The 71,775-nt window shown below is 44.9% G+C and overlaps 1 protein-coding gene and 1 long non-coding RNA gene across 2 annotated transcripts in view; one reads left to right on the top strand and one right to left on the bottom strand.

Annotated features, from left to right (window-relative positions):
• Positions 1-2,682, bottom strand: part of LOC118097019 (uncharacterized) — a 13,944-nt gene extending 11,262 nt beyond the window's left edge. The window contains exon 1 of the long non-coding RNA XR_009556813.2: positions 2,385-2,682. This is a non-coding gene — a long non-coding RNA (uncharacterized LOC118097019). The remainder of the gene's footprint in view (positions 1-2,384) is intronic.
• A 2,112-nt stretch (positions 2,683-4,794) lies between these two features.
• On the top strand, positions 4,795-39,868 carry TBX2 (T-box transcription factor 2). The gene is made up of 7 exons (XM_035139564.3): positions 4,795-6,363; positions 8,768-9,035; positions 18,577-18,723; positions 24,185-24,261; positions 25,829-25,998; positions 29,737-30,362; positions 37,973-39,868. The coding sequence occupies exons 1-7, from the start codon at positions 5,999-6,001 to the stop codon at positions 38,417-38,419; spliced, it is 2,100 nt and encodes a 699-aa protein (XP_034995455.1). The 5' UTR covers positions 4,795-5,998; the 3' UTR covers positions 38,420-39,868.
• Positions 39,869-71,775: the final 31,907 nt, after the last annotated feature.

The raw sequence follows: 71,775 nt of genomic DNA on the forward strand, positions 1-71,775 counted from the left end.
ACTAAGTCAAAGGCACTGTAAACGGAAATATTTACTGACTGGCTGGGGGGGGGAGGAAAGGGGAGCAAAGAGTTCGTCACAGAGCATAGCAATCCTATGCGTGTCTATTCCAGAGAAAACCCTGTTCAGTTCAATGAGGTTTACTCCCCAGTAAGTGTGGTTACGATTGTAGCCTCATCAGACTCAAACTGGATATTAGGCGCTCAAAAAAAAGGGGGGGGAGGTGGGGTTATCTGGCTGCTGCAAACAGCGCAAGCCCCCTCCCCAATCTCTATGCTGTGAATTAAGGGTTGTATCTGGTGGGTGGGTGGGGCCAATGCATTTTCACTTCCCCCCTTTCCGCTGTAGTTTTCATTTTTTTGGTTCATATTAATTTCCTCCCCGCCCCCGTTCATTCCCTCCAAAATGCTCAGCGTTAACTGTAAGCTTCTCGGGGCGAAGCTAAGGCCACGCCACACACGTGAGGCGCAATGCTTCCTCTGCCCCAAAATAACCTTGGGAGCTCTCGCTTGTTAAGAAGAGCTGGAAACTAGTTTGTTCAGTGTACTGAATACTGTAGCTCTGTGCTGGGTAAACCTACCGTCCTCGGGATTCTTTGAGAAAAGTCGCGTGCTTTGCATGAAAGATGGAGAGGCAACCTAAGGCGCCTGTTGGCGCTCCATAGATCTCGACCCGCCCTGTAGGGATGCTGCCCCAGTTGGGGACTGGGCTGGGGGACCTGTGCGTGTCTGTGCGGAGTCGCTCCCCTCCCCCCTTCCCTCCACGCAGCCGAGGAGCTGCGAAAGACTAGCTAGCCTTGCTGAGTCTCTCAGAAGCTGATTAGATGCGGCCATCTAGGGGTCAGGCGAGCACATGATTTCGCAGCCTGGGCAGACGCGGCTCCTGCTCCCATCGCGCGCTTATAGGTCCTCTCCCACTTGAAGGGAGAAAAGGAGGGGGGGAATAACTTCCCAGAATTTGGGGGACATAAATGCTTCTCTCTATTTATTTTTTTAAAACTCCTTTGTCTTGTCGCTTTTTAATTGTGGACACTTCAAACTGGTGGCGCCAAGAGGCTCTTGACCCAACTCTCTTCTCTCTCCCCCCCCCCCCCGGCTCAATCGGGGGGAATCTGAAAGTAGACACACACACAGACAGATAGCTCTTCTTGTCAACTATCTGTGGAGTGGGAAGATTTGGCTGGGACAGGGTGGTTGTGTAGCTGTATTCTTTATCTCGTGCTCCCCACAGGTTGGGTGGGGGATCTTGAGGAGGTGGTGAGAGAGAAAGAGGTGCGCCTCTTCCCCACTCCCCTCCAAAAAAATCCATTTTCAAACAAAGTAACCTTTGCAAGCGATCGCCCTCTTGGCTCTATTTTCTCCAACCCCCTAAGTAAATTCTCTCCCTCCAGAAAAAGACTAGGAAAGGCGGTGGGCAAATAACGCCGATCAATTGAAAATGGAACAAGGGGGCGAGAGATGAGAGAGCCAAAACTAATTTCATTGCTATCCATTTCTCATTTGGAACCAGTTTGGGGGGCGCAATAGAATAAAGGAAGTTCCCCAGCCAATTTACATGCAAGCGGGCGGGTGCCGGTGACAATTCGTTGGGTGCTGTTAAATGGGTGGGGGGACCATTTAACCCACCCCGCGCCTGTATTATGGGATATGCTGACGCGCTGATGTGGCTATCAAGAGGTCAGGGCTGCGATCCTTACGCACGCTCACTTGGGAGTAGTAAGCTCTATGCAAGCGAAGTGGGACTTTATTCCGAATAAAGATGAGGAGAACTGGACGGCAAAGTTGTGTTCCTAAGGACGGTGTGGGTAGCATTGGTGTTTAGGGGTAGACAAGTGGTTTGTGGATGTCAGCCCAGGGGGTTGCGGGGAGGGGAGGTGGGGAGAACCGCTACAGTATTTCCAGGGCTGCGATCCAGCAAAAAGTTAAGCGTGGGAGTCTGGGATGTACAAACCCATTTTTTAAAACAATAAAGTCCCCGAGTAAAACTGGGAGCTGTTCCTTCAGAGCGCAATCCTGTACATGTCTACTCAGAAGTAAGTCCCGCTGAGCTCAAGGAGGTTTGCTTTCAGGTGAGCTTAACATAGGATTGCAGTTGGGAGCAAGTTCCAGTGGGGTCCAATCGGAGTAGACATCGCACGAATGCGCTGTTGGAGACCATCAAGTTCAAAATCTTTAGGGTGGCAGTATTAATAGTATCGGAGTTGCAGAATAGTAAGAATGATTTAATAATGAATACATCATCCTGTGTTCCACACTTTAGGCACCCTCCTCGCCTCTGCGACCTTTCCCCAAAAGCTTTAAAAAATAATAATACTACGGATCGGCGCTCCCCCGAAACCTACCCCGAGGTATCTCTGAACGCGCGCCCCTCTGCTCGCTACTCACCCAAGGCTGCTTTGGCTGCGTTTTGCAGAGGGTCGGATTCGCTCCGCTATTACTTCCATTGCCCGGGCTGAATCTTTCCATCTCCGCACGGTCCCGGAGGCCGAGACTGGGCTAGGAAGCGAAGTCTTAAAGCGGCGATGCGCACCGGCTTGCCTCCATTTTTCTCAGACCCCCCCCCCAATGCCTCCCCCGCGTTATCTATGCGCCCCACCCCTACCCCAAAGTTTGGGAAGCCGCGAAATCTGCTCGTGGTCCAGGCAGCCCCTGCCCGGATCCGCTGGAGGGGGGAAGCGCATGGGCCTTTCTCCGTTCTCTGGGTGGGCCCTACCCGAATCTCTTCAAAGGGTTTCTCTCCCTCCCTCTCTCTGGCTCTCTCTTCCCTCCCTCCTTCCTTGCTGAAATTAAATCGCGCGGGGGGGGGGGGAGAGGAACATCGCGCTCGGGGTTTTGGAAAAAGAATGGATGTCATCATAAGAAACTATAATTTGGGGGGCAGGAAAGGAAAAAAAAGGAAAGGAGCAGCCCTTTGATGGATTAAATAGAATAATTATATTCACGATGTCCCTGTTTACTTCCCCTCAAAATATTCCTCTTTGTAGGGGGCGGGCGGGCAAGGGGAGCAGTTTTGGCCCTAGACCGCTTGAGGGGTGAACATCTGAAACCGGCTCGCACCTAGTTAGCTAACCGAATGTGTAAGCCTGCTGTCTTCAACGATATTTACTCAGAAGTAAGTCACCTTGCGGTCAGTGGGATTTATCCCAGGGTAAGCGTGATAAACTGGGTCTTCCCGAAGCCCAGGATTGTCCCCAGCAAGTGGCCTGATCCACAGAACGCGTTCATGCATGGCCTTCTCAGAAATAAATTCTATCGGGTTATATACTCAGTGTAGACCCGATAAAATTTATGCCTTATTTTTCAATTGGTCTACTCTGTGTAGGACTAACGCGTTGCACTCCAAGGGGATTTACACCCAAATCCAAGGGGATTTCAGCCTAAAGCGGAATTTCTTCGCCAGTTTCTTTCGCGACGAAGCTGTGACATTTACTAACACCTGAATTGCATTTTCTCGAAAGTAAACTGCTCCCAGAACAGTGCGATTCTAACTGAAGCTTTCCCCAAGAATGCCGCACTATAGATGCAGAATAGACGTGGAAAAGGTTAGCATATTTGAGCTCCTTAATATGTTTATTGTAAGTTCATCGGGGCAGTGACCTGTCGGTCGCTTGTGCTATGCAGAAAAGCCACACCATGCTGTACTGGTTTCAGCAAATAATAAATACAAATTCTAATGTGGTGTTGTGCTGGGAAGCACCCACTATGTACACCCTCAGAAAGAACAGGCAGGTAGGCCTCCGAACAAGATAACAGAGTTCTCACGTGCAGAGGACTCGCCAGTCTTTAGACACGTGACACCCACCGGCTTTTGCTCGAAGGCCTTTTGGGCACCAAGGCCCAATAAGCTTACAGCTCCAAAGTCCCGAGGCCTGTGTGAAGGGATGAAATTTCTATAAACTTTGCCTAAGAATAACGTGGGGGGGGAACAAGTGTGGAAAGAGACACCTGCACTAGCGTTCAAAATATAGCCTACACCGAGGGGGGGGGTTGCGTTCTGGGGAGAGGGACCCTTTTCAAGCACCTGTTCGAGGCCAAACACTCATCCCCACAACCTAAACAACCGAATCCGAGCAAAGATGGCTCGTTGCCGGCGTCTCCAGTCCTAGGAATGGTTCCTGCCGCTTCCTTTTCCACTAGGTGAGATAGATCCTCTCCGTGGGTGGATTCAAGGGCTTTCTGGAGAATCAGGGTAGTGCCCCCCCCATCCCGGTCCGCAGGCCTCCGCCCTCTCTCTGATCTCCATCCCTCGCCCGGCCTGCGCCCTGGTCGCTTGCGCGCTGGCGCATTCCGTGGGGCGCCTTCTCTCCTGGCTGCCTGGCCAGACTCACTCCGGGTGCCTCTGCCAACAGTTCCTGCGCTGGGGGAACGTCCCCCCTTCCTCTCCCCCTCCCTCCCCATCAGCTAGGAGCCGGGCCTGGAGAGGGGAGGGCTCCCGAGGCCTTGCCTCTGTCATTGGTTAATATTTTATTCTGTTGACATGTTTTCTTTCGGGTGATGCCTCCGACACCTTTCACCCCCCCCCCGTTCCTCTCTTCTTCTCTTTCTCCTCCCTCTTCTCTCTTTCTCTCCACCCGCCCATCACAAACCCCTTTCTATTCCCTCCTTCTCTCCACCCCCCACCCCTTCTCAGCTCCCTCTCTCACCCCAGATCTTGGCCGGACCTGTCAAAACCACGCCTATGGACATCCACAATTGGTCTGAACCGCGTAAAATCCACAATCAAGGGGGGCTCGGCTCATTAAGGGTTGGCCCGAGAGGTGGAAACGCGCGGAGCGGAGCGAGGGGGGTGGGGAGGAAGGAAGGAAGAAGAGGGAGGGAGGGAGAGAGAGAGGAGGAAAGAGAGAGAGAGAGGAGGAGGAGAGAGAAGAGGTGGAGGAATCCGAGCGAGGAAGGGCGCACGAGAGATTGTCCCAGCGCTTTCTGCTCCTTTATTTTTTAAGACAGAGGGATCCAGAAGAGACGCAAGCCAGTCTGCCCTGGGGCTCGTTCTCCTTCGGAGCTATGAAGCGCCTGGCTCCCGGCTCGGATTCCGGCGTCGATCCAACTCCGGAGCCTCGCGATCCTTGAGCGACCGGAGAAGAGGGGGCGGGGGTTGGTTTCGCTTTGGGTGGGAAAGGCGAAAGAAAAGGAAAGAAGGAAGCTCCCCCGGCTGCTGCCCGCTCGCAAACTGCGAGGGGGGAAAAGAGAGAGCGCGAGCGCCAGAGAAGAAAAGGGGGGCCGGCGGCAAGATCCCCCTCCCCTCCCCACGCCACGGCCGCCAGATCCAGCTTGGCTTTCTCTCCCTCTCTCGGGGAGGGGGGTCAGGAGTTCTTGTAGGACTGGGAGGGAGGGGGACGCGCTTCTCCGCCGACTCCCCCTCCCCAAACATTTCCGATTGCAAGATCATCTTGAGCTGTTCTTTAAAATTTTGTTTTAAGGACTTGATTGTTTTGAAGGCGTCAAGACTCTCCCTTGTCGGCTGCACTTTTTTGGGGGCGCCCCCTCCAAATTGATCGGGGAGAAGGGACTCTGTTTCGCCCTCCCTCCTGCCTGCAAGAGAAAAAACATATAAGGACTTACCGGCCCCTCGGAGACGTCCAGAAGAACTCAAATCACCGGGACTGTTTGGTAGTGTGGTGTTTGTATGTGAGTCTGTGTGCGTCTGTTTGTGTGTGGGGGTTTTCCGCTCTGCTCGGGCTTTCCTCCCTTCTCCCCAGTTTCTGGCCCCCTACACAGGAACCCGAAGGCAGTTTAGCCAGAGTTGAGGTGGGTTGAAATCCACCAGCCCGGGGGCGCTTCTGAGAACCGCGAACAGAAAACGGGTTGAAATTTACTTGCTCTCCTGCCTGAGCTCGCAGGGGGAGGTGTATTTGTGTGCTTGTGTGTGTGTGTGTGTACGGGGTGGGGGGGATTGAAATTGACAAGCAAAGCAGGCGCCTCTTCTTCTCCCCCCCCATCAACTCCCAACCCCTCCCTTGCCGGAGGGATCGGGCTTTCCTCCCGGATTTGTGGATATACTGATGAGAGATCCAGCCTTCCCAGGGACTGCGATGGCTTACCACCCTTTCCACGCGCCCAGGCCGTCCGACTTCCCTATGTCAGCCTTCCTAGCGGCCGCTCAACCCTCCTTCTTCCCGGCTTTGGCTCTGCCTCCGGCCGCCCTGACGAAACCTTTGCAGGATCCTAGCTTGGCTGGAGCCGCTGAGGCCAGTTTGCACGTCTCGGCGCTGGGACACCACCACCAAGCCGCCCATCTGAGGTCGCTCAAAAGCCTGGAGCCCGAGGAGGAGGTCGAGGACGACCCCAAAGTGACCCTGGAAGCCAAAGATCTCTGGGATCAGTTTCACAAACTAGGGACCGAGATGGTGATCACCAAATCTGGAAGGTGAGCAGTTGCGGGCACCAACCACGTTGCAATTAGGAATAGCAAAAGTAATAATTGATAATGATAATAATTCACATTTTTTGCATGATAGCGGAATAATAATTAATGTTTTGCGTGATAAGGGCATTTTTAAGCACATATTTTTCTGGGTGTGGGGAGGATTCAACCTTCGGTGTTGTTTCTCACGGTACGCTCCCCCACCTTTGACTTTAATTTAAATGTATCTGTCATCTCTCTTAAAACACCTTCCTACCCCCAAACCCCTTTCCAGCCAATGCCACATAAACTAGAAGTAAAGTTTTCCTGCAATCATGGGGTTTTATTCCCAAGCCAACGCGTTCAAGGTTTGGTTAGTGTGTTTAAATTCTAAGCAGATATATCTGATTTTTTAGTAAAGGGTTCTTGCGGTGTGTGCGCGCGCGTTTGTGTGGAAGTCGTCTTTTCCACGCTGAAACTAGGTCTCTTTCCCCCCACATCCCCAATTCATGGTTAATTATTTAAACCCTATCATTCTATATTATATTTGTTTACACGATAAAAAAACTTGTTTCCGGGTTAAATGTTTCTGGCTGATATCCTCGAAACACCCCAGAGTTGTGTGATTTTAGCTAATATTTCCATTTTATTTTTAAAGTTCATATGTATGTATGTATTTTTTAAAGCTGAATAGTTTCACTTTACATTAAAATATCCTACGGTAAAGGAGCCTAGGAGTGTAGATTGCAACCGTAGGGCACGCTTTACATAGGAGTAAGCCCCAGTGACCACGGTTGACTTGACTTTAAAGGGTAAAACAGACATTAGGATCAGGCCAAAGAGGCATAACTGATGCCAGAAAGCTCCCCCCCCCTCAAAACTGAGGGTCTTCCTTACGAGCAAAGCAGGCTGTTTAATGAAGGAGGAATGATTTTTTGGAGGTTTGGAAATGGATTTGAAACGCTCCTTTCCACCCAGATTCCTGAAAATTTCGGTATTGCGGTTTGGATCTGCTAAATTTCTTTTCATTTTCCATCTCATGTTGCCTGCAGGCAAGCCCTCCATACTCGCTGGGCCCCCTGCCCTCCCCACCCCAAATGTAATGAGCGGACAAATTTCTCGAACTTCCAGGGAGGGGTTTTTTTCCTGTTTTATCTATTCTCTCCCCCTCCCTTTGCCAGCAATGCCTTCGGTCTATTAAGAGAAGTTTGAGGTTTGCATTTTTGTCTCTTTTCAGGTTAGGCCAAGGGAAATTTGGAATGGTAAAACAAAGGGCGCCCGCTTGGGCTTCGACACGACCCCTCACCCCCATTCTACATGTAGAATTTGTAGCTCATTTTTTTTAAAAAAGAGAGAGATAAAAGATCTGCCGTGCAAGCGCACAACAAGGTCATTCGGCTTCCCTGCCCCTGACAATCCGGACTTCAACTTCCTTTTGAACCTGGGTTCTTAATCCGGAACAAGGAATCGTTTTCTTATTAATCTGCTCCTAAAATAAATAAATAAAAAGTCTGTCCTTTGCACTCTGTAAATCCCATTCACCCTTACCTTGAAGTAAATCCCAGCGAAATGAATGGGATTTAGAATTTCAGAGTAAACCTGTTTGCTAGAATTGGGCTTTCGAATGCAGGAGGAAAGAAGGGGTTTTTTTGGGGGGGGGGGGAAAGCTTCCTTTCTTTCAAACCCCTACCTCCTCGAAATGCACACCTTTTTATAAAAGCAGAATTTGGATTGGTTAATTATTTTCTGGGGGGGGGGTCTTTCTTTGTTTTCATAGAACCCCGGCCCTGAAAAGGTGGTCTAATTTCAAAGGATGTGCGCTGGGCCTGCATTTTAAACTGCAACCTCGTAAAGACTTTCCTTGCAAAAAACCGGCTTTACTCTGGAGTAAACGCGTTTAGGGCCCCCGCGTCTGAGAAACAGTTTCAGTCCAGTTGGACGTGCATGTTTACTCTGAGACCATTCCCATGGTGCGCAAGTGAACCCTTCCCCCTTGAACTGTGCTCTGGGATCGCAGGCGCCAAAGACCGCAGTCTCTGCACCTTCCTTGGGAAGAAGACTGCTGCACGGAACAGAGTGGCATTTACTTCTGAGTAAACATGCGTGGAAACCGCCCGCCAAGGAAGCCCTGTACCTTAAATCCCAGCTTGTCTTCAAAACAAAGCCTTAGATTGTCACGCTTCTTCTCTCTTTCGAAAAAGAAAGGGACGCAATTCAAAACAAAAACATAAGGCCATCTCTTGAAATAAAAACCAGTGTTTAAACCAGAGATCCATAATGTTTAATAACGGGCACGTGTGTTTTAAATAGCTTGCAATGTTTCCGAGCTGAATTCTTGTCTTTGCGAAGAGGTGGGTGGAAAGATCGTTTCCCTTAAAACCTTGTTTTTCCTTCTTTCTTTTTTTAAAATTTCCTGGTGTTTATTCAGGCGAATGTTCCCCCCTTTCAAAGTTCGCGTCAGCGGCTTGGACAAGAAAGCGAAGTACATTTTGTTAATGGATATCGTGGCAGCCGACGACTGTCGCTACAAGTTCCACAACTCGCGCTGGATGGTGGCCGGGAAAGCGGACCCGGAGATGCCCAAACGCATGTACATCCACCCGGACAGCCCCGCCACCGGCGAGCAGTGGATGGCCAAGCCCGTCGCCTTCCACAAACTCAAGCTCACCAACAACATCTCTGATAAGCACGGCTTCGTAAGTCCCCCCCCCCCTGCCCCCTTTCATTCTTTCTGTGGGGTAAAAAGCTGGGTGGGGGTGGGGTGAGGAGGTGCGCTATTTTTCTTTCATTTAATTTCCAAGGCTTTGAAAAATCCGCCCAGCCTCCCACCTCCTCTGTGCCTCGGGGATGCCCGGCTCCTGTCACATAATTGACGCGTGTCTCTATCTTCAGATAATCTCTCCGCTGGGAACTGGAGTTTTTTTTGGGGGGGGGAGAGGAGAGAGAAAGAGATATCAGGCAGGCGTACCGTACCCTTTTTTTAAATAAAGAAAAGCTGCGATCTGGAGCGCAGGATTCATTAAAGAGTTCAAGTCCTGGTTGAAACGGTGGAGTTGGGGGCTTTACTCCTGAGTAAACCACCGCAAGGACTGGCGCTATGGGGCTGCCGTTGATCAGCACAGTTTCTCCCCCGCCCCCAACAAGCAGATCTTTTCCTTACTCTTTGAGATTGGGATTTTCTGGGGCGCCAGGCGCTGCACATCTGTGGCTCTTTAGATCCGCATTAAAGTGAGTAGTCCTCAAGCTCCTGTTTACAACTCAGTTTTGCAAACCTCCTCGTTAAAGCTCTCCTTTTGGAGTCTGTATTTAGTAGACTCCTTATAAATATTCCGTATATAACACGTATAATAGTGTGTGTTCCATTTATAATTCGTACAATATCTCGTGTGTGTGAGAATGTGAATGCATGTGCACGCTCTTGGTTGGTTCCCATCTTAAGAACTTGCAACCTCTAACCTGAAAGACCGTACACTTTTAAATAAGTTTATTCGTTATAAATCTGTAGGGTGCTTCCCCCCCACACCTGATGCTAATGAAGGGGGCCTCTTTTACCCATAGCTAATAAATCATACCTCCTTATCAGGAGTTTAAAATTCGTAACAACCCACACCCCTGCCAGAGGTTCTCTCCTTCTGGGGTCAGGGGTGGGGTGGGATAATCCTCGCTGGAGAGCGTATCCTACACGCTTGAGCACGGTTGACTTGGAAGTAAATTCTCATCGATTGCAATGCGGATTTAAATGCGCATCATCATAGCCTTGCGGAATTACAGTCGCATCTTGTATGCTAAGAGAGATGTTAAATTGGGAAGGAAATCCCATTGATTTCCCCACTCGCCTTCCCATCGGGACCTCTCGTCAATTTTGCAATCCTATCCAGATTTGCCAGGGAAGTAAGCTTAACTGAGATCAACAGTGTGATTTAGAGTAAACACGAGTAACGTCGGGAGGGGAGATCGGCGTTTGCTTTCTAATAGTGCAGTGGAAGGTCGGTTTACTGGGAAGGAATTATGGTGTGTTGAGTGGAGCTTACTCCCAGGCAAGCCTGAAGAAAACAATGACCTGTCTAAGCAACATTTTTCCCAGGGTGAGAGGTAGTGCTTCAGTCCAGGGAAGGCTGAAGCAATAATTCATGGAGGTAAATCCCATTGAATTTAGCGGGGTTTACTTCTGAGTAGGCACGCATAGGATTATGCTGTGAGCTACTATTAACATTTCTGATCATTTTTTTCACTGCAGGGACTGGTTTGCTTGTTAATTTATTAAAACCTATAAAGTCTTGTTTTTGGCAAGACAGCTAAAGTGAATTAACAGGAAATATTTTTATCCTATAAAATAATCACCTTTATTTTTAAGGCAATTTAAACTCCGCTTGTTTTATTTTCCTTAAAATTGGCAGAAGGGGCTGAAGAAATGCCTTTTACTTAAAATGCTTTGGTGGGTGGGTGCGTGCGGATCTTTTCAAAACTGGAAAATAGGGTTTGATCCTGGATTACTCTAAAATGTACGCCAGTAATTACCCCCCCCCTGAGCAGAATATAGTATTTTTCATCACTTCTCCATAATTTTGCAAAAAGTGTAAAGGAGATAATTGTAATTTATATATATCTATATGCGCGTGTGTGTGTTTGAGTGTTATATAAAATTAAGATCCCTTAACTTTGGCGTGTGCGTTGAGGGAACAGAAAATAAGAAATGCAGGGATTATTTCAATAAATCTTGAGGTCATTTGCTAGGTGATGAAATGACCTTTCCTTAAAGTCAAATTAAGAGGTTACTTAGAAGGGTTTTTTTGTGGTGTGGGGGATGCATGTTTAGATTTTACAGGTGTGTTCTTAGATTAACAGACTAGTTCGTTCTCCTTCAGGATCCGGAAAATAGGGGATCAACAGGCTAGTTCGATTCCTTTCCCTATTGATTCGGAAGTAACTGCCCTGGTCTTCAATGGAGCCTTGGGGAAGCAATCGGGGTGTCCTTTGAGGTACACGGGGCTGCACTGCTCCCCCCCATCACCCCCCCCAGGAAAACAAACGCTATAATCAACAATGATTGTGCACGAAGCTGCGTATTCGTGCGGTGTGGGATCCAAAAACAATTCTGCTGCCTTAACAAGAGTTTCCTCCGCCGCCCCTCAGCCTTCAATGGGTCCTAGTCTCTCTCTGCGTTATACGCACGCACTTTCAATGCCTTTCTAGGTTTGGAGAACTCAGCGCCTTCTTAAATATCCCTTGCTAAACACCAGGATGTCTTAAAAAGGCGAGCTTAACTTGTACTGGTGTGGTTGTCGCCCCCCCCTAATATTGGCACAATTTTAGTACGCTGCCATAGTTCCTACAGGAACAATTCAAAGCGCACAGTCCAAATGAGCGTGTTGCTTTATATATTTAATAATAGTTGCCGATAGATTTTGTGCCTTCTGTTTATTTCGCAGTAGTCTTACCTGTAGGTCACCCCATTTCCGCAGCAGAATTTGCGGGTCTCTCTCTCTCTCTCTCTCTCTCTGTGTGTGTGTGTGTGTGTGTTTCTCAATGATTTGCTGGCACACGCCTGTTAAATATAAACGCAACCACCCCACCATCGCATATTGAAATAGCGCGCTGCAGTTTTGTGCAGCATTGCGGGATCCAAGAACTTGCGCTCTTTGCATTAAACAAAGGGAGGGGGGTGGTGGAGACAGGCGCGCTTAGCAGGCACGAAAGGGAAAGTTTCTGGTTTTTTAAAGTAACAAATATAATGATTTGCAGAGGGGGTCAATTTCAACTTTAAGTGTAGAAAAAAATACCTTGAGCCCAGCCCAGAGAGAGAGAGAGAAGGCCCTGATCTAACAGAAATGAAGCGTTTGTGTGTGTTAAAGCCCAGGGGTTAACTTCATCAGCGAGAAAGTTTTAAGGGTTTAAACCCAGGTTTAAGACCTCTCTTTTTCTGTGCCCCTCCCCGCGAAGTTAATGGGGTGTGCAGACCGAGCCTAGGTGGGCTTACTCGGAAGGAAAGGCCGCCCATTAAAATGGGCACGACTCCCAGGCAACTGCGCCTAGTAGGACTGCAGGTTTTAAGGTGCCTCTGTGGGGCTGAATTGTGCCCAAATAATATTGGTACTTTGTGGGGGGTGGGAGAAGGAAACGGAGGGGGTCTTTCTTAAAACACCTTAAGTAAAAAAAGGTCCATTGGTGGAAACAAAGAATGGGTAGAACTACCTTAAATGACTAAGCCCAGTCAAGTATCTTTGTTTTAATGTGGGGGCGGACACCCAGCTATTTTTTAATATTGAAACCTAAAGGCTCACGACGCCAGCTCTAAAATGTATAGGAAATAACACTTCCACTAGCATAAGAATTCCTCTCTTAATAATAATGATTATGACGATTGATGGATCTTGCATTCTATTTTTGTTCGGACGCTAATCCAGTTTCCTCTTGTTGAATTCGCTTTCAAGTTCGTAATGTCAAAGATCGCAACCCAGTCCTGTAGGTGTTTACTGGGGGGGCGGTTAATTAAACTGACTTAGATCCAAATAAGGGAACTGTGCACCCTCCAGGATAGTTAGCTTGGGAAGCAACGCAGTGCATTTTTACTCAGGAGTAAGACACAGTGAGACTTCCTAGGATTTTTTTTAAAGGGTTTACACTTGTATAGCCGTTCAACATCTTGCTTCCAACCGCTTTGATTCTGGAGTGAATCCGATCCCACCGGCTTCGGTTGTGGCGGGATTTACTTCCAAGTAAGGTTTGCAAGCCCATACTTAACATGGAAGGAGGTGGGACATAACCCCCCCCCCCACACACCCCAAATAACCACGGACATCAACTAGGATTTATGGCTAACGTGTTTAGGATGCTTAAAGGAGGGGGCAGATTTTCCCTTATTATAGCTTAGTACCATGTAAGCAGTTTATTTAGGGCGCAGTCCTATGCACGCTTACCTGGGAGTAAACGCACTGGCTTGCCTAGGAGTCTGTGCACTGCTAAGATATAGACCTCGAATTTAATGCAGCTACTCCTCCCCTCTATGTAACAACTCCATTTTAACAGTCCCCCCTAAAGCAGTGGGTTTTAGAGGTGCCTAACTCTGCTTAATGTATGGATTATTAGTGTCCCCAGAATGAGTGGGTTTAAGGGGTGCCTAACTACTCTGTAAAGTCCTATAAGCCTTATGGATATAGCTGCTTGGATTCCGCAGGAATCCCAACTCTCCCGGGTCAACGGCTTCCGGATCAGGCCATATGTTTGGCCCTCAGGTCATAGCTGCCAAGTTATCCCTTATTTTAAGGGATTTCCCCTTATGCTGAATAGGCTTCCTCGCGAGAAAAGGGAAAACTTGGCAGCTATGCCTCAGGTACCTCCAATTTGATCCCCGGATTTGTGCTGTTTGTAATTCAGACGCTCCAACAAACCCCCATCCCGTTTACTCAGAAATAAACAAAACGAAAACGAAACGAAACACCCCAATTCTCTCAGCAGGATTGACTCCCGAATTGGCTTGCGCTTGGCTGGGGTTACAAGTGTTGTCTGGAGAACATTATAAGGCCAGGTAAATCAGTCCCAACGCCAGAACTCCAGACTGGATGTGGGGGGCAAGAGAATAATAAAAAGAAAGAAACAAAGAAATCCCATTTGCAAGAGACGCCTCCAATGAGGAGAGCTCAGATCAAGAGAATAACTGGCGTCCCCATTTTAAGTACTGTATCAGTCAAAATATTAGTGTATGTGTGTGTATGAGAATATCTTCATGTAAGAAAGCTGCATGCCATTATCATTCCTCCAAGGAATAGACGGGTTCGTTTAAGGTTCGTTCCGCACAGCATTTAATCCGAATTACCAACCTTCTCCATCCCGCGCTGGAGAACTGGCCATTTTAAGGCGGCGGTTATGTATAACCTGGCTTTTTTTTGGGGGGGGGGGGGAATAAGCCATCAGGGCTTACTTCCGAGTAAGGATGCAATGCACATGGAAGTGACACATGTCCCTTCCGATCCTGAACATGTGTGCGTGTGATTTCCAGACACAACGTCGAAGACATTAATTTCCATTAATTTCAAGGGCAGACCGCAACTCTGTGCGGTTCCCTGCCTGCTGGGGAGTAAATCCCAGTGTGGGAACTCCAATGGCGCTTACTTCCAAGGAAGTGGGTCCAGGGTTGTAGCCACAGGCTACACAGTTTGTAGGCTTCTATCCTAACGCCTGTTCCAATGAAGCAAGCCCCAATGAATTCAATTGGACTTACTTCTGAGTAATGGTGGTTAGGACCGCCCTGAGCTGTCTCCCACTCTCTCCTGGGGTTTTCTCGCGTTTCAAAATGGTTTCTGCTGGACTCCTGGGCACACTTGCTTCCGAGGAAACATGCCCTAGGTGGGCTTGCGCCCTTTGCCTGGAGCGTGTCCCTCGAGTTAGGCTTGGCTGCTGCCTTCCTGAACAAAGCGCTTTGGTCCCACTGACGGCAATAATGTATCCTACTCCCTTGAGAGATTAATTTGCTGTTGTTTGGATCGGGGCGTTGGGCATCTTCAGCCTCAGACACTCGAACAGCGCGGTTCTTTCCTCCGAATTAAGTCCCTCGGATCATGTAAATTAAATGTGCCTTGTTGGGCCCTTGGATGGTAGAGATCGTTTGGAAGCAGGTCCACCCTAATCAACGGCGTTTACTTACAAGTAAAAGCACGTCCTAGCGGAGGCAGAAGCTGCCCTCACGACGGAGCGGAGTCTTCCTTCTGAGTAATCCTACTGGAAAGCCTGACATATCCCAAAGGGGAGCGCATTCCCTTATCGGATAAATGGGGCATCTGAAACGTGTTTGGGAATTGGGATGAGTCTATAATCCTCCCAAGAATTCCTATTTCCCCTTGTCGTTAAATATTTTAATATATGGACGCCGAGGAAGGAGCAATTGATATAAAGCGACCTGGTCAATGTAATTTGGACGGTAATTAGTTGAGACTGGCTGAATTTCTCTTAATGGTGTTTCCATTTATATAATACAGTATATATATATCGTCTATTACCTTTGAAGTCCACCCAAATATTCCACCATGAGGCTCTTCGCTATTTGGCAACCCATGTGGTTTATTCGGAAGCAAGCCCCAATGAGTAAAATGGAGCTTGCTCCCAAGTAAGAGCGTTGAAAGCAGTATTTTTGTAGAGAAAAGAAAAATAAAAGAGAAGGGGGGGGGAACCCACAAGGTTATGCACACCACACATCTAAAGGCACACCGCCAAAGAAATTTGGGAGCTGTAGTTTAAGGGTGCTGGGAATGGTAGGGCGGTAGGTGTGTGTGTGTGTGTGTGTCTGTGTCTGTGTCTGTGTGTGTGTGTCGAACTACAATTTCCAGGATCTTCTGGGAACAGATGTGCCTTATGGGGTGCAGGCAGCAGGAGAGTGTAAATGTACCTGTTGAAAGCGTCAACGTACAGTACTTGCTTCTAAGCCCCCCCTCCCCCCAATCATTGGGAGAAAAGGATCGTTAGAGTTCGATCCGTTCCCCTTCGCACACACAACGGAGTCGAGAAACATGTCTTCTGGGTTTTTCCGGAATTAGTTATTCCCCATCCCTAACGTTCCATTGCAAAGAACCCAGACTGGGCTTTGGACACAGGGTCTGATCCTGGGCACGTGTCCTGGGGAAGTCAATTAGGCTACTCGGAAACCAAGGTACTCTTCCCCCCCTCTCACAGCTCAACGCAATGGTTTGTGATTTCCCCAAGTGAAGCGACTCATTTCAGCTGCAACTTACCCAGTCACGAAATCTGCCCAGATAATTCCAGATGAATTTGTTTATGAAAATTATAGAATTTCCTGTTGGATTTCCAAACTTGTTCCGAGGTTAAATGAATTGAAAAGGGGAGGATATTTATGGCAGTACCTTTGGCAATGCGTTTGAGGTGTGTGTGTGTGGGGGGGAGGGGGGTTAGTGACCTGTTATGGTTAAGTAGGTTCCTAACCAAAGGTGGTAGCCAACGTTAGTCATTCTCAGAGTAGACCCATTGGAATTAATGGACATTATAAACTCTGGTCGCATTTAGTTGGATGCAATCCCGTGCTTCTAGGTGTTCAAAGAGCAAAATAGGATCTACTCCTTTGAAACTGCTTAAAGAGTTACACCCTTACCTGGAAGTAAACTTCGTTTATAACTAGAGAGGCAATTTACTAAGTTTACTCAGGAGTAAAGAGAGCACCCTATACTCACTGCTATGGGAGTTAAGCCACCGAATACAATGGAGCTGAAGTTGTCAAACGTATGTAGGAATACACGCTTAAGTTATTTTATTTTGTTTAGTTTCCTGGGGCTTACTTCCGAGTAAATATGTATACCACCCAGATGCTGGGGGTGTCAGGAAAAATGGACTTGCTTGGCACTTGCTCTTTGAATACCTCCCCCCCTTCGGACACGGTCCAGGGATAGCAAAACATTTCTATGTCCCCCTCATTGAGTTTCATGGGGTCAGTACTGTATGAAGTTTGTGCTTAAAATTCTCCCATTGAATTAAATGGGGCTTCAAAGGGTTTCCTTCGTTAGTTTGCCTGCTCTTTATTATTATTGTTATCATTATTAGTGTTGGAAAAAATCAGCTTTCTTTTTTATTTTTTCCCCTTTGTTTTATTTGTGGGACCGCTGGACATTTCTGTGTGTGGACAAAAGGCAAACCCAACTGACTCCCTTTGAATGTCCTGCTAAAATAAAACCTGTATTTCCTTCCAATAATATTATCTATTTGTCAAGTGACTGAATTGGCCTCTTTTTGCGGGGGGGGGGGACAAATTTGCCTTACAATTATGTGTGTATGTGTGTTTCATCTGGTATCAAACTCTATTTAAAAACAGATAGCTGTAGAATAGTGTTGCAAAGAATTATGTCGCTTTTGCTGGACCTATAGCAAAACACACACACATATATCCAAACTTAAACAGGTTGGAGAGTCTGCACACTTTTATACCACAGTCATATAAATGTATACTCAGAAGTAAGCCCCATTGAGTTCAGAGGGGCATATTCGCAGGTAACTGTGAATAGGATTGCAGCCTTTGCTTTGGGTGTAAAGGCTGCTGAAGCCTGGAATATTTATTTTCGGATCAAATGCACAGGAGTATATTTTGCATTTATGAAGACCCATTACATTCAACACCTTTGCTCTTTTGTCTTGCATCAGGCCATAGCAACTTCCGAAAGCATGCAGCATATATAAACCCACAAAGTGTAAAATAGCATGTACAAAACACACTTTGTCTTTTAAAATATGATCAGTTCTTTCTCCTGAACCTTAGGCACCTTTGTTTTAAAGTGCACCAGCAGTCAAAATCTTAAGCCTTTCTGTGAATTGATCATGTTGTTGTTGTTGTTGTTGCTGCTGCTGCTGCTGCTACTATTACTACCGGTACTACTACTACTACTATTATTACTACTACTACAGTGTTTTTGTTATACCTCCCCACCTCCTGCAAAAAAAAGGAGAACAACAAAGTTCCAGGATGAGATTATGGTATAAAATCTAGGTAACCTAATTCACTGCATTTTGTTTTACTGCAATTGCTTGCCTGAACCTATGAGAGTTTACTGTATATTCCTGTGTATAAGACTACTTTTTAACCCAGGAAAATCTTCTCTAAAGTCAGGGGTTGTCTTATACGCTGGGTCATATTTCTTATACGGCGAGTATATCCCAAACTCTATATTTTAACTGGAAAAGTTGGGGGTTGTCTTATACGCCCAGTCGTCTTATACGCCGGAATATACAGTACGCAGAAGGGAAGCCTTGAGTTCAATAGGCCTTACTTGCAAGGAGTAAGTGGGCTCAGAATGCAGGTTTCATTTTTCAAGCTGGGGGTTCCAGAGCGAAGGCCTTGGCTATGTGCTAGAGCATCTGCATTGCATGTAGAAGTTCTTGTGTTCAACTATCGGCCTCCCCGGATAGGGATGGGAGAATTTCCTACCTGAAACTCCGGAGAGCTGCTGCCTGTCAGTGTGGACAATACTGAGCTAAATGGATCAAGGCAGCTTTTTTTTGCTCCTTTGTTATAGGACTGCAGCCAGCCTGCCCTCTCCGTTACCACCACCCTTTTAACTTGCCCCCAAATGTGACTTTCTATATAAATATATGTATAAATACCAACTGGGAAGAGAAAAAGGGTGAGAACACCCTACTATATATATTTTAAAAAAGAGTGAATTTGCCAAATATATTTGTTTTGTTTGTTGCCTGGATTTTAACTGCCTCTTTTCTCTCCCTCCCCTGCCTTTCTCTGAAATATAGACAATCCTTAATTCGATGCATAAATATCAACCGAGATTCCATATAGTTCGGGCCAATGACATTCTCAAGTTACCCTACAGCACTTTTCGAACTTACGTGTTTCCTGAAACGGACTTCATAGCAGTGACTGCTTATCAAAACGACAAGGTAAGAGACACAGATAGACTTCCATTGCATCTGGAGGTTTTATTTTGCTAGCATTCTGAATAGACTTACCTTCCATTCATTTGTTCCCCCTCCCATTATTTTAAAGTCAAAATAATTCACAACATGTTCCTATGCCGCCGCCACCACCACCTTACAGACCCTATTCGGACCCTTGCAATTTACAGCGATCTAGTTATTGCTTCATGATCTGAAGCTGGAGAGTAGGGATTAAATTTCCTCTTAGCTTCATAGCTAGTGAGCTGAGTGAACTTGGAGCAATCCCTATCAGCCTCAAAGTCTACCACACAGGGCCAATAACACGTGTGGGGCAGGGAGGGAAGAATCACATATGTCGGTCACATTTCCCCACAGAAAAGGCTGGGTTTAAAACTCCATTGATGCATTCAATTATTCAGCAGATGCACATGCTTAAAAAAGAAGAAGACAGCTCTCTGCCCTCTAGGAGCTTACAGTTCAAATTCACACGGATTATAAAGATAACGCCCCTCCCCCTTTCCATAAGTTAATTTATTTCTTCTTTATACCTTCCAACTCTACAATTCTATGATTCTGTGTTTGAAACATTGCACTAATTCACTAAGTGGCTAATAAGATTGTAGGATTACAGATTTCTTCTTTTTTGGGGGGGGGAGTGGGGGCGGAGGGAATAACTGGTCTGAAACAAAGGAGGAAATGTTGCAACCCCCATATCTCTTCCGTACGTGTCTTGATAGATCCCATTTTTTAAGTCAAAGAATTACATAGCCACACATTACTCTGATGGTGGTATTCCACCTTTCTCGCCACCCGTCCAAAGCGGCGGCACCATTGCTACCAGTGGGACATACTCCTGATGACAGGGCGGATATGCACAGCCTGATCCCACCTGCGTTTACTTGGAAGGAAGCCCAATTGTGTTCCTCAAGGTTTCCTTGCAGGAAAATATTTACTGGTAGGCACTGCAGCTAAGCATTGCATGTTAGTCTACATCAGGGTCCCCAAACTAAGGCCCGGGGGCCGAATGCGGCCCAATCGCCTTCTCAATCCGGCCCGCGGGCAGTCCGGGAATCAGCATGTTTTTACTTGAGTAGAATGTGTCCTTTTATTTAAAATGCATCTCTGGGTTATAGTGGAGCCTGCCTGGTGTTTTTACATGAGTAGAGTGTTTCCTTATATTTAAAATACATCTCTGGGTTATTTGTGGGGCATAGCAATTCATTCATATATATTTTTTCAAAATATAGTCTGCCCCCCCCACAAGGTCTGAGGGACAGTGGACCAGCCCCCTGCTGAAAAAGTTTGCTGACCCCGACATGTATGTTGCGTGGGTGGGTGGGTGGGGGTCTTATGTGGAGGGAGGGGGGGTGAGACTTTCTCTTTGTGCAGTCTCTTCTTAAGCCACTTCAGTTCCTCAGTCAGCTTCTCAAACTGCAGTTCTAAAACCAAATCGCAGAAACTAGATTTAGGAATGTCCTTTAAACTGAGTCAGAGCACTGGTTTGTTTTTCTAAGTACCATCTCCACACTTTCAGGTAGGGGGACAGGTCCAGGCCTACCTGGAGATGCCAGAGAACAGGCTTTCTGCATGAAAAGCAGATGCTCCCATCATTGAGCTAGGGCCCTAGCAGGGAACAAGCAAATAGGCCCATGTCTGCTTAACTGGTTTTGGTGTCTTTATTCGGAATGGAGGCAAGGACACCAGTTCTTGTCGCCAGATAGAGCTTCTTCTCTCCCCCCCTCACTTCCCAGCTCACCCCCTTGCTAGAGAGAGCCTGGGCCTGTTATTTCGCCTCAGGTCGCTCTCCTCGATGGGGGCCTGCTTTTGAGTAATCGTTAATCGATTACGAACTTTGCCATAAACTTTATGAGGCAAACAGGCCCACCAGGGTGCTCTGTGCTGGCTGTCAATTAATCCTGCAAGGCAGTGGGTGGGACCAGCTGTGTGTGTGTGTGTGTGTGTGTGAGAGAGAGAGAGAGAGAGAGAGAGAGAGGAAGAGAGGGAGAGCTGGAGAAATAAAAAACGCCTAGCATTTGATGTTTAGAGGTATAGCAGATGTCAGGCTTGCGGGATCTACTTTGCGTTTTTTATTACAACCCTGAGATCCACCGTCCAGAGCCGGGTTGAGAAAGGAAAGCGCTTGAAAGTTAAATAATTCCGAGCCAATGACATTTGTTTTATGTACTAGAGCTAATGGTCCTCCCATACAATAATGTGTTCCTGGTTAACTCCTCAGGCAGCTCTCTCCCACCTAGGAACATGGGAGCTGCCTTAGAGTGAATCAAACCACTGGATCCTGTAGCTCAGTGACTGGCAATGGCTTTCCAGGATTTCAACCAGGAAGCTTCTTGCAGCCTTACCTAGAGATGCCATTGACCCACAGCCCTTTCCCTTCAGTTTAGGAATATAATTTAGGCTAGGAGCGGGGAAGTTGTGTCTCTCCCCCCCCCATTGTTGGGAGTCTGAAATCTTCATTGATCTGTTTCAAAACCACCCTGAGGTTTGCATATACTGTAGTTCCTCACCTACCTCACAACATTGACCTCACTGCAGGGATGAGGTCTCTGCCAATGGTCTCTGCATGAAAAGAAAAACCCCACCACATAAACTCAAACAGAGGGAAGGGGGTCAGGTTACGTTAGCATGCGCAGCTAAGGGTTAAACCCATGGGTAGGCAAACTAAGGCCCGGGGGCTGGATCCAGCCCAATCGCCTTCTAAATCTGGCCCGCAAATGGTCCGGGAATCAGCATGTTTTTACATGAGTAGAATGTGTCCTTTTATTTAAAATGCATCTCTGGGTTATTTGTGGGGCATAGGAATTAATTCATTCCCCCCCCCCCAAAAAACATAGTCCGGCCCCCCACAAGGTCTGAGGGACAGTGGACCGGCCCCCTGCTGAAAAAGTTTGCTGACCCTTGGGTTAAACTCCCAAACTTATGATGAGCAACCAAAATGGTGCAAAGCAGCGAGCAAGCTTTGGAGTCCACCAGAGGTCTTCATCAGAGGGATATTAAGTAGGGGGGGGGGGAAAACATGAGGGGCAAACTGACTGCTGTTAAAGAAAATGTGGGAGGGAGCATGTTTGCTGGGCAACAGCTTCATCTCACCTATATAATTGCATAGCCTTAATTTGCTAGTGTGCAAATGACTCCCACCCCAAAACTGCAAAAAAATAGCAAGGTAGGGCAGGGGGAAAGACTCACTGTCTGAAACCCTGAAGGGAGAGCTGCTGCCAGTCAGGGTAGACAAGACTGAAGAGATGTGGACTCAGTTGTTCTGCCTCAGTTTCCCATACTGCAGATGTGGTGATTGTGCCCCTTACCTTAAAGTAAATATTGATCGAAATGGGTAGGGCTTAATTTCAGGACAGAGGAAAGTTGCTGAATGATGTTCTCAGACCTTCCCTGAGTCATAGAAAGGTGGATTTCTGGTTGGCATTGCTGGTTGGAGTCCTGGCTGAGGCTCCTCCTCTGTAACTTACATATATATCTTTGGAAGAGTGCAGACTCAGGCTGGAGAAAGCGGGAGAAACAGATCAAAGCAAATGGAAAATGGCGCTGGAGCACCTTTCCTCTGAGGAAAAGTGAGTGGTGCATTGAGATAATTCCCAGACTCAAGATTCAAATATTATGTGCCCCCACAGGATGGGGAACCTGTGGCATTCCAGATGTTTGTGGGCTCCAGCTCCTATCATCCCCTGACCATTGGTCATGCTGGCAGCAAGGTCTGATGGGAGCTGTTCCCCATTCCTGGCCTTGAGAACATTTTTTTTTGTATTATTATTCCTGTGGCCTTTTCAGTGGTGGCTCCCTGCTTGTGAAATGCTCTCCCCGGGGAAGCTTGCCTGGTGCCCTCATTGCATATCTTTAGGTACTGGGGGGGGGATGTTCCTTTTTAACCAGGACTTTGGCTTTTAAATATCTACAGCCTTTGGCACAGGTGGGATGGGGTGTGTGTGTGGGCGTGTTTGTGTGTGTGTGTGTGTGTGTGTGTGTGTACGCACACACTAGTTTTAATGTACGGATGCAGGTTTTTTTTGCTAAAAATATTGTAAGTCGCTTTGAGTTGCTATGGCAAAAAGGTAGCTAATAAATTTAATAAATAATAACAATAAAAATTAGAGGACAACCAAACAAATAAATAATGGATAAATGTAAATAATGGATAAATAAGATGGGCGTCTGATCCGGCCGTTTTGGGGGATGTGTGTGTGTGTAGGGATCTAAAAGTAATCAGCAGGCTAATATATAAAAATGTAAACAATACTCTCCTGTGAAACGGTGGAAAGAGTGAAAGATGTCTCTGTGTGTATCGGGAGGGGAAAATACAAGAAAATTGCGCATCCATTTTTAAAATGCGGTATCTGCGGGACATATTACCAAGCCATGAATAATTGAGGGGTCTCCTGTAGCCAGTCGCCAGAGCCCATAAAAAAAAACCTCCTGGCGTGCGCTCCTTTCCCTGAGACCAGATAAGAATAGCGTTTAAACAGCCTGGCCGTGTTTTCGTCGCCACCTTCCCTCTTGGGGGCCGTGAGAAACTGGGGCCAGGGAGCCGAGCAGCTTCCTATCATTAAACCCCGATGAATAATTCAGGCAAAACCTCAACATCGTTTTTAATAAAGCCTGCGGTGTGTTTTAAACCGGAGGGGATTCGGAGCTGATCTATAAAAGTGAGTGGATGAGATGCTTTCTGGGTTGAATTGGAAAAGGGGAGTGTGTGTGTGTGTGTGTGTATGTGGTTTTGTTTTTGGTTTTTTGGGGGAGGGGGATGTAGACACAAGTAAAAGCTGATTATCCAAAATCAGGGAGGGGGCCTCTGTGTCCCTCCAAATGCTGGACTACAACTCCCATCATCCACCGGGCTATGGATGATGGGAGTTGTAGTCCAAGGACAGCTGGACCTCCCCCCTCCCCGATTTTCCTATCCATGGCTACTCTGGAGTAGCGTGACTTTCAGACACTCCAAGTGTCCCCATTTACTTCTGTGGGAGGCAGCTTGGCTAGCATTAAGCTATGAAGCTGCCACGGCATGCAAGCGGTTACTTGGAAGTATACCCCACTGAATTTTACGGGGCTGGATTTTTAGTAAAGGAACAAGATGGGACTCCTGGCACAAAGGATATGGTGATGTTTTCCATTTCGCCTCCCTGCTCTCTCCCACATCCCGATTTATCCCAAGTGATTTTAAATTGCTAATATCTGGAGGAATCGTCAGAGTGCTTTTGGTTATTGTTTTTAAAATCCGACTTCCGAATTTTCTTCCCCCAAACGGAGGGGGTGGGGATATAAAGTGTACCCGTTAAGAATGGGTGTCCAGCGCCTAGCACCGCGGGGGGGGGGGGAGAGCAGGGTGGCCAGGGAATTTCCAGGAGCTGAAGTGACACAGCTTTGGTTGGGGAGGGAAGAGTGTCCATCAGGTGCCATGCTTGAATTACAAGAGTTTTGTCCTTTAATTTTTCAGATCACCCAACTGAAAATCGATAACAACCCCTTTGCAAAAGGATTTCGAGATACCGGGAATGGGAGGAGAGAAAAAAGGTATGTATGAATACTAATCAAGTTTGGGGATTTTTTAAAAAAGCAGGACACCCCTTTCATTTCCTTTCCTTATCCTCCTCATGCCTCCAACTCCCCTCTTAGGTGTTGACCTGCAGATGTTTTGGAACACCTATAACCCCTAACCATTCGTTGGTCATGCTGGCTGCAACTTCTAAAGGGCCACCAGGGTTGGCCTGCCTTTGAGTTGCCTTTTGCGGCTGCAGTCTAAAAAGCCCTTGCTGGAAAGCAACCCCACTAAGCACACTGCACTTACTTCCAAGCAAACATCTGTGGGATTGTGACCTGCACCTTAACCTACAAATGTTTGCATGATAGTTATTAATAGCAACAGTAGCATTTAATGTGTTGTTCCACCAGCGTGCCCATTTATCAATTATTATTATTGCTACTACAGTCATACCTCGGTTTAAGTACACTTCGGTTTGAGTACTTTCAGTTTAAGTACTCCGCGGACCCGTCTGGAATGGATTAATCCACTTTCCATTACTTTCAATGGGAAAGTTCGCTTCAGGTTAAGTACGCTTCAGGTTAAGTACAGACTTTCAGAACCAATTACACTCATACTTTGGGTTAACTATGCTTCAGGTTGAGTACTCCACGGACCCGTCTGGAACGGTTTAATCCACTTTCCATTACTTTCAATGGGAAAGTTCGCTTCAGGTTAAGTATGCTTCAGGTTAAGTACGGACTTCCAGAACCAATTACACTCATACTTTGGGTTAAGTACGCTTCAGGTTGAGTACTCCGCGGACCGCCTGGAACGGATTAATCCACTTTCCATTACTTTCAATGGGAAAGTTCGCTTCAGGTTAAGTACGCTTCAGGTTAAGTATGGACTTCCAGAACCAATTACACTCATACTTCGGGTTAAGTACGCTTCAGGTTGAGTACACCGCGATCCTGTCTAGAACGGATTAATCCATTTTCTATTACTTTCAATGGGAAAGTTCGCTTCAGGTTAAGTACGCTTCAGGTTAAGTACAGACTTCCGGAACCAATTGTGTACTTAAACCAAGGTACCACTGTACTGTTATTAAATAATTTATCAAAGCCACAATAATAATCAGAATATTAATAACCATCCTAATAAAAACTGCACCATCAGCACGCTCATTATTATACTGATAGTCCAGTTAACAGAAACGACCATGAATAATCATAGGTGCATTGATGGTGCAACAATGTGTGTGTGTGTGTGAAAAAAAAAATACAGTATTCTTATTAGTGCCATCAGCATTCTTGGCACTTCTCAGAGTCCAGGTCTATGCCCAAAAGCATAATAAACTAAAATGTGACCCAGGGAAAGCAGAGGCAGGGTTAAGCAGGGGAGAAATACGTGGCTGTCTCAGTTCCATGGGTCTAGGTTTGGTTACAGGGGTGTGTGTGTGTGTGTATCTCTGCAGTTACCACTGAATAGCCAATGATCCCTTTCTCCGGCTGTTCCTCTCGAAACTGAAAAGGCAGAGACAGATGAGGCTCTGGGCACCCACCTCGCTGACCATCTGTTTCAAACTTAAGACTAAAGCCTGCTTTTTGTCACTGAAAGGAAACAACTCACTCTCCCCTCTTTGCGGATGTACGAAGACCAGTGCAAAGCAGACCGGGATGGGGCTGAATCGGATGCATCTTCGTGTGAACCGGCCCCAGTCCGGGAGTCACTCCACTCCCCCTTGGGCACAACTCCCAGTCCCCTGAGGCTCCACCGGAACAGCAGAGGTAAAAAGCTTCTGAATACCTTCCTCAAAATGGAATGGGAATGGGAATGGGAACCATAGTTTGTTCAGGGTGCTAGCAGCTGTTGCTCTGTTAGGGGAAAACTACAGTTCCCAGGATTGTTCCTTTTTTGGGGGGTGGGGGGATGTGCTTTAAATGTGTGATGTGGTGTGGTCCTGTTGAACTTCATGGGGGCTCTTTTTCCCTTCTGAAACTACAAAAGACTTTGATGTTGCTTTCTGCAGGCTGATCCTAGGCATGATTTACTTAGAAGTAAATCCTGCTGGCTTCAATGGGGCTTCCCCACTTTCCCCCAAATGATCCCACATAAAGAGCTCCTGGCCTTTCAAAGTGCTATCTTTTTCTCCAGGTTGGATGCAATGGGAAGTTTACTTCTGAGTAAACAGGTGCAGGGCTGGAAGGCATGCCCTTGTGTCCATGGGGTTGTATCTATTGATTAAGAACAAAATTAATATTTCCCCCTTCATTAAGAACTCTGAGTGCATTCAAACTAGTGCTTAACACATCTTTTCACAACAGGCTTGTGAGATTGCCAGTGTGAATATCATTCCCACATTACTGAGTGGGGTTACGGCAGCTATTTTACCTTCTTGTACTTGCGATCCGAATGATCAAATGATTTTTTTCTTTTAATCAGCAACAGATCTGGGGCTGGGGGGTTCAGATCGCACTGAACGATGCCTCATTTTAACCAGCATGTGCGTGGGTGTGCGTTAATTTAGCACCAAGCCGTGTCAAGGCCTTGAAAATCTTGGGTGGTACTACCTGTCTAGCATCAGCCATGCTCAGAGGAGACCCATTGAAATGAATGGAAAGGATTCATTTTTAGCTGCATACAAACCAGTGGCTCTGGGTTATTACACCTCAGAAAAGTGTGCTTAGAATTGCAATGTGGAATAGGTACCTGAAATGACATTCCCTAGGGCTAAACCCTTGAAACCTATGTAGGATTTGGTGCATTGCAGGGGGTTGGACTAGATGACCCTTGGGGTCACCTTCCAACCCTACAATCCCATGATTCTATGATAATTTAGGAACACAGGAAGGTGCTTTCTACTGATTCAGATCTTTGCATCCAGAACCACAGCTAAGGTTCGGTCTGTGATCCAATGCTCACTTCCTAGGAGGAATAAAAACTCTGTTGTGAGGCTTCATTCCATGAAAACCCATGTAAAGGATAGCACGAATATATTTCCCTGGGGGTAAACCTCATTTGAACAGAGTATCTAATCTAAGATATAAATCCTCAGGTGAGGAGTTTCTTATCAAGATTGCTGCGCTTAACTTAAGAACCAGAGTGGTTTTATTTTTATTTTTGGATTTTATTTCTGTCGAAAGAAAAAGCCTACTTCGATGGGCTTCTCATCAACTCAACTCTCTTTCCTCACTCCCAGCCAATAAAAATATTAGCTTAGAAAGAAAACTGGAGAGCTTTCAAAGGGGAGAGGAATAAAATAAGAAAAACATCATCACATTTTTAGTGATTTAGCTTGCAATCCCGCCCTCCCCGCCCCTTTTACAACCTGTAAATCAAATTTGCAAAATAGAAACCACTGGAGTTAAAAGGCAAGAGACTCAACAACGCAATCCTTTACGTGTCTACTCAGAAGTAACTCCCGCAGAGTTAAATGGGGCATGCGTTCAGGGAAGGAAATTTAGGAATTTGTTTCCTCAGACGTCAAGATTCAGATAAATCTTTTTTGTTATGGATTTGCAGCCTGATCTCAAGGACGAATAAGAAGTCATTTCCTTTGTTGCCTGCATAATATGCATGCATATTTAGAAGTATTTTTTATGGATATCAACACATTTTCCGAGTAAACATCATTTAGGTTCGGGATTAGCCCCATTGAATCTGGTGGGTCAGTTTATTTCCAATTCCATAAACAGATACAGGATGTTTTTATATATTTTCTCTCTTTGTTGCATCTTACCCGCTTGCTCTCCACTCCCAGCAACAAATACGATCCTTCTGACATCTTATTTTTCTTCCAATTACCCATTTCAACAAGGGCAATTTCCCCCATCAAAACAGATCGAATTTCTCTTCCAGTTGGGGGAAGGAAAGAGGGAGAGGGGAAGGCGCCCCTTCACTGTTTGTTTATAACTGTGCAAAATTATGGATTTTAAATAAAGTGGAGTAAGAACCCCCCCTTTTTTACGTTGCACGATAAGTGGATCTCAAGAGCGAGCGGTGTGTGTGTGTGTGTACTGTATATATATTTCTCCCCCGATCGCTTTGCTGGCGAGAATGGTCAGTGGCTGGGGCGAATGACCCTGTTCTCTATCGCCCCCTGGCAGCGGCTCTAAGCACACTTCATTTCCTTCTTCACCTGTATATATTTCTCCTCTCCTTTGAGGTTTTTTTTGGGGGGGGGCAGTCTCCTGCAGCGGCCTCAAATTGGAAGGTCAATCAGCTGCGCTGAATAAGCGATAGCTGATCATTTAATTTTTATTACAGAGCAGAAGAGTGTTTGTTGCGTCAGTCCACAGACCATAGCAGAATGATGGCTATCTAAAAAGAATCGAATATAAACAAATAGAAATGCCCATCTCAATATGGCTTCCCCTTCCCCTTATGTGTTGTGAGGTCTCTGTCTCTTGCAGTCCATTCTATTTTACACTAACTTGGGCTGTCATCCTGTGCTCCAAGGATGGGGACCCTCTGGGTGTCAAATGCGGCCCTGGTTGTGGAGCTGGACCAGAGAGGGGGTTTCAAGGGCCAGAGAGGTCTGGGGGCCATATTTGACCCCCAGGGTGGAAATCCCCCAATCCCTGATTTATTCCATTGTAAGTGGTTTCTTACTTCTTTGAATACAACAACATCATCCCCTTGCTAGAGATTTGGTTAATGTGCACTCTGATGATTCATAGGCAAAGGGAACTTCGAGATGACCTGTTTATGGAGCATCCACCTTGATTTGATTGCAGGGAGATTAGATTCATGCCTGCTATTTAATGAAGGTTTGTTCTGATTTGTTCACAGGGAGGTTAGATATAACATTGCATTCATCACACACTTTCCAGTGCATTCCCCCTCCCCATCACTTCCCTTCTTGCAAAAGAAAAAGCCTGATCTTTCGGGGGAGCAGGTTTATTGCATAAGACCTTCCAGTGTGCAACCTGAATATGACATTATAAAGTTCGCAACTTTTTTAGTTTGGAGAAAAGTCGAGCAAGAGTTGGGCATGATAGGAGTTTATAAAATTATATATGGCATGGGCACAAGTGGATAGAGAAAGGTTTCTCTCTCTCTCTCCAATTGAAATCATGGATATCCAATTTAGCTGAATGTTGGAAGACTCCGGACAGATAAAAGAAAGTCCTTCTTCATGCAGCGCAGAGTTAAACTATGGAACTCCCTCCCACAGGAGGCAGCGATGGCCACCAACCTGGATGGCTTTAAAAGGGGATTATACAGATTCCTAGAGGTTGAGGCTCTCTTTGGCTATTAGCCCTGATGGCTATGTCCTGCCTCCCCTGTCAGAAGCAGCAATGCTTCTGAATACCAGCTGCTGGAAGCTGGTTGTATGTTTGAAGGTTTGCCAGAGGCGGTCACTGTGAGAACAGGATTCTGGTCTCGGTGGGCCATTGGTCTGATCCTACAAGCTCCTCTTATGTTATTATGTGATTGAATATTGGAAGCAACCAAAGGTATATAAAAAAAACCCCAACAACACAAGAGCCCTCTTTAATTTTACTTTCCCTCTCCTTTTGCAGAAGACAAGGGCAGCGACCAAGAGCTGGAGAAGCTCCCCGAAGGGAAGAGAACAAGCCCTGACCCTGGGAACTGCAGCCCCCACAGCAGCCCCCGTTTGCAAGGTGGCGAAGAGCGGAGTAAAGAGAGAGCCGGCAAAGCCAGCGATCTCTCCAAAGAGAGTGCCGAAGGGGGCATTTTCAGTCCCCTGGGCTTGGAGAAAGACAAGGTGGAGGGGCGCAGGAAAGAGCCACCCCAGCCCTCTCAACAGCAGCAGCAGGAAGGATCCAAGAAAGAGGCTCCGGATTGCGCCACCCTGGGGGGCAGCAAGGAGTCATTTGCCCCGCTGATGGTGCAGACAGACAGCCCTCCGCACCTGAGCGCCGGGCACCTGCAAAGCCTGGCACTCTCGGGGCTCCACGGCCAGCAGTTCTTCAACCCTTTGAGCACCGGCCAGCCCTTCTTCATCCACCCGGGACAATTTGCCATGGCTCCCGGGGCCTTCTCTGCCATGGGCATGGGGCACTTGCTAGCATCAGTGGCAGGCGGAGGGAGCCTGGAGAATGGAGGCCTTTCTGCCTCGCAAGGAGCGGCTGGCACAGCCACCCCCTTCCCTTTCCACCTCTCCCAGCACATGTTGGCTTCTCAGGTAAGGTGGCAAGATGCGGCGAGCTGTTTTGGGAGGGGGAAATGGCTAATGGTGCTGAGATGTAATAACCTGGGCAGCCCAGTGCCCAGGTAGATCAATGTGCTTTGCCTTTAGGAGGCCCCAGGTTCACTCCGCACTGTCAGCTGCTGTGGCAACCAGGTAGCAGGTGATGGGAAAGACTGGAGACTCACTGCCAGTCAGAGAAGGCAGTGCTGGACTGGATGGCCAAACAGCCACACCTGCTATAAGGCAGGTTCCTACGTTCCTGCAGTCTTTTCCTCGGGCAGCATAGTTAAGTGTGAAGGCTGCAATCCTAGGCAAGCCCCTTTGAACTCAAGCAATGGGTTTACCTCTGAGTCAACAAGCACAAGGACAGGCTGCACCGAGGCTCAGTTTGTGAACCAGGGAAGTCTCTGCAATTCAAATCCGGCCCTTTGCCAGCCCTCCTGACTCGGTATTCACTCCTGCATCTGCAAAATGGGTATAATGAAGGACCATATGCAGTGGTTGTAAAGGCCAGCAAGGCTCTTCTTAAGGTGCATAGGAATGAATGAGCATATGTAGGCAAATGAGCTTTCTCTGTGTCATCCTTGCTGCCACACCGTCATATCTTGCACCTGGGGACTGTACACATAGGTCCTGTGCAGGATATGAGAGCTTTTGAGAGTTTGGTCCAGGCAACCGGCACGCTGACGCAGGAATTCTGAGGCAGTCTGTTCCATGGGCTTTTACTGGAGTCAGCTGAAGAAGCTGGTCCTTTAGGGCAAAAGGGGAACTGCCACACCAACCTCAACCTGCCTTTCGCCAGCCCCCACTTGCCTGCTTTCTTATTGACAACCAGACCAGGAGGTTGACCCTGTCTGACATCTCCTGTAGAACTCAGCTGGGTGGTGGATGGAGACAAAACTATAATTAAGTTGGCCACACCCTTCATTTGCTCTGGTGCCACCTACTGTGTTGACTCCTTGCGTTCTGCCCCACTTGTTCCAATGGGCACCAGCCACTGCAGCGGGTCAGGAAATTCTTCCTAATGTTCATCCCCAATCCATTTTAATTTTCATTCGGTTCCGTTGGCTTTTTCCTACCCTCTGGAACAACAGGAAACATGTTTGTTCCATCACCCACATGACACCCCTTTAAATACCTGAAGACAGCTATCATAGTCACCTCTTAATAATCTCTGGGCTAAAGACACCCAATGCCTTCGACCGTTCCTCATCTGGCTTGATCGCCACCATTACTGCTCTCATTAATGTAGGCACCCCCAAACTCGGCCCACCAGCTTTTTGGGGACTACAGTTCCCATCATCCCTGACCACTGGTCCTGTTAGCTAGGGATGATGGGAGTTGTAGTCCCCAAAGAGCTGGAGGGCCGAGTTTGGGGATGCCTGCATTAAGGAGCCTTGGATAAGCCTCTAAGGGAATTATTGGGACTTCAGTACACAACTGTTGTCATTAGGGTGCCCTCCTTGTTTGGGGGACTTTCCTAGAAGCACAAGACTGGGACATCATAGGAACATAGAAGCTGCCTTGTGCTGCATCAGACCACTGGTCCATCTAGCTCACTATTGTCTACACTGGCTGGCAGCAGCTTTCTCCAGGGTTTCAGGCAAGGGACATTCAAAGCCCTATCTGGATGTGCTGCTAGGGTTTGAACCTGGGAGTTTCTGCATGCAAAGCACAAGCCTTGTCACTGAGCTATGGCTTTTCCCCAGCAGGACCTGAAACAAGGCTGTGTGTTGAGTAGGGAGGGTGTGCTTGCTTTTTGCTTACGGGAAGAAGAAGAAAATACGTTTTAGGAAATAAGTGCCTTGTGTCTCTAACTAAGGGGTGTTTTATCTATCTGTTTGGGTTTGATTTGAAAATCGGAAGGGGTTTGTGTGTGTGTGTGTCCAGAATGCATTTAACTGAATTCGGACTGGGTGCCGAGTGCTGCCCTGTCGAGACTGATGGGGAAGAAGGCAGGAAGATGGTCAGCAGATGAAGCTAGAGCCAATTACAGGCAAGACCCGCTCCCTGATTGGTAACAGGCAGGAGAGGGTGGACTGAGGTCAGGCTGCGATTGATGGAGCAGTGGCCCATTTGCCCTACTGGGTATATTACACTGAGAGGGGATAAGGCTTTTGCCAGAAGGTGAACCTGCCAGTGCTGGGATGCCCTTCAATAATTCTGGCTTGTCACCTGGTCACCTGCAGCATATAGATTTTTCTGCTAGCCGTAGTCAGGGGACCTTTTGTAAAATAGAAGATGACGAGTTGTGGGTTTTTTTTTTTTGATGTGCTGCAAAAGACTACTTATTGCAGCAACGTGCAGACAGGCAGGGCTAAGTACATAAGCTCTGCAGTTGGGTCAGGCCAAAGGAGGACCCGTGAAGCATCTCTTTCTCAGATGCCTCTTCCAGGAACCTCACTGAGCCCCGCAGTGGCTCCCCCTACTTTGATTTCCCAGAGGCATCTGAGATTGGAGGCAGCCCATAGTCATCATGGCTGGTAGCCATCAACAGACTTCTCCCCCAGGAATTCCTCCAAGCTGGTGGTCACCACAGGATCTTGTGGGGGCGCATGCCAGAGTTCTAACTAGGAGCTGCGTTGGTCATTATTTTTATTTTATTATTTATACCCTGCCCATCTGGCTCGGTTTCCCCACCACTCTAGGCGGCTTCCAACAATTACCAACATACATTAAAATATCACAGATTTTCCCTAAACAGGGCTGCCTTTAGATGTTTTCTAAATGTCACGTAGTTGTTCATCTCCCTGACCTCCAATGGAAGGGCGTTCCACAGGGTGGGAGCCACTACCGAGAAGGCCCTCTGCCTGGTTCCCTGTAGCTTTGCTTCTCGCAGTGAGGGAACCGCCAGAAGGCCCTCGGCGCTGGATCTCAGTGTCCGGGCTGAACAATGGCCACTGAACAACAAAAGTCTTGTTACTTTTGTTGTCTTGCAAGGGCTGAAGGCCGATGTGCATTTCTGGGGCCTTTGCCATTCTCAGCTGCAGTCAAGGTTGATCCTATTGGTCTTTGATCTGCCATCTGGCCTAGCCTCCAGCCGACTCAGATCTAGAACCCATATTTAGCCTCTGCACGTGGCACACTTCCATTTCGAGTTTATTTTTGCAATATGAGTATTTATTTCCGCTTCTCTCTCATCCTCCTCTTATATTCTCGCAACCATTCCCTGCCATTCGTACTCTTATCTGCCCTGGCCCCCCCCTCTACATAATAATTAAACAGAAAAGAAAATAGCAGACCCACCTTGGCTTCCTCCACACCCTGTTTTCAGAACCTGGTGGTCTAACTCAAAGGTGCACAAACTCAGGCCTGGGGAGCAAATGCAGCCCTGCCCTCCAGGCTACTCTGCCTGGCCCTCAGGACTCTCCCTAGGCCACACCCTCTCTCCCTAGGCCACACCTCCTTCCCCAAGCCACACCCTCTCACTGACCCTGCTTTGCACCCTGAGATGATTCTACTCATCTTTAGGAGGACAGGAAGCAGAAGTATAATGAGGCAGACCATTGGTTCCTCTTGTTTAGTTTTGTCTTGTTTTCTTGTGCTAGTTTTGTATCCAGAATGGCTACTGGGATACTATTCCTTCTATATTTCCAATGTTTGGGTTGTGAGTGCCGCTGTGTATAGAGTCAAAGTGGAACCACCCACCCACCCACCAGCAGGCACAGAGAAGCCTCAAGGCTTGCAGAATAACAAAAATATAGGGGGGGGGATAATGATGGATGAACCCAATGAGGATTGAGCACGGTCAGCAGCCACAGAATGCAGACTGAGTGTTGGTGGGGGCACTGGAAAGCTGTGAAGGGGGGAGGCGGAATGGAGTGCGGTAGAGGAGGGCATGGCTGGCTGACTAGAACACTGGAAAAGTGCACTCTAAACTATCATTTTTGTTGCAGGTCCCACTTGAAAACATGCAATCTGTTCTGACATGCCTGCTGTTTATATGCTGGAGGGTGCCCCATTTTGAGAATGTAATTTCAGAACTGCACTTGTGAATCCCCCCTATGCATATCCCCCCCCCAAAAAAACCAGAGCCATCAACTGATTTAAAGAATTGTTAAATGAGCTTTCAGCCAGTTGGTTTTATTTAAATAAATTTGCACACTAACCACGATTAACGTCTAAGATAAAAGGGACCTATCATGGTTAGTGTGCAAATTTATTTAAATAAAACCAACTGGCTGAAAGCTCATTTAAAAATTTAATCAATAAAAGAGTCCACTAAATGTTATAAAGAAGGGCCATTATATTTCTGTATTACAGTATCAGATTGGAACCAACCCGAGATAACTCAGATGTATCCCCTCCTAACCCATGAACAGGCTGAACCTTGCAGAACCCATTTTAAAATTGTATTTATTTATATAGGGAAAAATTATAAACTGCTTACGTTGAACTCCTTGCCTGTTGATATCAGGCAGGCTTCTTCACTGCACACTTTTCAGCACCTACTAAAAACAGGAATGATACAGATATTTAGAAAGTTAATGAGAGTTTTCATATGTTTTTAGTTTATTGTCGATATTTTTTGGGGGGGAAAGTTTTAATTCATTGTTAATTCCTCTTATTGATGGTTTTATTGTTTTACCTTTTTTTGGTAAACTGCCAACTGACAAAATGCTTCTATTAGTGAAGATGATGTACAAAAATACAGTCATATTAAAGGAAATAACTTGCATGCATGTGTACCTTGGGCATACAAATCGCACACAAATTAGGTGAAATTCACACAAAAATGGTGCCTGAAATTTTGTTGCGGCCATTGAACTACATTGCAAGCCTTTAGAGAATTGGGCAGATTTTTAAGATTAGCTGCAGCTCAGTTAGGAAGCATGAGTTAAAGGTGGTTGGCATTATTCTCCAGATTTGGCAATGCTGTTTACCAGCCAAACAAACACGCGTGTGCATGCATGTGGGGTATATATGGGAAAGTGCATGGAAATATGGGAATTACTCTCAAAACTACATATATCAAGAATAGCAGAAATGCATCTCTTAGGTCGAACGCTCATAACAACTTCATGCAGATGTGTTGTTGATTTTCAATGCACTCTGATGGGATAATCTGAAAAAAAAATATGAGAAGACTGAGAGGAACTGAATTTTACAGATTCAGGCATTTTCACCTGGACTTACAGAAAGAACTTTAGCTCAGTGGTAGAGCATCTGTTCTGCATGCAGAAGGTCCCAGGTACAATCCCCTACCATTTCTGAGTAGGTCTGGGGGGGAAAAGACTCCCTCCTTGAAACCCTGGAGAGATGCTGCCAGCCAGTGTAGACAATACTGTTGGCCTGACTTTATCTTTCCAAAGCAAGTTCCTTCTTGTTGTTTTTTAAAACCTCTTTTTCAATATTCGTTGGTTAATCAAGGCATTTATTTATTCATCCTTTCTGCATAAAATTTCAAGCCTGCTTTATCTGCTGACGGATCTAGTTGTGCTTTTAATTATACTGCAACCCAAAGTGCATTTAAGCAGCATTTAGTATCTAGGCAGGAGATTTTCCTGGATTGAGGCAGAAGGGAAGTTGCACAACGTCATTTAGACAAAAGGTGTGTGGGAGGGGGTGGACAACAAGCTGGACCCATCATGTTTCTAGTCTCTAGTTTCTAGTCATGCTTTAAAAAAAAATTTGAAACTTTCCAACATACTATACAGTAAAAGCCAAGAACAAGACAAATACACGAAAAATAGAAAGGAAGACCGACCAACCAAAAACAAAAAGAACAAGTTGAAAAAAGAAGGGAACAAGTGGGGGGGGGCTCTATTGGAAGCACATCTTAACCCTTGCCTCCCACAAAAGTTGGTGAACCCTTCCAACTCAACTGGGAAGTTTCTCTTTCTTCTCCCAGCATCCCACCCTGGGAGATCTTCCCTGTCCTTCATCCTCCATCCATCACCTTCCTGTGTGTATCCTCATTAACACACAGCGGAGGACATCAAGAAATCAAAACACAATTATAGATCGAAGTAGCGGAAGACGGCAAAAGCTAGAAAGCATTAAAAATAAAAGAGAGAGCTAAGAGAGAGAAATAAGGGCTTCTGATTCTCTACCTGCCATTTATGTATATAAAAATCATTCAAAATGTTCACTCCAGGAACAGCTGTGTTCATCTGTTCCAGAGGCAACTAATTCTAGTTTCCTCGGAATCCTCCTCCCTGCTGGCTTCTACAAGGACAACACAAAGGAGGAAGGAGCTGACAGGCGGGACCCCCTCCTGGAATGGTTATAAGGAAGGAGGGAGGCAGACTGAGCTTTGGGGGTGGGGGCTGCTTTGGACTAGACTGTACCGTAAGCCTGTGCTTGTTCACCAGTTGCATAGCCCCTTTTGTTTGTTATCCAGAGCAGCATAAGCAGAAAGAAAAGAAAAGAACGATACAATTCCCTGCCCCAAAGAGTTTGCAAATTAAAAGCGGACCGCAGTAGAGAAATAAGGCTGGATATGCCAAATGTGCAACAAACTCTGCGTCGGCAATATAAAAACAACAGAAGAATAAACATAATAAGCAATGAACAGAAGTACAAAAAAAGCAGCACAGTATATCCGAGACAGACTTAATATTAAGTTGGAAAAGTCCTTAAGACAATGTGGACTTCCATGTTGTAATATGAAGAGGGAGTCCTGTGTGTCTGTATTTGCTGTCCCTAAGATAAAATCTCAGTTAACTGTGTAGAACTTTTCAGGGCCCTCCAAGCCCTGGCGACAGGTAAAACAGAAATTGACTGATTTGTCCATCTCAATAATAATAATTTTATTATTTATACGCCGCCCATCTGGCTGGGTTTCCCCAGCCACTCTGGGTGGCTCCCAACAGAACATTAAAAACAGAATAAAACTTCAAACATTAAAAACTTCCCTAAACAGGGCTGCCTTCAGATGTCTTCTAAAAGTCAGGTAGTTGTTTATTTCCTTGATATCTGGTGGGCGGGCTTTCCACAGGGCGGGCGCCACTACCAAGAAGGCCCTCTGCCTGGTTCCCTGTAACCTCACTTCTCGCAGTGAGGGAACCGCTAGAAGGCCCTCCTTGGTGCTGGACCACAGTGCCCAGGCTGAACGATGGGGGTGGAGATGCTCCTTCAGGTATACTGGGCCAAGGCCGTTTAGGGCTTTAGAGGTCAGCACCAACACTTTATTGTGCTCGGACACGTACTAGGAACCAACGTAGGCCTTTAAAGACCAGTGTTATGTGGTCTCGGTGGCCACTCCCAGTCACCAGTCTAGCTGCCGCATTATGGATTAGTTGTAGTTTCTGGGTCACTTTCAAAGGTAGCCCCATGTAGAGCGCATTGCAGTAATCCAAGCAGGAGATAACCAGAGCATGCACCACTCTGGAGAGACAGTCTGCAGGCAGGTAGGGTCTCAGCCAGCATACCTGGTGGAGCTGGTAGACAGCTGCCCTGGACACAGAATTGACCTGTATGAATTTTAACACCAAGAGGGCAATAGATAAAACATGCTAAGATGTGATCATGCCTACATGGAGCCAAATCTGTTTGCTGTAATTTAACACAATTTCTTTGCTTGTTCCTTTCAACTCTGTAACCGGTGGTTTATGTGAGCTGTGAAATTCCGTAACCTCCTTTTTGTCTTTCCTTGTTCCCAGGGAATCCCTGTGCCTACTTTTGGCGGACTCTTCCCTTACCCGTATACTTACATGGCGGCGGCAGCTGCCGCAGCGTCTGCCATGCCGGTGACCAGTGCCGCCACTGCCAGCTCGCTATCCCGGAACCCCTTTCTGAGCAGCGCCCGTCCTCGCCTGCGTTTCAGCCCCTACCAGATCCCGGTCACCATCCCACCAAGCACCAACCTCCTAACCACTGGCCTGCCTACCAGCTTGAATGCCAGCTCAGAAGGTTCAAAGCCCGGAAGCAGCAGGGAATCCAGTCCGCTCTCGGATCTACCCGTTCACAAACCCAGCAGCCAACGGGCCTCGTTGTCCCCTAAAGGGTCCTTAAAGGATTCCATCAATGAGCTCCAGAACATCCAGAGACTGGTCAGTGGTCTAGACACCCAGAGGGAAGTCTCTCCCGGAAGGGAATCTCCTAAGTGACTTAGCCTTGGGAGAGGCAGCCCCTCCAAAAGGGATCAGGAGATGCTGGGGGGAAAAGGTGTGTACAGCACAGTATAAATATTTATTTTAAGAAAAGGAGGAGGGGGGGATTTAAGGTAAGGGAGAGTAAGGATGAGGGAGCCCAGGTGTGATGCACTACAGAGGCACCCAGGTGGAACAGGGGAGGAAGGAGATAGACTCCATCATTTGAACATCACCTCTTGGTAAGAAGCATGGGAGAATTTTGGTGCTGACCTGGGTTCAAGGAGGTCAGTCCCCACAACCACATCTGCCCCCAAATGCACACATGTCTCCTGGTTCTGGTGGTTGTAGCAGGATATATATAGAGAGAGCTGTGGTCATGGAAGGGTATGATTCAGGCCACCTACTCCTATAGCTTTTTAAAAAATAAATAAATAAAAATCAGCACTGTTGGAAAAGGCATTTTGCTACTTTCTACCTATAAGGATGGAATTTCTGAAATGCGGACATTGTTTTCAAGCAGGAACAATGGGGAGAAGAATTTTTCTTTCCTCTTAAATCTACAAACTCTGGCCGACTGAACACTGGACATTCATTTGGGGCGCAGTACATAAGAGGACAGCAGACTCCTGAGAGTTGACACCCAGCTACCCACCTTTCTTGGGAAGCCATCAAAAAATCATCCACAGTGATCTTTAGAAACTGGTACAGTCAGTGTGATTGACTTTCTTTCTTTCTTTTTTCTTGAACTCAACCTGTGTACCAGAAAAAAAAAAATTAAAAGAAACATAATATTTATGGAATAAATGGTAATTTGTGTAAATAAGCTATACGAATCCCAAAATATGCAAAAATTGGTATTAATTTATTCAGAGTTGTACATTGGAGTGTACATAATTAGAGTTTAACTCGTCACATTTCATTGTTTTGTTTTTTCATTTTACGTGAGCATACATATTGTAAATGAAGACCTATTTAGCTCTTTGTGAATGGAAGAAAATATTGGGTTTTCTTTTTGACTTTTGTGTCTAAAAAAAGGCTTACCCTGCCTGTTCAAAGACAATCGTGCCATCAGTACTGCTCTGAAGACATGGGGGGGATTAAATCCTTTTTACAGGGACTCTACAGGGAACAGCGTCCCCTCCCAGTATATAACCATTGAAAATGAAATTTTAATGTTGAATGAATGGGGCAGGGGAAATCTCTTTTGGAGCGTGGGGGGTATTAAAAAAAAAGCAGGAATAAACCTCAGGTTTTTATTTTTCACTCCAGAACAACAAAAAAGGAAAAGAAAAAACCTTTAAAACTATACTAAAATTTAAAATATCACATGGACAGTGTGCTATATATTGTTTTAATTTTTTAATGACATGATTAGAAAAGTGCTGGTTATTCGGGTATCTATCTGTTCAATTTTTTTTGATGAGTTCTCTCACATCTTTCAATAAAAAATATTCAAAGAACAAACCCCTCCCCTGATTCTCTCTCTCTCTCTCTCTCTCCTTCACACAGAGAATCTAGACAAATTCTGGATCTGACAAATGGTCCACAGAGAGAATGTCCCATTTCTCTTGGTGGCCAACACTGTGCCTTCAGGTATAGGAGGCATAAGCTAGGCCTGAAGGCTTCAGCACTTTCCCATCATTGTCTGCCTGGCAACCGGCACTCAGTGATATACTTCCTCTGAAACTGGAGGTTCCACACAGCCATCACAACTACCGGTAGTAGCCATAAGCCATCAATAGGCTTATCCTCGATGAAAGAATTGGAAGCCCCTTGGGACTCCAACTCCCATCAGCCCCAGGCAGTGCAGCCAATGCCATGGGTAGGGGAATTATGGGAGTTGTAGTCCTGCAGCGGCTGCTGGGCAACAGGTTCCAGAGAGACATTGGCTTTTAAAAAAAGTGGAGGCAGGGGGTTAGACCATTGGTCAACCACATCTCATGATCACACCATCCACAAATTAAACCTGCCTTTTGTGGAGAAAGCCTTTCTTTCGCCTTAACTTGGCACGATATAGAATTATTTTATTTGGTATAAAAAAATTCAGCCTGGGATATTCTATAATTCAATTTATAACCTCCAGACCTGCAGCAAAAAAACACCCGCCGTACATTAAAGGCATTGCAAGCCAGTATATGTATTTTTGGAAGACAGTCCTAAAATGGCAGAGTGGAATATTTCTAAAATGCTGCTACCTCCCTGTTATGTACTGAGCTGAATCCTAGAACAATAGGATTCAGAATCAGCGGGAGCTACCCAATCCAACTCCAGGTGGAAGTGAATCCGCAACCTGATTGGCCTGCTGGAGCAGCCAATCAGGCGGCTGGCAGAAGTGAATCTGCTACCTGATTGGCCTGTAGGAGCAGCCAATCAGGCTGCAGGCAGAAGTCAATCCACAATATAATTGGCCCACAGGTGTAGCCCTGAAGTAGCCAATCACGCAAGGCCCATTGTGTAAATAATGTATATAAGCAGATGGTTTTGGGAAAAGAGCCATTCGTCTTCTCTTCTTCTCCTTGATGAATATGAGCTGAATAAAGAGCATGAAATTCACTCTCGACTCCGAGTATATTTCACTCCCCATTGGGCCTCCCTGTCTTCTGCCCCACCAGACTCATTGGGCACCAACAATCACTGATAACTGCCCATCAAATTTTATTGGATGACCCCTGAATGCCAGTATTATGAGCAAGGAAGGAGAAAGGCACCTCTCCTTGGTCTATTAGTCAAGCATTCTGCTCTCACGGCACAATTTCAGTGCCCCTGTGATTGGGGTCGCCCTGAGGCATTTTCCTGCCTGAGGCAAAAGTCAAGATGGCAGCCCACCTAATTCCATGTGCAGAAGCCAGATGGGCTAACAGTTTGAATATTAACACCGGCAGAAGAACACCATATTCCACCCCATCTGGGTACAGGAGAAGCTGTATGTGTGGCACACACAGCACTGCCCTCCGACAATTCACAGCCACTCCTTGCCCCTCAGGATTTGCTGTCCAATGACAGGGCCGGCCCTGCCATCAACCAGTTCCACATCTAAAGGACCTTCTGCCCATGGAGCTGCTAGGCCTGAGGTAGGCTATTTTCTATCCTGGAAAGTCTCATCAGAGCTCAAGGGCACATCTGAAGCAGGCAAGGACACTCAAGGAAAGTGGGGAGTATGGCTAGGGGGAGTCCCAAGGGCCAGAGGAGGGCTCCTTTTGGCCCCCAGGCCCTGAGGATTCCCACCCATGGGCTAGGATTGCCCATCCTTCCTCTCTGGGCCATCTAATATGATTGAGATTGTGGATGTTGTCGCCCGTAATATTCCAGGCCCTTTGTTCTGGGGCAAGGCTGCCAAAGTGGCACCCCCATTGGCCTCAGCCAGCATGGGCAGGAATGGTGGGAGTCCAAAATATTTGGAAGGCACTGCCTTGGCTACTCCTGCTTCTTCAGAGTGCCTTGTTAGTTAGGGTTGCTGCTACGAACTCTTCTCTCGGGATATAACATTTGCTGAGGCCACTCTGAATAACTCTCAGTTACAGCTCCCAGTTTGCTCTTGGAAGAGGCATTGGTTGTTAAACCACTCTGAGAATTGTAACTCTGGGCAGATCCGCTGCACAAATTAAAGGCGCTCTACTTTCCCCCAAAGAATCCTGGGAAATGTGGTTTGTTAAGGGTGCTGGGAAATTGTAGCTCCGTGAGGGTTCCCAGGATTCCTTGGGGCGAGTCATGTGCATCAGGTGTGCTTTAACTATAGGATGTGGCCTTGCCATCTGTGAAGGGGAGAGGGGTTCTCTCAGAGCCAGCACCCTTGAAAAACTACAATTCCCAGGATTCTATGTAGGAAGCCATGGCTGTTAAAGTGGTATAGCAGTGCTTTAAATGTATGACGCAAATAACTTCTCCTGCAATAGGTTATGCTAGGGCAGGGGTGGCCACCTCCCAAGAGACTCTGATCTACTCACAGAGTTAAAAACTGGGAGTAATCTACCCCCTTTTGGCGGGTTCAGGTCAAAGCTGTTGAGTTTTTTTTAAGGAAGGGGAGCCCTGTTTTTTTGGGTTTAGGTCAAACTCGTTGAGCTTCTTTTAGGAGGGAGGGAGGCCCATTTTTGTTTAGGGCTTCAGGTCATAGCTCAGCTTTTTTTAGGGAGGAGGAAAAATTTGGGTGAGCTTTTTTTAGGGGTGCTAGTGATCTAGCAGTGACCTACCACAGACATCCAGTGATCTACTGGTAGATTCACAATCTACCTGTTGGACGTGCCTGTGCTAGGGCATTGAGAAATTTTAATGTTATCACCACCCAATCCACTCTCAAACTGTTTTCAGCTATTTTACACACCTCATAGTCAGTCTCAACCACAATTTGCATATTTGGCAGCGAATATGCTGCATATTTAAACACACACACCCTGCCCCACCAAAGAAATTTGGGAACTGTAGTATCCCCCTCAGTCCTCACAGAGCTACAGTTCCCAGCACCCTTAAAAACATTCCCAGGATTCCTCAGGGGGGAAAGTGCTTTAAATGTATGGTGTGTTCACAGCTTTTTTTACTCTGAGTCATTTGGTCTCAATTTGGGCTTCTTCTTCTTCAAATAACTGATGAGAAACCATGATAAATTTTCGAATATAAAGACTTTGCTTCTTTTCTTTCAAATTAGGAATCTCCCTCCCCCCTTTCCCTTACTGTTTCTTTTTTCCTCTTGCTTCAGTCAGGACCATACATAATAATAATAATAATAATAAAAATAATAATAATAATAATAATATGTTTGTTATTATTTTCAATTAGGGGATGTGTAGAAAGTCTGTTATAAATCCCAGCGGGTCTGCATTTCATTTTGATCAGGAAAGATTAAAATGCTTCAATTCACATCGACATCCGCTTCGCATTACAGAGATATAAATGGAAAAGGAGGTGGGGTGGGGGGCGGCTGCAGATTGATTTAAAGCGACAGCAACAGAAATGCTCTCCGGCAAGATGGGGTAAGGCACAGGGTGGGGGCAGGTTGGGGGGGGGCGGACATTGTACCGTTTTGCTGTAATTAAACAAAACAAAACAACAACAACTTGGCTCTCACAATCCATAAAATCTTCTGTTCCTTTTCCTTTTGATTCCGATTGCCAACATAAACTGTTTCCCTTTGAACATGATCTTTTGCCTTAATTATGTTTGCAAAATATGCTTCCCATCCTTGCAGAAAGGAAGCTTTTTATTGGTTTTTTGGCTTGATGAACTTTCTAGGATTTATCTCTCACAGGCTCCCTGGAATGAGATGTATACATATTTCCCCAGCCGATGGGAGCTGGGATTGCACAGCGACTAAGGCTGCAATTCCATGTGCCCTTCCTCCCCCCCCCCCGGTCAAGTCAGAGAATGTGGGGCTTACTTGAGTGTAAACATGCCTAGGACCAAGCTACAGGCGTGTGAGTGGTGAGTTAAGAAGGCTCTGGTTCAGATCTTACCATAAACTCACTTTTGACTATAGCTGCAGTCTGTTCCCATCTGCAATATGGGACAGTACTACCCCTCCACTTTATTGTAACGGTTGCTGATAGAGCATCAACACAGAAATGATTGAGAACTTCTCTGCTTGATTGGGCCACAGAGACAAACATGTAGGGCCTGCAACAAAATGCATAGCTGCCAAGTTTTCCCTTTTCTCGCGAGGAAGCCTATTCAGCATAAGGGGAAATCCCTTTAAAAAAAAGGATAACTTGGCAGCTATGACAAAATGTTGCAGCGTGTGGCGGTGTGCTGCTCCATTCCTTTCTATTCCGTGTCCTCTCCATTCCAAGCTCACTGGGCATACTCAACCCACTCTGCTCTAAAAAACAACATAGCTGCTTTCTTGTTGCTGTTACAGGACTTGCTTCTGGGCCTTTTATGGCAGCACAACAGGCTGAGATTTAACAGGTGAAGCTTTTCCGGCTTCACCAAGGGACAGTTTTCAGTTGCTAAAACGAACCATAGTGCTCCCACCAAAGGGAAACTTCCTGAGAAGTTTTAAATCTCAAGCAACAGGGCTATTCTTTCCATTGTGATGGCCCCTGAAGATGTGGGGAAAGACTTGGGAGGTAGACAAACCACAGAGAGATCAGCAGAATCAGAAAAGGGATCCAACCTTTGTTTGAAAAGCAGTTCCAAACTTCACGACCGCACAAGAGTAGTTCCCTTAAACACTCTGTTCATTAAACTCTGGAATTAAATATCATTAATGGAATCCTCCTCTTCTCATACTCCAAGAGGTGTGTGCTCAGTTGCCTTCCAAAATTGCCTGCCCAGCTGGACAAAATGGCCCAGATGCAATTCTTCCTTATGCCCCCTAATTATGTTTTGTCAGTGGGCCCCATGGTGGGTTGTGGGTCTTTGGAAGCCAACACATACCGTCAGATCTTCACACATACAGTGGTACCTCGCAAGATGAATGCCTCGCGCAATGAAAAACTCGCAATCCAGTCATTTTGAGAATCCCTAATTCCCAGCCCCTCCCATGGGCCAACACGGACAGGTAGGTGGGACCATCCACCCGTCAATTACCCTGATGTCATAATAACATCAAGCGATCCAGTTAAACAGAGGTCAGGTCGCTGTAGCTGTCAATTAGCTGATTGGTGGTTCCTTTAAACATGCGTTTTCAGTGCCAATCAGCTGATCCACACCGACAGGGAGCCCCACTTGCAAAGGAACAATCCAGAGGCCAGTGTGTTTTAGGCTTACAAAACTGCCATAGATGCTCCTAAAATCCACTTTTCTTTTCTCTTTTAGAGGCTATTAAACCTGAAGTGTTCCATCCCAGAAGCCGAATCATTTTTCCCTTACTGTGGGTCTCGCCTCCCCATCTTCCACTCCTGAATGTGATCTTCTCTGCTCCCACCACACCTCCAGTCCCCTAAAAAAACACCCCATCTGAAATGGAAAGTTCTATTTTCTTCCTCTTTGCAGTTGAACTTTCGCCTCTTCTTGCTCTCTCTCTCTGCTTTAAGTTCAGCTACATTGCTTTATGGTAAAGCAATAAAGGATGACATAAACAACCCCTTTTCTTCACCAATTACCCTTTCCTCATTCTCTGGAAGATTTATTAGTCAAATTGTTTGTCTTGGGAAAGAGGAGAGGAAAAAGCCAGGGGGTCTGGCTCCTCATGAACAGGGCGCCCTCTGCTGACAAAGCCTAATTAGTGTTGTAACGATGGTGACATACAGACCACCGAACATTTCAAGTGCATCGTTTTAAAGCACATTCCCACACCCCCAAAGAATAACCCCGGGAACTGTAGTTTGTGGAGGGTTCTGGGAATTGTGCCTTTGGGAGAGGGTCAACTACAGTTCCCAGGATTCGTAGAAGAAAGTCGTTTGCTTTAAATGGATGGTGCGCATGCAGCCTATGGAAGCTTTGTGAAAATCTAGACCAATCAAGGGGGAAATAAATAAAAATGAACAGTCCTTTAACATTTATACAATGCTTCCATGTGTTAAAGCACTTACAATTTGATATCTAGTTGAAATCTGCACAACCTCCCCTGTAAAGCGGGGGGGAGGCCACCCAAGTCAAAGGCGCCAACTGCTCTCCCTCAAGCATTTCTATCTGGCCCTTGGGAAAGTCCCAGGGAGTTCCCCTGGTGCCGCTGCCCCTCCTTCTCCATTGCTTTTGTCTGGCTGGAATGAGCCCTTGAACTCTGGCAATACCTTGTGCTTGGCCTAGATAGAGGATGGAGAGACGAACGGGCTGGAACCCTCTGGCTTTTCACAGAATCAGAACTGCAAAGTTGGAAGGGACCATGAGGGTCATCTAGACCAACCCACTGCAATGCAGGAATCTTTTGTCCAACGTGTGGCTCGAACCCACGGCCCTGAGATTAAGAATTTTGTGCTCTATCGACTGAGCTATCTGTGGCCCCCAATTTATTTTGGTTGGTTCTTCCTGTGGGGGGGGGGAATTGCATTTTCCTCTGATGACAATCATTCAGTTCTGCCCCCTCCACACCATTGGCATGTGGTCCCCTGAAGGTTATCCAGAAGGGAATGTGGCCCTCAGGCTGAATATGGTTCACCATTTCGCGGTGTAAGAATTGGGGGTTCAAGGGGACAAATTCCGGTTTGGTTCTCCTTTTAATACAGGCCTACCTATTCTGTAGGGACCCAGGTGGCGCTGTGGTTAAACCACTGAGCCTAGGGCTTGCTGATCAGAAGGTCGGCGGTTCGAATCCCTGTGACGGGGTGAGCTCCTGTTGCTTGGTCCCAGCTCCTGCCAACCTAGCAGTTCGAAAGCACGTCAAAATGCAAGTAGATAAATAGGAACCGCTACAGCGGGAAGGTAAACGGCGTTTCCATGTGCTGCTCTGGTTTGCCAGAAGCGGCTTTGTCATGCTGGCCACATGACCTGGAAGCTATACGCCGGCTCCCTCGGCCAATAATGCGAGATGAGCGCGCAACCCCAGAGTCGGTCACGACTGGACCTAATGGTCAGGGGTCCCTTTACCTTTTTTACCTATTCTGTACCTCCAGAAACAATGTGCACTTCTCAGCATTTTGCGATCCACTCCTTTGGCCGAATACTGTGTGCAAAGATGCATGCGTTGGTGAAAATGACATTCAACAGTGAAATGTTGATTAATCCTCCTGAGGAGTTGTTTTAAGAAAGGTCATAAATGTGGCAAATGGATACAGTATATTGCTTTATGATAGAATTGTTGAGGAGCGGACCTGCAAAAGCCAGAGTTAAGAGTAAGTGGTCGCTTTCAATGTTATAGCCCACTTGGAACTTAAAAGACTAAATAAGAAATGAAGTGAAATTAATCCTTGCCCATACCTCGTAAGAATGGAGTGTGCCTTTCGTGTGATCTTGATCAGTCATAGAATTGTAGAGTCCAGAGGGACCCTAAGGGTTATCCAGTCTGACCCCCCGCAATGAAGAAATGGAAAATGGCAGTGGCTGTTGAGGCTTGGGCGATGCAATGGGAATCTTGCAGGGGGAAAACGCTGTGCAAGACCGATTCTGGTGAAACCATGTGAACTCAAGCATGCGAGCTGGAGCTTGAAGCGGACGGCGTCTCCCGGCACAGCTTGATCTCCGCTGCTTAACCAAACGGGCGTGTGAGATTTTTCTGCTGCAACAGAGCTGAAGACACACCTGCCAGCCTGCACAGCACAGGGAGGGGGGCAAGGGGCTGAATGCTTAACAGATCCCCCAATATCTAGCCTTACTCCCCATATGCTTTGAGCACAACACACACACACACACACACACACACACACACACACACACACACTGCCAGGTTGTCCCTCACTTACTGCCCTCAGAACCCTCCCTGCACTATGATGGTCAAGGTGGCATTCAGGGAACGTGTAGAAAATTCCGGAAATGTGCCCAACAACAGGGCTGTTCGTATGTCAAATCCTCACTCTGCCATGAAGTGCTATATTTTTTTTTAAGAAAGTATAAAGCAATCTATAACTCTAATACAGTGGTACCTCGGGTTAAGAACTTAATTCGTTCTGGAGGTCCATTCTTAACCTGAAACTGTTCTTAACCTGAGGTACCACTTTAGCTAATGGGGCCTGTCGCGCTGCCGCCACGCAATTTCTGTTCTCATCCTGAGGTAAAGTTCTTAACCCGAGATACTATTCCTGGGTTGGCAGAGTCTGTAACCTGAAGCGTCTGTAACCCGAGGTACCACTGTACAGAGGTGGATAACTTCAGGCCCTCAGGCCAGAAGACACAGGGGAACCAGACTAACTGAGGGACCTACTCTGAGTCCCCCAGTAGAGGCAAAGGGGGGCCCTTTGGTAAATGGGTCTACAATTTCCCAACAGGCCCATTGGTTCCTGCCCTCTGCAGTAGGAGAAAACAAGCTTGCTCCATCTTCCATGTGACAGACCTTCAAATACCGGTATCTAAAGATGGCTATCACAGGTAGGGAAAAGGTTATTGCACTCAGGTCAGGCTTTTAAATCCCCACTCAGCCATGAAGCTGATTGGATGACCGTGAGCCGGTCACAGACTCTCAGCCGAATCTACCTCACAGGGCTGTCATGTGGATAAGTGCAACCATGTTAAATATCAGACAGGCACCATCTCTGTTGCCTTTTTTGGCTCCTCATGAAGACCTCCCTCTTCCAACACAGCTTTTAAGGACATCTTTCTCTGTCTGCCTCTGTATTGGAACAGGGTTTTTTAATAGATTTTTTTTAGTGTGTTTGCTGCCCTGGGCTCCTTTGAGAGGAAGGGCAGGCTATACATTAATGAATTGATGTGTACCGCCTTTCACTCCTTGGAGGGAGAGCAAGGTGGTTTATATAAGATACAAAGGAAGGGCATTGAATATCCCTGAAGACAATTTGCCTGGGAATTACATAGGCTGGAAAATTATCTAGGCAGATGTTGCAACCAGCTATTGTAAGAGGAAAACATCATGCTATATTTCTCTCTGATAAACGGGTTTGGTGGTTTGTTTGTTTTTTAAAAATAAACTTTAAAAATTCAATAAAATAGAAACAAAAACCTTTAGAAAACAACAACACCCTGCCAAACCTATTTGTCCAAAGGCACAAGCGGAACCAAAGATGCAGGTTGTCGGTAATACAGTTTTGGCTTTCTTAAAAAGGGAGAGTCTTGTTTGGGGGATTCCTGGTGGTCCACCAGCAGGTCTCTTCTGACGCCCTTACAAATTTGGTTCATCAAACATCTTGCTGATTTTAGTGCCCTGTCCCAATGAGCCGGGAATATCCTTCAGCCTCCCAGAAAGGGGTTAATAATTTTCTGAGATTTGGGTGAGAAAGGCTGGGGGGGCGCAAGGGGGGGGGAGAGAGATGGACGCCTGGCTTTGCTGGCAGCAGACAGTCCTTTGTCCAGGAGTCAGTGGCTGACGCCTTCTTCCTCAATATGAGGCCCCTCCTGGCTCCTGGACAAAGAGAAAGCGGGTTGATCCATCAGGCGCAGCTCCCAATTAGAAGAGCCTTGCTTGTGTTTGTCTTAACTTATTTCCCCCCCCTCCCCGCCCCCAGTTCGCCCTAGAGCGCCATTGTCCCCGTCTGTTATCTCCCAATTAACAGCAATTGCACACTCAAGGAGAGCCAGCCTTTGTCTGAGGTCATCTATCTGGGGTGGACGGACAATGTCTGTATCTGTGTGTGTTTCTGCACAGACCTATCCGTGCACTGATTAATTTCATTGAAAAAATATTTTTAAAGCAACCCTGGCTGAGATGTTTTGCTGCTGGGGGCAAAGCAATGGTGCCCCCTCCTTCCTTGCAATTCAAGGTGCGCTGTCCCCAAGCTATTTTAGCACCTGAGGCGGAAAAATCCCACAAGTCCTTCTCCTCCTGGAGAGGTACTGCCAGTCAGTGTCAACAATACTGAGCTAGGTGGACTCAGTGGTGTAATCAGGGCAGCTTCCTTTGCTCCTAGTGCAGATTTCATTGCTGTTGGGCCTTTTTTCATGGAATGGCAAGGAGTAGAGGTATTAAATAAAACTCAACTTTCAGGGTGGCATGAGAGTTCCCTTGAATTCTTCCCAGCCTTTATTTTGAGGCTTCCATTTCAGGCTTGGACTGTGAGTCTATCATGGATGCATAAACATCCTAAGTGTTTTGATCAACTGAATGATTCTAGCTACCATGGTCTCCAAGGGGAGATCAAACCTGATCCAACCCATTGTCCAGTGAAGAAGAAACTGCTCTGATGCTTGCTTTCCTCTTCCCTCCCTAGTCCTTTTCCTCTTGTGTTGTGTCTATCAAGCACCAATATTAATAGTGATAATAATACCTAGTACAGAGTAAGTCCCATTGGACTTACTTCTGAGTAAACCTGCTTAGAATTACCTTGTTAGTCTGTGAGGTCCAAGCAGTGACTATATTTGTTTTGCATGACCTGTGTGCGTTTTCCTTTTCATCTCCTCCCATTGCTGTCAGCTGTATAATTAAAGCAGTTGCACCAATGCTGCCAAGCTCTTCACAAGTTATTAATAAGGTCATGGAGGTTAAGATACTTCAAGGTCTCTTTTTGCTTTGCTCTTCTCTTTTTTTTAAAGACACTCATTAAAGGATGAGTGACTGATGGCTGCTTCAAGTGACTGGGAATTGATTTCAGAAGAGCTGACAAAAGGGGGTGCCTTCATTTGTGTCCTTCCTCCAAGAAGCTCAGCATGGCATGTGTGAGGATTGCCCTATTTTTATCTTCCCAACAGCCCTGGGAGGTAGGCTAGGCAATGGAGAGCACCAATTGACAAGCTTCATGGCTGCATAGGAATTTGAACCCAGTTCACATTTCCCAAAACGATATGCAAACTGAAATGAGGGTATCCTTTGAAATTTGCACTACTCTGAATTTTGCAATGCTGTTTCCTGACCAAATATGTGTGCAAAAAAATGCATACATTTGGGGGAAGTGCATAAAATGCACATTTTAATGAAAATAACATACAACTTTCTTTCTACAACTGTGACTATATTGTATTTTAATTTTGTCAACCTTCCCTTGAATTAAATTTTGATGAAGGCAGTACCGAAAAGTTTTAAATAAATAAAACATTTATCCCCACAGTACAGATGGAAGACCGAGGCTGAGAGATAGTAGCTTGCTTTGGGTTCCTTCGGGAATTAATGAGTAAGGTTCAAACCAGGCCTTTCCTGGGTCATAACTCATTCTCTTAACCATGACAGTACAGTATATCAGGTCACCGTGGATTGACGAGTGTTTTCTGATGGACCAACACAGCTGCCTTTGTTTTTCCCTTTTATATACACGGTGCCTCACTATTAAGAGACTGCGCTAACCATGGTTGAAAACCCAAAGCATGGCTTGAATTTCCAAATGCACCAGGAAACTGTGGTGTGGAGCTATTCGGCCGCTTTTGCCCTTCCATGTGCTTACAACTCCTGTTTCTATAGCACAGTGGTCTCCACAAATTGAGCAACAGTCAAAACCATTTCGTTGCAATTTAGACATCCCCCTTTAGCTGCAACTTGGCACAGTGTCTGCATGGAGCCTGCAGTGCAGGTGGCGGGAAACTTTTCAATCTGAGGAGCAACTTTCCGGGGAGCACTTTTTAGCAGTGGACACGACTAGAGGAAACCTAGTCAGAGTACATTCTATTCTTTTGCACAACAGGCTAGTTCAGGGATCCCCAAACTTGAGTCTCCAGCTGTTTTTGCACCAAAATTCCCTTCATCCCTGAGCACCGGTCCTGCTTGCCTAGGGATGATGGGTTGTAGTCCCTGGGCTAGTTTATACACACACTTGCAAAACCCTCCTTATTCTCCATCCAGGCGAGCAAGAAGCACCATCAGAACTCAAAGATATATTATGGCCGTGCAAAAGCATTCAAGGTGCAAAGGCACTTAAGGGCGTGCCTTGAGGAGAATTCTGTGGGTCAAAGAGAGATATATGGATAGCTGCATTTGGGTCCCTGGGCCTGAGGTTTCCCACCCCTTCTGTAATGGTAGAAGAGAGACCTTTCCTTCTGGCTCAACTTCTTTTGTTCCTTTGCTCAGTTGCAGAGCATCTGCTTTAAACACAGAAGGTTCAGTCCCTGCTTATCTTCAATGCTCTGGTTATCTCCCGCTTGGACTACTGTAATGCGCTCTACGTGGGGCTACCTTTGAAGGTGACCCGGAAACTGCAATTAATCCAGAATGCGGCAGCTAGACTAGTGACTAGGAGTGGCCGCCAGGACCACATAACACCGGTCCTGAGAGATCTACACTGGCTCCCAGTACGTTTCCAAGCACAATTCAAAGTGTTGGTACTGACCTTTAAAGCCCTAAACGGCCTCGGTCCTGTATACCTGAAGGAGCGTCTCCACCCCCACCATTCAGCCCGGACACTGAGATCCAGCACCGAGGGCCTTCTGGTGGTTCCCTCATTGCGAGAAGTGAGGTTACAGGGAACCAGACAGAGGGCCTTTTCGGTAGTGGCACCCGCCCTGTGGAACGCCCTCCCAGCAGGTGTCAAGGCAATAAGTAACAGTTTTACTTTTAGAAGACAACTGAAGGCGGCCCTGTGTAGGGAAGTTTTTAATGTTTGATGCTGTACTGTTTTTAATATTCGGTTGGAAGCCGCCCAGAGTGGCTGGGGAAACCCAGCCAGATGGGTGGGGTATAAATAATAAATTATTATTATTATTCAAGTAGGACTGCCTGAAATTCCACTGCTAGTCACTGTAGATAATAGTGAGCCAAATAGACCAACTTGGTATAAGGCAGCTTCCTATGTGCCTAACTCCTGTGACTGCACAACACCCAAAATTGCTGCTGGCAAAGTGATCCCCATCATCACAGCTGCATGCTGGCAGTGAGGTGGGGAAGAGCCAAGAGGCGCAGGAGCCCAGTACAAATGTTGTTTAAAAAGCTGCTTTTCCCAGGATCATTTAAAAAGCACACACATTAATTTGTTGGGGTTTCTTCTTCTTTTTCTGAACACGTCCAGATTGTAATTCTTTCCCACGGCCTCATAAGGCGAAACTGGAAATTCTGAGGGAGGAAATATACCGTATGTGTGTATGTGTTCCATGAAATGCTTCCTCTTGTCAGGAACATTTGACTATATTCATATCGTAACTGAGTCTCTGGAAATGTTTCTTCTTTATCTGTTTGATTTTACTGTCAGAGCTCACCTAATTTATAAACAGTTCCTGATGTAACAGAAGGTTAAGGAAGTAAACTATTATTTCAACCCCCATCGCAGCATGCTTTATTTTTAAAATTGTCTTTAAAAAAAACACTTCTTTTTTCATATTTAGTGGCTGCGTATAATCACAGGAATCGTAGCTTACCTTTCCCAGAACTACATTCCCAACACCTTTAACAAACTACAGTTCCCCACATCCTTTGGCGGAAGCCATGTGCTTTCAATGTGCAGTGTGCACAGAGCCTGAATCACATTTTTAATTTAGCTGTATGCTGCTTTTCCAAGGTGGGACATGTCCGAACTGGCAACAAACATTTGGGCTTGTATCCAACGGCACACCTACTCAGAACAGACCCATGGAAATGAATGGACCTGCCTAACCTAGGCCTATTGATGTCAGCTGGTCTGCTCTTAGCATGGCTTAGTTAGATACAACCCTATACTGTATAAATAATCAAACCACAGCATCATATACGAACACCTGTTACCAAAATATGGAGAGGGGTATTCATTCTTGTGTACAGAAAACATTTGGAACAGCTGGATACCAGTTTGACAGATGGTTTGTTATTATTTTTTGTTTATTTCATCAATTTGTTCAACACTTTGGCCACAGTTGTCTCTCGGTGGTGATGGCATTGACTACAGATGCTGTTTAAGCAGGAGAAACAGTAACCAGTAACTCTGCCCAAGTGTTATCCAAGTGTGTCTCTTCAGCATCCCTGCTTTGCATCCTCCTTGAGTTCCTCAATGAACTGTGATAATGCCTCTTGCTTCCTGGATGGAGAGGTGGTGTTTCCTTGAAACCCGACTTTTCCATGGCTGGAAGGCAGTCTGCTCTCCATTGCTCCACCCACTTTTGCATGTAGCCACACCCACTTTTGTTTTTTTTAAATTAAAACAAACTTTATTTTATGTCACAACAAATACAATCAGTCAAAATCAATAAAAAAAACAAATTACAACCATAACAATGTTGCAGTTGTCTTGTTTTTCCCCTCATCACCCCCCCGCCCATCCTCCCACCCCTCTCCCCTGCGACTTCACAACCTGGTCTGAACTAATCCCATTTATCTTCCTTTTCGTTCTTAATATACATACCTTACTTTAATATTTACAATAAATTCATATCATTCTTCTCATCCATCAAGTTTCCTAGCTCAATCTCTCTTATCCTACTACAATTGATACTTTATATTTCTAAAAAAAAGATAGAACCTTTAGACATTGGAGATAGGGTTTAGGTTCTCTACCTTAGTTTGCATATAATCTATAAATGCTTTCCAATTATTTTTTGAATCGTCCTCTTTTATTCCTTTAATTTCTTCATATTTTATGGCCAGATTATAATAATTATAGAGTTTCTTTTGCCAGTCTTCTTTTGTTGGGACGGAAGCGGTTTTCCAATTTTTTTGCAATTAACACTCTTGCGGCAGTTACGGCATAGCTTATACAGCATCTATCTCTGGGGTTGACATCTTCAGGCAACATTCCTAAAAGGAGCAATTTGGGGCACGTCTTGATCGGATACTTTTGCATGTGGTCCATAGCTGCCAAGTTTTCCCTTTTCTCGCGAGGAAGCCTATTCAGCATAAGGGAAAATCCCTTTAAAAAAGGGATAACTTGGCAGCTATGATGTGGTCCCACCTACCAATGGCATGCAGCCACTGGAAGGTTGCCCACAATGGAGCATAACCCCCAGTATGAAAATTGTTTCCCCTACCCCTACTTTAGAGCAATAATAGTCACTGAGTTTGTAGCCCTAGTGAACAGGCCAAAAAATGCAGATACTCATGAGGACTATTCAGAAGTGATCTGAAGGATAGGCATAGCCCACAGGAGATTAGAAGCCAGCCTTAATCCAGGAAGATTGTCCAGGAAGATGTCTCTGTCATGAAAGCGGAAGAAGAGTGGTTTCTTGCTGTCTTCTGTGTTAGTGATTCAGTGATTCAGAATTCATTGTAGATTATTGATTTGATTTTCTATCTGTTGTTCGTAAAATTCATCTAAATAGAATGAATGCATGACCACAGAAAACGGTCAGAAACATCTATATTTTTTTTAAAAGAATCCTTTGCATTACAGTATTTATTGACATTTCGAAGGAAATTTAAATAAACCCTCTCTCCCTCCCTCTCTCCTAGCATTATGTCTACAGAAAATGCTTGAAGGTTAAGGATACAATACCTTTAAGTCTTATGTGAAACACAAGAGAAAAAAATCATACTGTAAAGGCCTGCCTAAAAAATTGTTTTTTAGAGGCATCCTGCCAAACTGGGGGGTAGGGGGAACCCTTTTACAGCCTGCCACTCTAAAGGCCAACCAAAATTCCAGGGTGTGGGGAACCCCCAGTAATGCCCCATCAGTGGATTTTGATGGTCAAAGTGGAATATAAGGGTACCCCAATCAGTCCTTTTAACCTAGATTTTGTCAGGTTTACAACAATGGTAAAGCCAAAAGCAATGATCCTTCCTGTTTCAATTGTAGATTGGGGCTCTGGAAATAATCTAATGTTCCCACCCCCTGGAGATATCAGGACTGATGATGAGGCCCACTTTTAAGTGGCGCACTTGGGTAATTTTTTACTCTGGGCTAATTTTGGGAGGGGGATCCTCTTTAAATAATTATTTGTATTATTACTTCAAAATTATTACTCCCCGGGGAGGCTCGCCTGTTGCCTTCATTGCATATCTTTCGGTGCCAGGCAAAAACATTTCTTTTCACCCAGGCCTTTGGCTGATTAAACAATCTACATCCTTTAAATGTGTCTCTCTCTATGTGTGTTACTGTTCGTTGTGTATTTTGCGTTCTTATATTGCAAACCGCCCTGCAATCATCGGATGAAGGGTGGTATAGAAATTAAACAAACAAACAAATGATTAAAATGTGGGTCTGTGGCTTCTCCTGCCAAGGTGTCAGAGGGCAGAGCTGCGTGCCAGAGCTCAGAGGTTGAGCAATCGCTTTGCATGCAGAAGGTCCCAGGTTTGATCCTCGCCATCTCCAGGCAGATTTGAGAATGTCCCCTGTCCAAAAGCTCGGGGGGAGGGGCAGCTGCCAATCAGTTTTGGCAATACTGAAGGAGATGGACAGATGGTCTGAGTCAGCATAAAGCAGCTTTTTGTGATCCGAAAAAGTAAGCTGCAACTGTCAGAATGGTTGGCTTCTTTATGTGGAATGGAGCGGGTAGGAAAATGCCTCTGTGTTCAAACTTTATTATGATGTACTGTCAAATGTCTCCTCTGGAACCAGGGTGAAGCTTCCAGACCTGCAAGAGGGTTAATGGAGGCAGTGGTGGAAAGACAAGGAAGAGAAATTGCTAAGATCTCCAAGTCACAGTCTCCTAAATTTCATATCTATCCTCTCCTGGCTGGGGAAAAAAAAGATTTGGTTACATAACACCCCACCCCTGTTCCTTGTAGAACTAGGCAAATAAAAACCAGATCCCATTATTCTGATTATAAACTTTCAGTTTTGTTTTACTTAGCAAACTTTGCTGCTGATCCTTCTGTATAAAGAAATACTGTACTCGCTAACCATGGCTCCTTTCTCAATGTGGTAGAGAATGTGTTTGGCGGCTCTCTAAAGGAAGTTTTAATTTCTGCAATCCCGTTTGTTTTTAAATGGCTGATAGTGAAAAGGAATTCTTTCGCAAACAACATTAAAGCTTGGCGTTTCAGTCTCCAAAAGCTGAGTTTTGCTTCTTGTTTAATAACCTTTCCGTGCATGCTTTTAAAAACTCTGCCTTTTGCAATCTCAAAGGATAGAGGGTAGCAATGGTCAGGTAATTCTGCATCCTGCCACCAGATGTCGCCCAATGTCAAAATCCAGATTGACAGAACCTCCCGTTGAAAACGGGTTAGCAAATTACAGTGCTATTGTATCTCTCCGGATTTATGTAAACTCTTAAGGGAACAAGGGTGCTCTTTTGGAGCACGGAGCGCACTTTAACCACCCAATAGCCCATGCAGTTAGGCTGCAATCCTATACCCAGTCTCCTGGCAAAGCCAACCCAATTGAGCTCGATTGGAATTATGTTTGAGTAGACATAGGATTGCGCTGCTGGAATGCTGGGTGAATTTATTTTATTTTATTTTATTGTAAAAAAACAAAACAAAGCCTTGAAATGGGTCACAAGAAGAGTAAAGCAATAAAATTATCAGTATAAAACACTTAAAAGCATTCAGGCAATAATAAAAATTGGCAATAAACAGAGATTAAAACACATGTAAACATTCTGCATCTTCTCTGGGCAGGCTTGTCTAAACAAAAATGCTTTTAGCAGGTGCTGGAAAGAGTACCATGAAAGTGCCTCCCTCACAGGTGACACCTGAAACAGTGTTAGTTCTGCAGATCGAGTGGACGTATATGGGGCAAGGTGGTTTCACAGGTAAACCTGGTCTCAAGTTGTTAATAGAATCTGACAGAAACACTTTGAACTTGGCCTGGCAGCAATTCAGCAGCCATGGCTTGTCTCTACAGTACAGGCGTTGTATGCTGGCAGAGTCTTACACCTGTTAGCAATCAGGCTGCAGCATTCTGCATTAACTGTAGGCTCGAGATCAAGCAAAAGGCCCACATAGTGCACATTGCAGTAGTCCACTCTTTTTTTCTTTTTGCAGTAGTCTAGCCCCCCACCCCCTTTTTAAAGAAAGCATCCAGTGCAAGAACTGCTGTGACTGGTCGGGAAGTGGATAAATACGAATTTATCTTATTTTCTCTGCCTCTCACTCTCTCCTGCATCTGAAACGCTTCAAGTATGCTGTTGTTTAGAACTTCTTTCTATATTTAGAGTTGTTGTTTTTAAGTGTTTCACATGCAATTGTTTTAAATTGTTTTCATAAAGCTGTAACTGTTTTATATATGACATATTTTTAATGACTAATAACATTATATGTAAATCTACCCGAGATGCTGGTTTAGAAGGCGGTTAATAAATCAATGATAATTATAATATTGTAACTCACTTCAAAATGCCTCCTGGGGGAAGCAATTAATAAATGAAATAATAATAATAATAATAATAATAATAATAATAATAATAATTATCCACAGCTTCCTGTGTTCCTGAGAAGGCCACAGAGGGGATGGATTGTTCCTGTTTGACATTGGACTTCAATGTTGCTTATTCTGATGCTGCAAAGCAAATTTTTATCTTCTTATGAACACCGCCTTCCATATTAAATCAGGACATCCCATAAGCAGAAGAAATGCATTACACCAACCTTCAATATTTTGAAAGCATCCTGTAGGTATGATTTGTTTAGGGTTTTTTGTTTTTTGTTTTTTGCAGCTCCGAAAACTACCTGCACAGGTGAGGGGAATACACACACAGCCAACCTGTTTAATTGTGCATTCAACCCAATTTGCTTCCATGGTGCTTGAGTGATGCTTGCCCTTTGTTGAGCATTTGTTTTGATTTATTTCAGGGGAGTTCATGCAGCAAGGAACATTCACCGTTATTTGTTTGCAGAGGTTATACACCTTCCCATCAATTGATCCCCATCCCACACTTTTTAGTGTTTTGTCCGGTCAATTTCCTATCCACAAAAAAATAAAATAAAATAAATCTTTTTTTTTAAAAAAAAAGTTGATTCGTTATACTGGGAAGGCAACCCACTTTATAACTTCGCAAATTATAAGTTTCCACTATCTAACTGAAGACACATCAACTAAAGTGACCATCTTACAGCAGCCACAGTGTAAGGATTGCCTTGGCTGGATCTGAACTCAGGGCCACCTACTCCAGGACTCCGTTGCCAACAGTGGCCAGCCAGGTGCTTCAAGGAAGGCCACAAGCCAGGGCCTCGCCCCTCCTGCCTGCTCTTGACACCCAGCACTCTGAATTTTGCAGACTCTGCTTTGCATAAATCTGCCTGCCCTGCCTGCATAAAAGCAAAGCACCCATATATATTTAAATAATGTCCGCCGGGAATGTTGGTGATCCCACCACTAGGGGGAGTGTGTCCTTCTCCTGCAATCTCCATCATATTCGTTTCACTCCTTAGCATTTCGCCGTTGTCCAGCAAATTAGCACCACCAGCGTCACTGCCGACAAAATGCTTTAGCAAAGAAAGTGTTTTTGTTTGCTGTCAGGCTCATACTTTAATCCTGAGTGGCTGGATCCTGTATTTAAAAGTTTTGTTCCAGCCAATTGTCCTTCATAAGCGTTTTAGCCAAGAATGTTTGGGTATATCTTGGTAATTTTTCCATTAAAGCACTGTTCCAAATCTGGAGGTACCAATATACTCTCTGTTTAATTTTTTTCCAGTGTGTTATTAGCAGTGCTTCCCCCCCAAAAAAAAATATTTAGGAGTTCTCTCATTTTCCTACTCACATTGAAATACTACCCCTCAATGAGGCCATACTTAGATTTACAAAATGTTTAGGGGTATGCGTACCCCTGCGTCCCCCCAGAAAAAAAAGCACTGGTTATTAGTACGGTATGTGTCATTTGAGCAGTTTGGGTGGTGTTTTATTTATTTACGTTCAAGGAAACACTGCTTAGGGGTTTGACTGAAGAGGCTGATCTCTTAAATAAGTAAATAAAGGAATGTGTATCATAAATAAATAAAAATAAAAAGCACAAAGTCCTGGCTGTTCTGACCATGCAGGCACATGGTCACATTCTGGCTTGAAGCTTTGCTGCAAAAGTTGGAGAGAGATGGAGAGAGGCCTTATTCTCCAAAGCTTTCCTTGCCATCCACCACAGCCACTGCCACCACCAAACGTCTCCCTGCAGCTTCTCTGGAGCCTAGCAGCCCTCGTCCTCCTCCTCCTCTGCCCATGCTATCTGCAAATGGGGGCAGATCAACTGCAACCCCTTTTGAGATTAGACACACACACACACACACACACACACACACACACACACACACACACACACATGTCTGTTTCTCCTTCCCAAAAGGCTCGAGCAAGCGAGTGAGTTTGGCGCAGGGTCGGCTGCAGACTCCTTGGCACCGCAACTCTGATTGCTTTGGGTAACCTTTTCCCCTTTTTCTTTCTGGAAGGTTCTTGTTAAGGTTTATGCGGTGTTTTTAACAGGGGAGGGGGGGAAAAGAGTCCATCTCCACCCCCTCCAACCAATTAAATCGGCAAATGCATGGAAATCTGGCCAGCGTTTCCAACCAATTTATCTGCAGGATTTCTGGGAATGCCACTGGTCAAGGTGAAGTTTACAAGCGTGCACCCCTTTTCCCCAGACCCAACATGGGTTCCCTGCCCTTTTAAGGTTCTGATCCACAGCCCCCTACTCTTTGGCCCTTATTTCTCACTATACCTGTGACCTTCTCACCTCTGTTTCTATTAACTGTGGCTGCTTAAAACTCCCTGCTTTCCTTAAATTGCTCTGCCCACTGTCTCTTACTGCTCTCTGGCCTGATCCAGCATCCCACTTATTGTGTGTGGGATGAACAGATGACTAACCGAAAGGTGTATGAAAACCTGAAATCATACTAGGATGAACGTTCATTGTCACATTTATTTGCCTATTTGTGCTCCTGATATGCTTACTGTTTCAATATTTTGCATTTGTTCATTAGCGGTTTGTTTGCCACCTCAGGGGTTTTTTAACGGGAAAAGCTTGGGTGCTAATATTTTGATAAATAAATGCAAATAATCAAGGAAACAGATGTTAAGAGGATATTTTGAGGCAGGCAGGGGGTAGGAAAAGTCCAGAAACAGACCTCACTTCTGGCATCTCAGGTGGAAAAACCTCCTGGTGTCTTGTTCCTTTTCATGGACCAAAGCACCACGTAAACAGCAGGATCTGATGTGGAAAAGCAGGAATTTGAGGATGTTACTTCCCCAAGAGAGTTGAGTTCTTCTGGCAGAGAATCACAGAAGAAGCTAATGAATGCGTGAGTGGGGGGGAGCAGTATTCACCCTTTCACTCATCTCCTGCTAGTCTGGCTCCCCCCTTTTTTTCTTGCACTCACAATGGTCAAAGGTCATCCACAAGATCCTCAGTCTCAAGCCAAAACCCTGAGCCCTGGGAGCTCTCTGTCTTCCAGGCCTTCATGTGAAGTGCCGTAGCTCAATGTGGAGCATCTGCTTTGCATGTACAGAAGGTCCCAGGTTCAATCCCTAGCAGCGTCACCAGGTAGGGCTGGGGAAAGTCTCCCTGTCTGAAATCTAGTTACCAGTTAGTATAGATGATATTGAGTGAGATGGACCAATGGTCTGACTCTTTTTTTTTTTTTAAATAAATTTTTATTCAATTTCCAATTTATCCAATTAAAATAATAAAAAAAAAATTCTTTTATACACAACATTATAAATTTTCATCTAACATTTTGCTCTGCCGAGCTACGACTTCCCCCCTCCCTTCATGCGGGTTTCTTGTTTACTACATTTTTGCAGTTCCTTTTTGACTGTTTGGTCAATTCGTAGGATTTATTTCAATCCTGCAAGTGTTTTTAAAGATCTACAATTTTTCTCCATATAATCCACATATTTACTCCAGTCTTTTTGAAACCTTGTCTCCCCCTGGTCGCGGATCTTGCAAGTCATCCTTGCGAGTTCAGCATAGTCCATCATTTTAATCTGCCACTCCTCAATCGTTGGAATTTCTTGTAATTTCCATTTTTGGGCTAACAAAGTCCTAGCCGCGGTTGTCGCATACATAAACAATACTTGATCTTCTTTTCTAATCTCTCCTCCCATTATTCCTAGTAAAAATGCTTCAGGTTTTTTTGGGAAAGTATATCTAAACATCTTTTTCAGCTCATTATATAACATCTCCCAAAATCTTTTTACCTTATCGCATGTCCACCACATATGATAAAATTCACCATCTCTCTCTTTACATTTCCAGCAAGTTTTGTCACTCATTCTATACATTTTGGCTAATTTAACTGGTGTTAAATACCATCTATACATCATCTTATACACATTTTCTTTCAAAGCAGTACATGCTGTAAATCTCAACGTTTGAGTCCATAATTTCAACCACGCGTCATAATCAATATTGTGCCCAAAATCTTTTGCCCACTTGATCATCACTTCTTTTGTCAACTCATCCTTCGTATACCATTCTAATAACAAATTATACATTTTTGACAGAAGCTTTGTTTTGCCTTCTAGCACTTCTATTTGGAATTTGGACCTTTTGTCCTCAAAACCTATTTTCCTGTCTTCCCTAAGAACATCATTTATTTGATGGTATTGTATCCATCCTGTTAAAACTCCTTTAATTTCTTCATAGGGTTTAAGTCTCCATCCTTTATCAGTTCTTATCAAAATTTCCTCATAAGTGGCCCACCTCCCCTCCATATTTACTTTCTTCACTGTTAATACCTCTGCTGGTGAAACCCACCATGGTTTTTTGGTCTCTAACAGCATTTTATTTCTTTCCCACACCTCGTACAGAGATCTTCTTATCACATGATTGGTAAACCCAGTATGAGACTTCTTTTTGTCATAACATAAATATGCATGCCACCCAAATCTATTGTTAAAACCTTCCAAATCTAGCAGGTCAGTATTCTTCAACGTTATCCACTCTTTAATCCAACACATACAAGACGCTTCATAATAAAGTCTTAAATCTGGCAGGGAGAAACCACCTCTTTCTTTTCTGTCTACCAAGATTTTATGTTTTATTCTAGGTTTTTTCCCCTGCCAGAGAAATCTTGACAAAATCTTTTGCCATTCTTGAAATTGTCTTGTACCCTTCACCACAGGTATAGTTTGAAATAAGAATAACATTTTAGGTAGGATATTCATCTTAATTGCTGCTATTCTTCCTAAGAATGACATGTTCATATTAGTCCACCTTTCCAGGTCTTTCTTTATTTCTCTCCATACTGGTTCATAATTGTCACTATATAAGTTAATGTTCTTTGCTGTCATCCATATTCCAAGGTATTTTACTTTTTTTGCCACATCAAAACCATATTTTAGATGTAGCTCTTGCTTTTCCTCTTTCGTCATATTCATTGCCATCACCTTTGTTTTCTGTCTATTTAATTTAAATCCTGCTAATTGTCCAAATTTCTCAATTTCTTCTATAGCCGCTGCAACACTTTCATTAGGATTTTCTAGTGTTAAAACCAAATCATCCGCGAAGGCTTTCACTTTAAATTGCTTTGCACCTACTTTAATTCCTCTAATAGTTGAAAGATCTCTTAATCTATTCAATAGTACTTCCAGGACCATGATGAATAATAAAGGGGATAAGGGACACCCCTGTCTAGTTCCTTTTGTGATGTCAAAATATTCCGTTAATGTGTTATTAATTATCAATCTTGCTTTTTGTTCTGAATATATTGCCTCAATCCCATTCAAAAAAGAATCTTTGCCAACCATCGATTCCAGATTTTTCTTCATAAACTGCCAAGATATATTGTCAAATGCTTTCTCTGCATCCACAAACATTAATACTGCTGGCTTATCTATCTTGGTTTCCAGATATTCTATTACATCTATTATATGTCTGACGTTGTCCTTTAACTGTCTACCAGGAAGAAAACCAGCTTGATCCTTATGTATCATTTCATTCAAAACTTCTTTCAATCTCTTGGACATAATGTCTGCAAAAAGCTTATAATCGTTGTTCAATAAAGAAATTGGTCTATAATTTCTGACTTCTAAGCCATCCGCTCCTGGTTTTGGAATCAATGTAATATACGCTTCCTTCCATGTATTTGGGATCTTTCCTCCTGCAAGAATATCATTCATCACTTCTTCTAAAATCGGTATCAACTGTCCGTTTAAAACTTTATAATATTTTGCTGATAATCCATCTGGTCCTGGGGCTTTTCCTACTTTCATTCTCGTTATTGCCTGATGTACTTCTTGCCTTGTTATCCTATTATTAAGTTTCTTTCTTTCCTCTTCTGGGATTTGTTTCAGTCCATGTTTGCTTAAATAATCACTGATCTTCTTCTCCTCTTCTTTCTTTTTACAATACAACTCTTTGTAAAACTTTTGAAAGGCTTTCTTTATTTCCTTTGGCTCCTCAGTCACTTTTCCTTCCATATTTATCTTCACTATCATATTTTGATTTTGACGTTTCCTTAATTGCCATGCCAATAATTTTCCTGTTTTGTTCGCTGATTCAAAATTTTTTTGTCTCATCTGCTTTATTTTCCATTCTATCTCCTGACTGATCAACATAGAGAATTGTGTCTGTAACATCTTTATGTTATGTTTGATTTGTTGATTCTCTGGTTTATCTATCAGGTTTTTCTCATTTTCCATGAGACACTTCAGGATTTCCTCCTTCTTCTTTTCTTTCTTTCGTTTCAGGAAACTATTTTGCTGTATTAGAAAGCCTCTCATTACTGCTTTACTTGCGTCCCATACCATATCAAGTCCAGTGTCTTTATGTAGATTCCAATGAAAATAATCTTTCAGGATATTCTTAGATTTATTCTTAGAATAAAAGATTTGTCGGTGAGATCCAAAACAATGGAAGAAACAATCAAGAAGACCCAAAAAGAGGTAAAGGAGGTTAAAAAAGAGACTGACAAAGTGAAAGATAGTATGAAGAAAATGGACCGGGCACATGAACAAATGCTTGATAATTTGGCATTAATTGAAATGAAGCAAAGGCAATTGAATTTGAAATTAAGGGGTATCCCTGAAGAATCGGGAGAAGATATTAAGTCAAGGATAATTGCCGAATTGGCGAAATGGATGGGAAAGACGGATGAAGAAGTGAGCCAGACAATTGTGAATGTATTCAGAATTAAGGTAAAATCAGCAAAGGCCAAGGCAAGGAAAGCACCTGGTGATTGCGTGGTGGTTCTCAACACAATGGAGATGAAAAATGAGATTTTAAGTTTGAGCTTCACCAACAAGCTAATCATCGGAGGCAAGCCTATAATCGTGTTTAAAGAAATTCCAGGAAGATTTTTGAAAAAACGTGACAATTATAAAGCAATGGTGGCCCTGCTTAGGAAAAATGGAATCCAGCATAGATGGGAATACCCCGAAGGAATAATGTTTTTCTATAAAGAGAAAAGACATGTGCTGACAAGTATGCATGACATTGGGAAATTCTTGAGAAAGTATGAAAAATTTTTGGGAGAGCTGAGCCCAGACCTGGCTATCCTAGCTGAAGCGACTGCAGAAGAGGAAGAAGAACCAAAACCACAAAGAAGAAGAAGAAAGAAAAAAGAAGGAGAGGAAGAGAAATCAGAAGAAGAAGAACAGAAAAAAGAGGAAGAGGATAAAGAGTCAGAGAGTGAAGAAGAGGAAGAAGATAAAGATTTAAGTAAAGAACCCGACCAAGACTAGATAAAATCTTATCTTCCTGATATTAGGAAGTAAAATGGCATCATTGAAGATACATACTTGGAATGTACATGGATTGAATAACAAAGTGAAAAGAAATAAAATTGATCATATTTTGAAGAAGAAAAATTTGGATATAATCTGTCTTCAGGAAACACATGTGGCGAAAAAACACAATTATATTCTTAGAAATAAAAGGTTGGGTAAAGAATTTATAAATTCAGTAGAAAATAAAAAGAGAGGAGTGGTTTTGTATATAAAAGACAAATTGGATCCAAATCTGATGTTTAAAGATGAAGAAGGAAGAGTGATAGCGGTCCAAATATCGACCCAAGGAGAAAAAATGCTGGTGGTGGGAATCTATGCACCGAATGAGAACAAAGCGGAATTTTACAAGAATTTGGAAGAAAGGTTAGCAGAGTATATGGACCAAAAGATAGTGCTTATGGGCGATTTCAATGGAGTGACAGTACCAGAATTGGATAGGACAAAGAAAAGGAAGAATGAAGGCAAGTTACCAAAATCCTTCTTTGAATTGGTAGAAAACCTGGGCCTAGTGGATATTTGGAGGTTAAAGCATCCTACGCTTAAACAGTTTACATTCTTTTCAGAACCAAATCAAAGTTCTGGAAGAATTGATCATATATGGATCTCCAAAGAACTAGTACCCAGGGTGAGTAAAATAGAGATAATACCACGAACACTATCAGATCACAATTCAATATTTATGGAAATGAAAAGCAAAGATCAGAATTCCTTTAGGTGGAGAATGAATGAGGAGCTTTTCGAAGATAAAGAGGTGGTAGTAATAGCTAGGACCAATGGTCTGACTCAGTGTTAAGGCAGCTTTCTATGTCCATCCGCTCTTTACTCACTGCCGTTCCTCCAAAATGCCACTTTTAATGCACAAGTGAAAAGCACCTGCAGATTCGGAAAGCATATAGGGGGGGGGGGAACACTGAGGTGAGAACCACACTGCAAAAACAGCTCAACACTGGATTAGTGATTTATTAGGGGAAATTGCCCACTGCCCCACCAAGCACAGTCTGCCCTCAGCCAGCCTTCATCTGCCTGTCTTCTTACTTAATGACCAGTCCAGGAGGCAGCACTGGCTGTCAGTTTCCTCCTTCTTAGTCTCAGTGTTGCCCTTTGTAGAACTCAGGAGGAAGGAGTCTGGGGACAGAACTAGAAATACAGTAGTTGGCTTCACCTGTCATTATCTCTGGCGCCATCTACTGTTGGGCTCCTAGCCTATCGTCCTACCAGTCCAAAAGAGAAGGGGAAAAGGAAGAAGTCAACACCTTCTTCAACAAATGGTTTTCTCCTGGGACAACAACAAGTGCTTAGCATTTCTAGGTAAGAGAATCAGAATGCAGTTAATGTAAAAACCCTTTCCGTATCTGAGATCATGGAGAGCTGCAATAATAATAATAATAATAATAATAATAATAATAATAATAATATGTATGTATACTGCCCATCTGACTGGGTTGCATCAGGCACTCTTGGCGGATTCCAATAAATTATAAAACCACAGTAAAACATCAAACATTAAAAACTTCCCTATACAGGGCTGCCTTCATATGTCTTCTAAAAGTCAGATAGTTGTTTATTTCCTTGACTTCTGACGGGAGGGCTCTCCACAGGGCAGGCATCATTACTGAGAAGGCCCTCTGCCTGGTTTCCTGTATCCACACTTCTCACAATGAGGGAACCACTAGAAGGCTCTCGGCACTGGACCTCACTGTCCAGGCTGATTGATGGGTGTGCAGACGTTCCTTCAGTCAGAGTAGACATTACTGGGCAAGGTGGACAATGGATTACGAAGCAGAGGGCAGTGTTTTGCATGCAGAAGGCCTCAAATTCAATCCCTTGCATCTCCACTTTAAAAGATCAGGTTGCAGGTGATGGGAAAGATGGCAAATGAGAGATCTAAAAGTGGGAGTGGATTGAGGGAGATGGAGCATCATTTATTCAGGTGCCTGTTGTTTTCTGATCTATCCACGATATAATTAGATCTGTCAATTGTTTTTTCTGGAACCCAGATATTATTGGGGGGGGTGGCTTTTATTCCAGCAGCTGGTGGGAAGATGGTGGGTGAAGTATTTGAAACTGGAGATGGGTTGGATGAGGTAGAGCCTCATTTCCCCAGCTGCCTGTTGTGGCTGTTATCTTCCAATGTATCCATAAAATAACTGAATCTGCCAACATTTCTTTCTGCAGTCCAAATACTGGATGGGAGCACCAGCTAATGGGAAGATGGTAGATAAAGCATCTAAAACGTGGAGTAGGTTGGGGGAGACTAATCTCCCAGTTGCCTGTTGCTGCTGCTACTGTCTGATAACTAAATCTGCTAGTGTTTCTTTCTGAACTATTGGTCGGGTGGTGGTGGTGGGAAGCAGAGTTCCTGCCAGCACCTGTGTTCTGGATTGTGTGTCCCTCTTCCTCCAAGCAGTGGGTGCCATCACTAACACCTTTGGCAGTGCACATGGCTGCTGTGAATCTTCAGCAGCTGGAGGTGTTGATGACAGCATCCCTTGTTCTATGGGAAACAGGGCTCTGCTCTGTCTTGGCAGGTAACTAGAGGAGGAAGAGGAGGAGGATGAGGGTGGGGGAAATGACTTTAAAAGATTGTGTGCTTTCAGCATATATCAGCATTCCTAAACTGGAAAGTCACAAGGAAGGATACTGTTGGAGAAGGGTTGTGGTTCAAGGATGGAAAATAATTAAATAAGATTTAATTGCACAACCTGAATTTCTAGGTTTGCAGCTGGATCCCACCCACAAAATAGTGACAGTCTGGAAGTAGCCTGGGTTTGTCTTCTCAGTAGACATCCTCTGTCAATGTGGTTCATTGATATAGACTGCAACCTTGTCCGTAAGAAGCCATTTGATTTCATTGACATCCAATGCCCTTTTAAAATGTGTTTTTTTTGGGGGGGTGTTATTGGGTTGTTTTAAATTTGATTATGTATTTTGTGGTTTTATATTTTTATTTTCTTCTGTGAATGGCCCTGAGACCATATATATATAAATTCTAATAATAATAATAATAATAATAATAATAATAATAGGAATAGACCTTTTTTAGGCCCTTCACCTCTTATTGAGCAGCTTTAAAGTGGGTTCTATATTAAACAAAATTCTTTCAACAAACCGCGTTTGATAAATTCAACTCACTTTACAATGTATATAATCTCTGTAAACATTCTTCTGCAGTGTTTATACAGTCAGAACTAGGTAGAAAGAAAACTCTTAGCAAAATGAAATATCTATGAGGCTGAAAAGATTAAGGATTTTTTTATGATCTTAAATTCTCTACTACGATTCTGTAGTAGAGAGAAAATGCATTTGTTCCCAAGGATCTCTTTTCTCCTAAAGGTGAGGAACCTCAGGCCTGGAGGATGAATGTGGCCCTCCAGGCCTCTCCATCCGGCCCTTGGAACTCATCCCAGGCCACTCCGCTCGCTGCTCCTGCTTTGTGCCTTTCTCTAGTGCCTTTGCCTGGCTGGTGTGTGTCCTTCAGTTGTGGCAAAGCCTCTTGCTTTCCTGGATGTACAGAGATGTATATGTGATGTGATGTATCAACCTCTGACTTTTGCTCAGTTGGGATATTGCCTACTGTGAAAGGTAAACGTCATATCACTTTTGCCTCTGGCCCTGCCCAACTTTGGCAAGTGGCCCCTGGAAGGTTGCCTGTGAAGGAATGTGGCCCTCTGGCTGGAAGAAAAACATCTTCCCTGCCCCCGTCCTAAAGTTCATTTAAGCATTTATTAAATCAAGGCTGCAACCTTTATCTAAGAACAAACATCTCTGGCCACCATGGGAGTCACTATACCTAGGACTGCACTGATAGATCTTGGGGCCTGACTGGGGCGACCATATGCATATTGTGAAAAAGGGAAAGGCATCACACACACACACACACCCAAAAAACCCAAAGAGGATACAGATTTGCATTCCTAGTATGTATATGCTTATCTGTAGATGCAATTTTAGAAAGGATGGCTGCAATTTAAATAGATTCCCCCAGGCCAACCTGTACAGTTATGCACTTAAGAGACCTCTGGTCACAATCCCCATGTTCCACCACTGTATATATGCTGCAGCATCAAGTGATGTTATTTAGGATCCAGTAGACCTATGCACTGGACCCAGGTGGCGCTGTGGTTAAACCACTGAGCCTAGGGCTTGCTGATCAGAAGGTCGGCGGTTCGAATCCCTGTGACGGGGTGAGCTCCCGTTGCTTGGTCCCAGCTCCTGCCAACCTAGCAGTTCGAAAGCACCTCAAAATGCAAGTAGATAAATAGGAACCGCCACAGCGGGAAGGTAAACGGCATTTCCATGTGCTGCTCTGGTTTGCCAGAAGCGGCTTTGTCATGCTGGCCACATGGCCTGGAAGCTATACGCCGGCTCCCTCGGCCAATAATGCGAGATGAGCGCGCAACCCCAAAGTCGGTCACGACTGGACCTAATGGTCAGGGGTCCCTTTACCTTTACCTTTAGATCTATGCACTGCTAAATTCCTGATTGCTGCAATTCAGCCTAATAAGGTCTCAAGTGAAAGTGTGTTGCCCTAGAACTGTTTAAAAGATACTCCAATTGGTGGGCAACTGTCCTTGTTGAGCTGCTTTGCTGAGATCAATCCAACTGGCTGTGTTTTATCTTACTTTTAAATAGAGTAATCTCTCTCTTTCCTATCATTAGATACTGTTGGATATCTCTTCCAAAATATACACCACGTTTTCTCTCTCTTTTTACTTCACAAGCTGCAGGATCTCTTCAGGATTTTCTAGGCTGTATCCATGTATCCATCATCAGAAAGTGACTGTGGGCCCACGTGGAATTGCTCTTAGAGAACTGCTATGCCCTCTGCCTTTCTGGAAAGGCCACTATAAAAACAGACCCTTGGAAGAGTGTTTCTGTCCATTTTGTAAAATGAGTATATGTAGAGATGTTCACAACACACCCAGTTGTCCTCTATAGAAATACAGTGGTGCCTCGCTTAACGAACGCCCTGTAAGACGAAATTTTCGCTTAAAGAAAGGATTTTTCTAGCAGAGGTTGCCTCGCTAGACGAATTCGTTTTACAAAAAATTTGTCTAGCGAATCACGGTTTCCCATAGGAATGCATTGAAATTCAATTAATGCGTTCCTATGGGCAAAAAAAATAATAATCAAAAAAATTCAATGCATTCCTATGGGATTCGCTAGATGAATTTTTCGTTATAAGAATAGACCCGTGGAACAAATTAATTTCATCTAGTGAGGCACCACTGTATCTCTGTGAATAACATCTTTCTGAGTTTAGCCACAGGAAGAATTTTGTTATACCAAGTAAATATGTTTTTTTTTTTTTTACGGTTAGGCAAGGAAAACTATGCAAGCTTGCATGTTTCTCTTTTTGCATTTGTTGCCACACATTGGCAGCTAGGAAATTAATCAACAGATTTGTGGATCAGTTCTGAATACCTTTTATCTTTGTTTTGGTTTATAGCTAAACAATTGCTGCTACTACATACTGTTTTTATCTGGTCAAACAGCTTCAGGCTTGCATGTTGGGACACTGATCTTGGGGGCAGGGATGAGGAGAGAAATCTAGATAGAAAACTAGCATGTAAAATTAAAAGATGCATACAACCTCGACTTCTTCACATAGGATTTTGCTTCATAAAAAGTTATTTTGTGCTCCCCATGGCATTCAGACCCAAAACTACATTCCACCTGCATTCTGGAATGGCACAGTCCAGGAAAAGGTTTGCCATTTAACGCTGCTGAATCTATAAAGTAGCTCCATGTGCAGTTTGGGGGGGATGGAGGGATCTGCATGGTCTGAAGCCTCTGAGTGACTGTAGTGCCACCCATTCTTCTAGCTGCTACAAGCACCTTCCATCTAGGGAACAGTGAGCAAGACTTGGAACATAGGATCATTTCACACGAGGCACCTGTGAATGGATCTCCACATGATTAAAAATCTCCTGGTGATTGCAGAAGTTTATTGTTTCTCATGGCTGCTATACCTATCCATGAAAAATCCCCTCTTGGCACCAGTGACCACTCACTCACCCTCCATCAACGCTTGGTTTTTTGTTTCAAGTGAGGAAGTCACTGTGATTTTATTTTGGGCTTGTTCTGATTTTAAATGTGAAGCAGCCTGAAACCTGTATGATTGAAGTAAGTTTTAAAATAATAGCTATATCCTTTACATCTAAATATTTGAACAACATTTTATGGCATCGTTTTAAATCAGATACCTACACTGTTGGAAATTGGGTTTTTTTTTGGGGGGGGGGAATGGGAATGAAATTCCACCAGGGCGTACTGTGAAATGAACATGTATATCTGGCAAACTCTGAAATGTCTTATAAAATATACCAACAGGCAACCATGTTAAAGTACACCATATATTGGGCACATAAATTTTTTTTCTTCTTCTTTGGTTTATGGCCAATATTTTTAAAAATGTTATTTTTCTCATTGGCTACCATGTGGTGGAGACAGATCTGGAAACCATTATATATATATATT

This window comes from Zootoca vivipara, chromosome 14 (assembly GCF_965207765.1).
Source record: "Zootoca vivipara chromosome 14, rZooViv2.hap1.1, whole genome shotgun sequence".
In the NCBI taxonomy this organism is placed as follows: domain Eukaryota; kingdom Metazoa; phylum Chordata; class Lepidosauria; order Squamata; family Lacertidae; genus Zootoca; species Zootoca vivipara.

Coding starts and splice junctions, on each gene's coding strand:
- TBX2 (XM_035139564.3), top strand. CDS start 5,999: ATGAGAGATCCAGCCTTCCCAGGGACTGCGATGGCTTACCACCCTTTC. Junction 9,036..18,576: donor TCTCTGATAAGCACGGCTTC/GTAAGTCCCCCC, acceptor TCTGAAATATAG/ACAATCCTTAATTCGATGCA. Junction 18,724..24,184: donor CTGCTTATCAAAACGACAAG/GTAAGAGACACA, acceptor TTAATTTTTCAG/ATCACCCAACTGAAAATCGA.